The following is a 52,640-nucleotide window of genomic DNA, read 5'->3' as shown; positions in this document are numbered from 1 at the left end:
AAACTCTAGAGTCTAGAGTAAGGGTCGGCAAGTAATTTTAAAGTGGGGTCCACAATCCACATACTGTGAGAAAATTTTACGAGGTCCAGAAAACAACACACTTGTCCTGTGTAGCTTTAAATTATTATTTTAATTTATAAAAGTGTACGTACAGTGTACACCTTATCTATCGTCCTCCTGTTGCCTACTGCTGGTCTAAAGTCTAGTGTTTAAACACACTAGGCCGAAAAAACGCGGCCGAAGTTTGGCATGCTTACGCCTGCAAAGTACTTTAATTACTGATTTTGACGGACGGACAGACTGACGGCCCGGGGTAAAATTCTACTGAGAAGTAGAATTTTACCCCGGGCCGCACTACCAAATTTTATGTAGGTATACTTACTTACTCGTAGTGCGCGCCAGATAAGTCTGCGCACAGTCAAAATCAGATACTAATTAATTTTCCTATAGCAACTTAGCTAATAGAACAAAAAATGTACTGTTATGTAATAAGCAAAGAAAACACCCCAATCACACGTAAAAGTAGGTAAGTTTGCGCGGCTTACGGGCGCTCAGTACGTTATTTTAAAGTCAGCCCCACTTTATGTAGATAAAGCATGTGTTGATTTTAAAAGTAAAAGAAAAGAAGTGTTTATTTGCTTTTTATAGTAGGTACGATAAGGTAATTTATTTTAGTATTATCTTTATTTACTTTAAAAAAATGTGCTCGGCTCCGCGGGCCACAAGGTAACAGAGCGCGAGCCGCATGTGGCCCGCGGGCCGCGTGTTGGCCACCTTTGGTTTAGACACTTAGATAATAATCGGTCAAGTGCGAGTCAGACACGCGCAAAAAGGGTTCCGTAGTCCGTACCAATAAAGGGCAAAAATAAGACCAAAAATTATTTTTATTTTATTTTAATATTATTATTAACTTTTAAAATAGACATATTTTAGAAGTCTAGCTATAGCAGTTCTTAAGATACAGCCTGGAGACACAGGGACGGACGGACAGACATCGAAGTCTCAGGGATAGGGATCCCGTTTTTACCCTTTGGGTACGGAACCCTTAAAATGGAGATGAATGCTGTAGGCAAAATACGTGACGCGTCTCGATGTGTGAAAAAACGTGACGTGAGTTGGGCACCATACAAATCTTTTGTTTACTTATACATATTTGCTTTTGTTATTTGTAGTTGCTAATAAAATAGGGAACAAATAAAATCATAAAACAGAATCAAATTTGAGATGTTTAATATTCAATATCAATATAATTTTATTTTAAAAGTACTTATTTAAAATATATTATGTGGAAAGACATAAATCTAGAACTCTATATCTTTTGTAAAATCATCAGATTCTTTTGAACTTAAATTGTCGGTTACTTTTGCTCTTTTGACATCACTTTCACCGAGTTGTGCATCAATCGCTTCCATCAGCTTCCCATCATCCATATCAGTGTCACTGCCGGCTCCTAAATCATCTACATTTTTGTCTTTATCGCCATTCACACTACAATTTACAACTTCGCTTCCATTGTTTGAATTCACTGTGTCATTGGCATCATTTGCTTTATCATGTTCAACATCTTTGTCAGCTATTAATTCGTTGCTTTTTTCTCTTACACCATTTTCTAGTGCTGTACTTTCAGTACTACTATTAAGTTTTTCATCATTACTATTAGGTGTAAGACTTTTGTCTTCACCATTTTCGATCATGTTTTCTTTAAACTCATTATCTTGATCTTCATCCTGTGTCTTATTTTTACTTACTACAACTGAAGTTTGGTTCGAACTCATCATATCAATACTATCACTCTCAGATTTATTATTACTTTCGTTTTCTATACTCGCATTAGTATTTTCAGTACTGCTTACACTATTGTTTTTGTCTTCTACGTTAAACTCTTTATTCCTATCTGCTCGACTTAGCCTATTATTTACAGAGCTTATATCTAACGACGGACTTCCTCTTTCTACATCTTCATTAGAAGATAAGTTGTCTTTATTACCGGTGCTGCCAGCACTACCAAATAATAAATCAAAGTCACTATTTTTAACACCTGGGCCCTTGTTTTCTCCAAAGAAGGTATCGTCGTGTTTAGTTTTAAATTTCTCATTCACAAAATCTTTAGTATTATCGTTGTCATTTATAGAATCATCTAAACTATTGATTATGTTGCTGATTCCAAATTTGTCGCTGTCTAATTCCGTCGAATTGAGTATGGAGTCGAATGGTTTTTCTGACTTTATCTTTCTTAGTTTTTTCGGAACTTTGCCTAGGCCTTTAGGCGAGAAGAGTACTTTTAGAGATAAAGTGGAAAGTCTTTTGACAGCACTCTTTGATTTAGGTTTGAACATTTCTGTATCAGAATCTGAGTCACTGGCGGAATCCCAGTGCGTGTAGAACTCGTCTAAATCGAATTCATCTCTTATGTTGTCCTGGATTTTGACCATGCGGTCATACATCGCCAGTTCGGACTTAATACGCAGTTTATGTGTCAACATCGACAAATTATATAGATATGGATACTCGCGCGTCTTGTCTAAGCCGTAGTCCTGAAACAAAGCAAATGTTTTCTTGTAATAATAGCAATAAGAGATCTTGCATTAGCGCTAACTTTATCTTTGATTTTTCTATTAATAATAAAAAATTATATAAAATATGAACCCAAACATGCGTTTTGAACACTTTTTTATTCAAAATGACCACATGTAAAAATCTCATAAAAATAAATAAATCCACATATTTCTAATAGCTTATTCTAATCAAAGAAACCAAAGAATGGTTTAATAAAAGGGTCAGTATTTATTTTTTATTTTTAGTAGTGCGTGAGTGGATGAACTCGATAACTAACATTTTGTAACAAACGGACATTTTGTCCCTTATAATTTGAACAAACCTTGTAACTTAGCTACTTCATCACCTGTCTTATACAGGGTGTAGCAAAAATAAGTGATAATACTCTAGGGTGTGTACGTGTTCCTTGTAGAGAGTTCACTGTGAAAGTAGCAGCGCTGAAAGAAAAAATTTTTTTTCATTTTTGTATGGGGAAACTCGTGACGCTCGGGCCCTTGCCCATACAAAAGTGAAAAAAAAAATGTTCGTCTTTCAGCGCTGCTACTTTCACAGTGAACTCTACAAGGAACACGCTACACACTAAAATGCAGTTATTTTATTTCAAATCATTTTTCCGACCCTAAAGCCTTCATTTATGCGAAAAAAACGACAATTATTTTACTGTTGTCGGGTTCATCCACTCACATCTTCAATTATGATTAATTAATGTAATGATCTATTAATAATAATTATATTTTATCTCTTACATGATCAACAAAATCGGCGTCTCGACAGTGTCCGTTGTCGTCGCACAGCCGGTCACACCTCATTAGCCTGACCTCCATCGGAAGTAACTGCGACTTCAGCCATTGCGGAATTTTCAGTTTTTCTACAATTAAAATACAGACAATGTAAGGTCCGATTTCATCAACATCCATTATTGTTAGCTTGAATTACTATCACGTTACCTGTCTTGTTTTTTCATACTAATAAAAGAGAAGACATGACATTTTAACAAGTCATTGAGGGCCAACCCACACGTGCCACAACCACACGACATCGCAACGACAAAAAGTCGTCGAGCAGTGATTACGTGTGAATGGTGTCGCTGCAGTTTTTTGTTGTTGCGTTGTGGTACCGACAAAATGCCGACGTGGTTGCGTTGTCGCCAGTGGTTGCGATGTGGTTACGTACGAAAGTCAATGAAACAGAGGGGGGGGGGGGGGGGGGGGGGGAAGAGCGCGGGCGGTGTGCGCGCACTGTCGTTGCATCGACGCAATGTTGTGGTTGCGAAGTGGTTGCGACATGGTCGGCCGTGGTTGCGATGTGGTCGGTATTTGAAGAACTATTTGACAAGTGGTCGAAAACGACTGCAAAATGTGGTACGTGTGAATGGTCTAGTTCATTAACAATACGAAATATACGCCCGACCACGTGGTGTGGTTGTGGTACGTGTGGGTTGGCCCTAACACTAACAGACGTTGGTGAAATTGGGTCTAAGAATTTCTGCCTCAAACAGAAACGAATATTCCTTAACTGATATTTTGACTTAAACGCCATACTACATATTTATAAGTCAAACTCTTCATTAAATTAAAGTTTGAGTTCATGCTAAATTCATATCTGCAATACACGGACCGCTCGAGCAGTTCTTGAGCGGTGCTTTTAACGCGACCGCTCTAGAGCAGTCAGTCCCGACTGCAACTTGCCGTCCGTCTATGGCCAGTTTAAAACAAATAAAGTTAATAATTGGATAGTAATCGAGTCTAAGGCCGTGTTTCCACCTGCAACACAACTGTCGCGAGAAGTGTCTGACAGTCTGTCTGACAGCAGCTTGCAAGTGTAAACCCCGTAGCAAGTGCTGTCGCGACAATTTGTCAAGCATTTTCTGCGAGTAGTTGCGACAGCATGTCTAAACTCGTCAGCGAGAACTCGCGACAGATCTTGCTGCGCGTCACCGCAGATATAAAGTCTAGTTTCGTTTAGCATTAGTCCGCGAGCTTCTTACACGACATTTATTGCAGCAATAAATTGCAGGAATTAGTATGAAATGTAAACAATATTGCAAGAAACTCACCCAAGACTTCGGCGAGTTTGCTTGCAGGTGGAAACACGGCCTAAAAAGCAATGCAATGGCCACAGAAGGGATTTTTTTTATGCTACATGGATTTGTGGATTCCAGTCAAGTTAAACGATTTATACATTCAAATTATAAGTTCAAATGGCTTACTAGATAATGAAGTTTTTGCTGATGAAATAGTTTTTGCTGGAATAGTTTTTGCTGGAGTAGTTTTTGCTGGAATAGTTTTTGCTGGAGTAGTTTTTACTGGAGTAGTTTTTGCTGGAGTAATTTTTGCTGGAGTAGTTTTTGATGGAGCACTTTTCACTGGAGTACTTTTTGCTGGATTAGTTTTTGCAGAGGAAACAGTTTTTGCCGGAGTCGTATTGGCTGAATTGCCAACAGAGCAAAATTTCTCATGATTGGTGCATGGTCCCATAGTCTGGAACTTTTTCTTACAGAACTTACATTCTGGTTCTGAAAAAAAATTACACATTAACAAAATATTTTACCATGTGATAACTTCTAAAGTAATGGCAATCCAAATAGTCTTTGAAATAGCCAAATGACAAAGGACTTTGTTCTATACGGTCCCTGCGTGAAAAAATGTATGCATTGTAATAGGGAATATAACACAAAGGTCGGAGCAGTCGGTCCGATTTTGGTCGGAAAGAATATTCCGACCAAAATCGGACATATTGCACACGTCAATTCAGAATATTGACAAAAGCGTTGTCAGTCGAACTATACTTTTTGTTTACTGAATAGCTATGTCCACATTATGCGCTTTCGTCTTCAATTTTCGTCATCATCTTTCATTCAACTTTTGTTTTGGCGCATTCAATAATTGAATGCGTCAACGAGTGCAACGCCAACATAGTCATTTTTGTTTTTTGCGTATCCAAAGAAGTCAGATGCGTCGCGTCGCGGGCATGCCTCACGTTCGCTATTGATTGCGCTATAACGCATGCCCTTGACGAACAGAAAAAGACACAGTGTGGACCAAGCTAATATGCAGCAGCCGCTAGCGTGAAAAACTTTGCAGTAATATTTAACCATCTTAACACCATGATAAACTTACGTTTACATTTGTGGTCCTTGAACGCAGTGGCGGGGAAAGTTTTGTCGCACTTTGGACACTTCTGCGTCTTCGGTTTTGGTTCGGGTTTGGGGGTCTCAATTTTTTCGACCCTAAAACAAAATTAATTTATAACCGACGCGCTTAGGGGCTGTTCACCATTTCCTGATAAGTGCTGGAAAGGCTATCCACAACTTATCTGACAGATCGTGTATGGAATCTGTCAGATAATTTGCGGATAGCCTATCCGGGACTTATCAGGATGTGGTGAAGGCCCTTATGGATCCTTAATGATTAAATTTGATTCAATTTAATGTTGAACAGGAAATTCTTCTTCATTAAATTAATAGTAAGAAATCACGTTGACGTCCAGTCGACACTTATCAGTTATCGTCGCGTTGACAATTTAATCTCATAGAACGTCATGTATTTTTACACACATAATATGTAAATAAATTTCGGTTTCGTTTGACAGCTCGAGATTGTTGCTCTATTCCGCTAGGTATATCAACTTATATTTATAGAGGTCAAGTCACTCACTTGACTTGAATATGTGTGTTCATATGTGAAGATAGCGCTTGGGGCGTTTTGAATGTGCTTTTACATTTGGTGCACTTATGCACTGGCGGTGGCGATGGGGCTGCAGGTTTGGGCTCCACCTTAATCTTGGGAATGTTCAGAGTTACCCTAAAAAAATATATGTTGTTACATAATAAATACCATTAGACTGTAATATTTCTTTGTAATCGGGAAACCTACTCTGAAACATACAAATCTACGGATCCGGCCGAAGTTTAGAAATGACCTTACCCCAAAGTTACATCGTGCATTCTATTATCTATCGTAGTAACGTGACAAACTCCGAATGCACTCAAACTTCGGTCAGCCCGAGCCCCGAACTTTCGAAGTAGGAAACGGCCCTATAGTAAATCGGATACATTGAAATTTGCATTTCATAGTAGGCCTCCAGATTGTAACAGTGTGTGTATTTTAAATCGATGTGTTTTTTTACTGACAGTTTATATTTAATTACTCATGAATAGGGAATATGCATAAAATTTCAATTTATCTCAAATACATTTTTCTCCAATCTTTATCATTGTCACATTATAATCGAAAGGTATTCTTTTATTTAGTTATTATACTCATAAAATATTGTTTAAAAAGTGGTAAATAAGGGAGGGAAATCAAAGTTACTAAACGCGTCACCATTGCATTGGTCGAAAACTCGAAACGAAATGTGACGTCAGATGAAACATATCGGCGCGTCGATATTCGTACTGTGGTCATATAATAGTGTTTGTGAGAAAAATTGTTTAAAACTGAGGATTTCTAATGAATATATATTATATAAAGCGAATCAAGCTATCGAGGAGTTCTAGGACGAGGCCTGACAGTGTTTTTGTCAAAGCATAACCGGATAATCTACCGAAAATAGAAGCATTTGTGATGTCAAAATATTTTGCATCAAATCTTGATTTTACGAGCGCAGAGATCAAAGAACAGAAAGCTGCTAGGTAATTATTATGTTACATGGTATATTATAAAATAAGGGGGCAAACGAGCAAACAGGTCACCTGATGGAAAGCAACTACCGTCGCCCATGGACACTCGCAACATCAGAATAGCTGCAGATGCGTTGCCGGCCTTTTAAGAGGGAATACGTTCTCCTCTTGAAGGTTTGCAGGTCGTATAGGTACGGAAATACTGCTGGTGACAGTTCGTTCCACAGTTTTACAGTGCGCGGCAGAAAGTTACGCGTAAAACGCACGGTGGAAGACTGCCACTCATCAAGGTGATGAGAATGGTATAACATATACACATAACTATTTGTCATTAAATTGCTCCTAAACTCCTATTTTACGTCTATATCAATATAATATTGAAGTTCATTTTAGTATGATAAGTTTATTTATAATTTGTTATCACTTCTTTGTGGAGGTTCACGAATTTCTGTAACATTGGTACTTTTGATAGCAAACTCTGATAGGGCTTCATTTACAAGTGCTAATCTTTTCCTTTTAACTACGCCCAATCTTTCAACTGGTGTTGCCATATTCCGTTTTTGACACAAAAATATATGAGGCACCACTCCTTTTTTTAACCGTAGAGAACATTTTTCTCCTTGTTGTTTCATTATTTTATATTCCATATAATTCGCTGTATCTTCCTTAATCTGAAATAAATCATCAATCATTGAAACTTCGCTAAACCGTAATAGGAATAAGACAGGTTTTTATAGAAAGTTTTACTTTAATGAACTTTTGTAAACTAGGTTAGGTTTTATATTATTATCTTCTATTGCAAAATTTACTTTTGACCAACTCACAATATGAAGATGTATATAAATACTAGACATTCCGCGCGACTTCGCCCGCTTAAATTAGATATATCACAGACAAATTAGTCAACAAAAAATAGCCTATAATCCTTCACGTGTTCTACTTCTTATCTGTGCCAAATAACAGAAAAATTGCTGCAGTAGTTCATGAGATAAACCTTTCAAATAATTTCCCCCGTTTTTTCCACATTTTCCGCTACTTCTTCGCTCCTATTAGTCTTAGCGTGATAAAATATAGCCTATAGCCTTCCTCGATAAATGGGCTATCTAACACTGAAAGAATTTTTCAAATCGGACCAGTAGTTCCTGAGATTAGCGCGTTCAAACAAACAAACTTTATAATATTATATAGTATAGATAGCATACTTACGTTGAAATGATCTTCACAACAGTATAAACATGATAATGAAGATACATTATCCCTTTTCATCATCTTACACCATTGTTCTCGTATTTTCACATCGATTGGAATACGAAAAAACACTTTATGAGGTGTATTTATAGTAGTGCTTTTGCACTTCGGTACCATACAATACTTGTAAGAAGGTTTTTTAGCCTCTTCCCTGATCTCAATAGCAATTAAACCCGGAAATATGTGCGAAGTAACTGAAACGCTAAAGTAAACAAACACGGGACATGTCATTTGACGTCATCAACATGGCGGCGTTTGGTGGCGTTTGAACGGTTCTTTAATCATGGTTTTCAATTTAAATTTAAAAAACAATTTCAATATTTTCAAGCCCTTATTCTGATATATAAAGTCATAAAAAATCACGCATATTCCCTATTGACATAATATTATGTGATTGGAGTTGGTTCTTCAAATGAGAATATTTGAAGCACCAACGTTATTATTGTGTTTCTGAGTGTGTTATGTATGTTACGCTCAAAGACCGAAAACGCTCAGTGAGCGAAAAAATAGCTCACAACGCGTTGTGGTCACAGTGAAACAGCTACGACGCGAAATTCGCGATGTGGCTCTAATGAAAATGGCCACGACGCGTTCTGGCAATCACAAAAAGACCATAACGCGAAATTCTGTGGCTGTGTGGCTGATATTAAGTTGTTCGTTTTTCTTGATTGATTAATCGTCCATAATTGGTATGGAAGATTATATTTGAACGAGCTTTTGCCGCGGCTTCGCTCGCGTTATGAAGTATTAATATATACAAACTTTCATCCCCTATTTGAACCACTTGGGGTTGGAATTTATCAAAATCCTTTCTTAGCGGATGCCTACGTCATTACATCTACCTGCATGCCAAATTTCAGCCCGATCCGTCCAGTGGTTTGGGCTGTGCGTTGATAGATCACTATGTCAATCAGTCAGTCACCTTTGAGTTTTATATATGTAGAAGAGAAGATAGAAGAAGAAGATTACCATGTGTACTACAAAATATTTTTTCTTTTACTTAAATAACTGCATAACGTGTTTATCATTATTATTTATAAAATAATTTCATTAGAGCCACAAAGCAAATTTCAACGCGTTGTGAGTTATTTTTCCGCTCACTGAGCGTTTTCGGTCTTTGAGCGTAACATGTATACTTACTTGGCTTTCTTATTAACTTCCTTCTTAGGAGTTTCGATGGTTTCGCGCGTACTGTCACGGGGTCGCTTGTTACGCGGCTCCAAGAGGTCATCTGGCTGCAAGAGTAAAGTAAATATTTTTAATGACATTTCTCAAAAAAGTTTTAGTAAAATTTTAAAGACTGACGAAAATAGGGATTAAAATTTAGTATATTGTTAGTCTAAGGGCCTGATAAACTTCCTGATATAGTGCTGGATAGGCTATTCACAACTTATTTGACAGATTCTACGTACTTTATCGGTCAAGTTAAGTTGTGGATAGACAATCCAGCACTTAGCAGGAACTGGTGAAACAGGCTCTTAGCAATATTTCGCGGAATATTCCTAAAAATAACAAGTACATATTCCATTAACTATTGAAATAGAGGTGTAATAAGTTTTATATGACGCGTCTGCATGTGGCATTGTAGCGTCCAACCATTTTGATTTAGTACTTTTAGGTTAGGTTAGGTTTCAATAAACGCAAGGGTTTTCCCTGCGCATGAAAATCACGAGGTCAATCGCCGAAACTTATGTAGGAATTATTTTTACTTTTATCACAGTGCATAACAATAAAATAATATACAAATACCATACTGGATATTAAAATAAACTTACAACTTCTTGTTTAATTTTCTTTATAATGGATTTCGGTGATGGAGTTGCTTCAGGTTTGTTTGTTTTCTGAAAACAAAGTTTTAAACCAAATAATTATTATGACTATTATGTTTAAGTAACAGAAAAATGTTGATGAACGAAAAAGTAACACCTTTTAACATCAATCCATACCAATATTATAAATGCGAAAGTGTGGCTGTCAGTCTGTTTTTTTTTTATTAAATAAGGGGACAAACGAGCAAACGGGTCACTTGATGGTAAGCAAATACCGTCGCCCATGGACACTCGCAACATCAGAAGAGGTGCAGGCGCGTTGCCGGCCTTTTAACAAGGAATACGTTCTCCTCTTGAAGGTTTGCAGGTCGTATAGGTACGGAAATACTGCTGGTGACAGTTCGTTCCACAGTTTTACAGTGCGCGGCAGAAAGTTACGCGTAAAACGCACGGTGGAAGACTGCCACTCATCGAGGTGATGAGGATGGTATGTTTTTCCCGTGGGACGATGGCGAAAAGCTGCAGGTGGTATGATTCCGAACAATTCCTCAGAGCACTCCCCGTCATACAACCGATAGAGGATGCAGAGTAAAGCTAAATCTCGGCGTAATTCCAGGCGGTCCCAGATATTTGAAACACTATGGCAGTCAACAATTCGAGCGGACCTTCGTTGGATACGATCCAGAGGGAGCAGTTGGTATTTTGGCGCCCCTGCCTAGAGATGAGAACAATATTCCATATGATGCCGAACCTGCGCCTTGTAGAGTTGTTTCACTGTTAAGAACACCAAGCTTCTTCGAGGCTAACATGGCCTTACCCTCTAGATGATATCGGAACTGGACTTCGCTCGATATGTTGACGCCAAGTATCTCAAATCTCAATGCTGTGGGTGGTGGTTAAAGATGCCCTCAAAACGAGGATACACGACCATTATATTGTTACCTCTACACGGTCAAACGCTCATCCGGTTTTCCTGAAATTTGGTATGGAGTCCTAAGAAAGGACATATGATACTTTTTATCTCAGAAAAATGTACGGTTTCCGCGATATATACGAATTTTGGCGCAACTCCGTTGCGGGCGTAACCTAGTTTCATAAAAACTCCAATCAGTACTGAAGCTAAATCAAACTCCTTGCCAAGACAAGACAAAAAAAGCTTAGTGAGTGTAGATATTGCGTACCTGTACTTTGCTAACAGGAGTGTTGTCTTCACTAGGCCTTTTTGTGCCCCGAAGAGATCGTGGAGGACTCGGCTGCCTGCTCCGACCACTCCTGAGACTACTCGATTCAGCTAACACTCTAGATATATGTAAGTCATCCTTTGATTCTGCCGATCTCGTTATTTTCACATCTTTCTGCGATTCTGATGATTTTGTTACTTTGATGTTATCTTTCTTTGATTCAGCTGATCTTGTTATTTTGACGTCATTCCTCAATTCTGATAATTTTGGTGTTTTAGGATCTTCTTTTTTGCGAAATTTTGGGTTAACCTGTGTGTGTGATTTTTGAAATAATTACAGACTGATTTTACTTAGGAGTACTTACGACTACTGACTGCTTATTTTAGAAATTATGTGATATTGATCTATTCATGATGCACATTTTGCCTCATGTTCAATTAAGCACACAGCTAAGTGCTATTTGTATGTCATGTCATGTGTCTGACATGACATACAAATAGCACCACCCCAATAGAATTTAGAATTTCAACATTCAATTATGAATCTTTTTTTATGTGGGAATTCTAAATTAATGTCCCTTAAAGTATTTGTTCAGTAATCATCAACTTGGCATAGCATAAAAACCTTGGGTTCCATTTCCTTCTTGGTTTTAACAGCTTTAGGGGTCTTGGCAGATCTAGATGAAGGTGTTTCATTAGAACTTTCATTGATGAAGACAGGTTCTGTTAAGCCCAATATACAGTCACCGGCATCAGGCTGAAATAGAAAATATAAATTATTATACTATAATAACTATTGTGGAGAATATAGAAATTCATTTATTGATATTTGTATCTTTTACAGTCAAACATAAGAATTATTTTGCTTTTTAAAAAAAAATCAGTAGACACTTTTGATTGCTGTCCACCATGTGAATGATATCTAAAGTACCCCGTACACGGTAATACAGCATGACCATTCATTTACGTGAATTACATGCTGCATGATGAACGCTCATTTTTCATCATGCAGCATGATAATTCAGGGGGATAATTCAAGAGGATGATAATAATATTATTTACTAAGCAAAAAAATACTAAATTTTAATTATTCTCAATAGCTTATAATTTATATTATAAACTATTAAAAACGAATTATTATAATTTATATCATAAACTATTAAAAATAATAATTAAAATTTAGTGCAGCTGGTGTCTGTACACGGGTGGCGGCTGCCCCCCCTGGATCATGTTGACGTCCCTGCTAAGTATATTATCTAGTACTTTCATCTATAATAATTAAAAATAATAAAACGAATTTTTGCCATTTGTTCGCAATACAATATTTTTACAACTAAAATTATTAATTTTTTATCTATACTATAATATTATAAATGCGAAAGTATCTCTGTCTGTCTGTCTCGCTTTCACGCCAAAACTACTGCACCGATTGAAATGAAATTTTGTACACATATAGTCTTTAGACTATATGTGTACAAAATAAGCCTGAGAAAGGACATAGGCTACTTTTTAACTGGAAAAAGGGGTTGTAAGGGGGTGAAAATGCGTAAATTTGTTCAAATTAAGTTAGTTTCAAAAATTCAAAACAGATGGCGCTAAGAGTCATTAACATCGCGCTATCGCTTGCTTTTAAAAGTTTCTATAAGATGTGGTACCATCCCAAATTTATTTATCGATTCTTTAGATTGTTATACACGATTTTTTATAAGTCACTACTCATTTATCTATGCAGTATGCAGTGACGTAACCTTAAACCTATGATTTATGAATGATAAATTATAGTTGTTTGTTGCTTCACCACAGTGTTCAATGCGAGAGAGAGAGAAACAACAAACAAGCACTACCGCACGGCTTACAACTATAGCATTTTTGCTATAGGTGTTAAAGTACAATAAACTAGTATAATATTATGTACACTGGAACTTTGTTACATCCGGGTGTCCCTTGACACCTCTCAAGTTTTTTATGATGATAATCTTTTTTATCTTATTCATTGCACCTTGAATAAGATTGTACAAATATATCCGGTTTCCCACACCGGTTTCGGTGACGGTGGCCGGTTTCATTGAAACCATCCCACATGAGTAATTTTATAGTGCTCAAATGTGTGCACAGTACACAAGAGCAGTAATACTCTCTATTCCTTTTACTCTCATAGCCCAGTGGGACGGAAGAACGACACGACTGGCGAAAGATCAGGCGCAGGACCAACTTTTTACATGCCCATCCGACACATGGATCATTACTTGTCAGACGATTGATGACGATCAGCCTGCATTGTCGTAACCAAACTTGGAAATAACATATTGTTTCCAACGCGGGAATCAAACCCACGACCTCCGAGTCAAGAGCCACGCTCTAAACCACTGGACCACGATACGTTTTTTTAAATACTCACCAACGTTTTTTGTATAAATTAAATTGAAAAAGTTATTTCATCATCATCATAGAAGCCAATATTCGTCCAAAAGTTATTTATTAGCAATAAAATATTATATTATGCCAAAATATATTATTTGATTTATTAATTTTGCACACATTAACAGTTTGTATGCCCCGTTCAAAGAAACGCATAATTTTTTAAGTGGTCGGGAGCACCACCCTGGAAGTGAGTTGTCCCATGACATGCCGAATTGGTAATTCGGCATCCGCTTTGCCGATCGCGCGATCCACTGCATTGATATTTGATGCACATATTGCATGACGAAAAATTAAACAACTTGTCAATCATGTACAGCACATAGTTTGCATGTCATTCGCATCATTCACTACAATTAACGATCATGCGTGCATTACAGCACGTTACGCATGTCGTGCTAAAAAATTAAAGAAATTGTAATTCAATGTACAGCACGTTATACAGCACGTAGTTTGCATGTAATTCGCATCATTCACTACAATACACGATAATTTGTGCATTACAGCATGTAATGCATGTAATGCAGAATTACCGTTTAGCCAGCGCTTAAGTTATGGACCTTGTACATTTCTGACATGTGTACTTTTTAAAAAGATAAGGTAAAGTTTGAGTAACTTATAGAAGCACTAGCCATTATTTCAGAGTATAAAGTACTATCTACATTTATCAAAATCTGTTCAAGTTTTAACAGCAAAGAGCAAAATACATCTTTACACTTAAACATTAGGGTGCGTTTCCACCGAAGCTGTGTTGCTCGGAATGTGTTTTTGAGAACCAATAGAATTGCTTCATTTGCCTGACCCCACTAAACCCAGTGGTTCTATTTGTTCTCAAAAACACATTCCTCGCAATGCATGACGCATCTCCGGTGGACGGAAGAAGGTAACTTACGGCGCCACGGGGTAATGTTTGGGGTGGCAGTCCAAGTCGGAGTCTGGTTTTCTTGTTTGTCTGTTTACACATCTCCAGAAACTCATAAAAGTCATTCACCTTGTCCACACAGAGTTCACAGATCAATGGTGGCATTTTATCATCCTGGTGAACCTATAAATGAGAGGAAAATTACAGAAACAAAAGTTATAGGTGCAAACGTACACATTGTTGTTACACAAGATTATTTTTGAATCTAATTTAGGCTAGATTTAAAATAAGATTGGCTGTATTGTAGAATGTCTGTGTATAATAGCTCTTGTAAATATCCTCAGGACTGGACAATGCGATGATATAAAAATAAAGTAGGACAAATTAATATGCTATTGTATTTTCATGTTTTGCCAATGTTTTTATATACTAATTGCTCATAGATATAGAAATATTATACCTCAATTTGTACGCATTCGCGTATTTTTTGCTTAAGTTCTGTTTCGTCTGGATCCAAGTTTATAACATTTTGTATTATTGGCATTTTGTAGCCAGCACCAGCCCCGCACAGGCGACATGATTTATATATTTCGTATATAGTTGCTTCCTCCGATTTTGAATTAACGTAGTAATCCATTGTAACATTAACGCTTTGAGCTTATAATTACAACTTGTACACACTAAAATAAACTTTCTTTACTCATTTACCGCTATAAAGTAGAGACGCCATTATCAGTCAGCCATATTAATAATAAAGATTTTTTTTTAATTCGTCCCGGTCGGGACAGGCAAAGGGAGCGTTGCCCATACAGCCATTAAGCGCTTATTCCACTTGTCCTATTTAGGAAGTCCTAGCTAGGATCCTAGAAAATTTTGTCAAGTGGAATAACATTTAGAAAGCTAGGATCCTAACTAGGATCCTAAATCGGAAAAAAATGTGGCTCCTGAATGGCTAAATCAGTGTTGCCAGATGGTTTCACCCTTTTATCTGTAGTGGGAACTGCTAATTCCATTGAGATACTATATACTAGAGAGAGCCTTATATCGGTATATAAGCGTCAAAAGCGTGTGTAACAGTACTTACGTTCGTGCGCCGATTGAAACAAAGAAAACAACGCGCTCTGAAAAGAACGCACGCCGTCTTTGTATACGTTCGTTATAGAAGTTGAAACACAGAAGAAAATCGCTCTGCAAAGAACGTACGTTCGCAATGAGTCAATGACAAGAGATACTGTCCGTGTAATAATACCGGACATGAACCGGCCTTGAAAAAGGCATTTTTGTAATAAGAATTCTTCACAACACAAGACTACGCGTCTTCACATCGAGGCTACGTCGAGCGAGGAATCTTCGCAGCGTGGCTACGGTCTTCATGGCGTTTGCAGAGCTTCAGAACATTTTCACAAAATGGCGGCACTACTATTATTACCGGCGCAGCGACGACCGACAGCGAGACGACGTCGGAATGGCGCGCGCGGGCGAACTTTCCATATATAAAAAAGTACTCTGTGGGACGAACTGAATTCGCGGCCCACGAGAGCCTATATTTATACTCGCGCAATGCCAGCGCCGCGAACCGCGGTGCGGCCAGTTTCCCGCGCAACAATCTTAAAACCGTGTAAATATTTCTTATTCGATTTTTTTCTCTTTCATGTTTCTGTAAATATTTTTATCTCTTTCTGTATGTCCTTCTCTGATGTTGTTGACCAATCACAATTAACCTTTTAACATTCTGTAAATTACTGTAATAATAATAATAATGTAAAATTTTGTATATAAGCAGCACAAATCTCTCAATAAAGCACTTCAGTTCACCACAGTATATCGAGTTTTACTCTATACTCCTCCGACCTCTAGTGAACTCTTAGAGAGACCAACCGGTCCTCTAAACTGGTGACCCCGTGAACAACAAGCAACCTCTGCAAGAAGAAAACTCTGCCCGGAAAATCTCTGCTCGACGAAACTCTCTCCGAAGAAACGCTGCACGTCAAAACGCTGCTCCGAAGAATCGCTGCTCCACGAATCGCTGCTCCACGAACCGCTGCACCAACATCTCTTCACCATGGAAAACAGAGGCGAATCCCTGCCCAATACCTCGGCATTCACCAGCAACCCGGCGACGTCACCGTCATCTCAGGAAATCGCCGGCATCGCACTTTCGATGCGAATTCCGCCATTCTGGAGGGACAAACCCAGGCTCTGGTTTGTAACGTTCTAAGCAGCCACAAGCAGCCTACAGAAGAACCAAAGCCAGCTCTCCCAAATGGTCATAGCTCGTCTGGGGAAAGAAGATATAGAACAAATCGCCGACCTGCTATACAACCCGCCGGAGAAGAACGAGTATCAAGCACTGAAGGACCGGCTCATCTCCGCATACGAAGAATCCGACAGTCGGCAATTCCAAACGCTGCTGTCGGACATGGAATTGGGAGACCAAAAACCGTCACAACTACTACGACGAATGCGAAACCTGGCTCACAACAAGGTCCCCGATTCCACCCTACAACTCATGTGGGCCAATCTCCTCCCGACAAATATTCGCTCCGTTCTGGCCGTCAGTGAGGACACTACCAACGCTCAAGACATCGATCGATATTCCGATTCCGTCAGCAGTCAACTTCGCGTCCACGATCTTCATCACCATCACCATTCTGCTACTACCACAGCAAGTTCGGGAAAGAAGCAAGAAAATGTACACAACCTTATACATTCAACACGACGGAAAACTAGACAGAACGTTGGCAGCGGCGGAATCCGGCGTTCAGAACAGACAATACCGCCTATTCGTCACGGACAAGACCACGAATCTTACTTTTTTGGTAGACACGGGTGCAAACATATCCGTCATACTGAAAAAGAAAGGCCTCCATCTCCAGCCGCTACCCATTTCAAATCTACGCCGCCAACAACACCGTCATCCCGACATACGGCGAGAAAACACTAGAACTCAACATCGGACTTCGCCGACCATACAAATGGAAGTTCATCGTCGCCGCAGTCTCGAAACCAATCCTCGGTGCCGACTTCCTGCAACACCACAAACTCATAGTCGACTTGAAGAACAGAAGAGTCGTCGACGGGAGAACCAGTCTACATATTAACGCTCCCGGACGCTACACGGACGTACCTACTGTCCGTAGTGTCGACAGCACGCAGGCGTACCACGACATACTAGAAGACTTCCCCGGCATCACACGACTAACAGCGATGAACATCACGCCGAAACACAGTGTCGAACACTTCATCGAAACGTCTGGGCCACCACTACATTGTCGCGCCCGACCACTACAACCGCATCGCTACAACCAAGTGAAAAAAGAATTCGAGAATATGATGCAACAAGGTCTCTGTCGTCCCAGCAAGAGCGCCTGGTCATCTTCACTTCACGTCGTACCGAAAAAGAACGGCGACATAAGGGTGTGCGGCGACTACCGACGACTAAACGCAGTAACGAAGCCCGACCGCTACCCTATTTCACGACTACGAGATTTCACATTTCAACTCGCCGGAAAAACCATATTCTCGACGATCGACTTAAACCGGGCCTACCAGCAATTACCAGTCCATGAAGAGGATATAGAGAAGACAGCAATCATCACACCATTCGGTTTATTCGAATTCCCGAGAATGTGTCCCGGCCTGAGAAACGCAGGCCAGACATTTCAACGTTTTATACACGAAATACTGCAAGGCTACGACTTCGTCTTCTCGTTCATCGACGACTTGTTGATCGCATCCAACAGCGAAGAAGAACATCGCCAACATATACGGTGTGTTCTTCAACGCCTAGAAGAAAACGGAATCATGATAAACCCAGCCAAATGTGTACTCGGCAAGCAAGAAGTCAAATTCCTCGGCTTCACCGTAAACAGCGACGGAATCAAGCCGTCACAATATAAACTACAAGCCATCGAAGATTTTCCGCTACCGAAAAACATTGAAGAGTTACGTCGTTTCCTCGGTATGCTAAACTTCTACCGAGACATCATCCCGAACACCGCTACAATCCAAGCCCCGCTACACGCATACCTACATAATGCAAAAAAGCGAGACAAGACACCGATCGAGTGGAACGAGACATCAAAAGAAGCATTCACGGCATGCAAAAATAGCATCAAAAACGCTGTTTTGCTCGCCCACCCGAATCACAAAGCACCGATCGCTATTTTCTCCGACGCCTCGGACACCGCAGCGGGAGCTGTAATACAACAATTCAACAATAACAAATGACAACCACTCAGCTACTTCTCGAAGAAATTTACAACAGCGCAAACGAAGTACAGCACCTACGATCGCGAACTTTAAGCTATCTACATGTCAGTAAAATACTTCAGAAAAATATTCGAAGGCCGAGAACTCATTATATTCACCGACCACAAGCCATTGACATTCGCCCTACAGAAAAAGTCATCGACATCGGAAACTCCGAGAAGAACTCGACAACTACTTTTTATCTCCGAATTCACGCACGACATTCGTCATATCAGCGGAAAAGACAACATAGTCGCCGATACATTCAGCCGCATCGAAACAATCAACACGCCGTCAGCTGTAAATTATGAAGAGTTATCTCGCGCGCAAGAGCGAGATAGCACGCTACCTACACTCTACAGTCAAGAAAACTTAAGTTTCAAAACAACTACGCTACCTAACTCCGATATCAAGATTGTATGCGAAACTTCTACAAATACGTTCGGCCGTACATTCCGCAAGACTTTCGACGCGCCGTGTTCGACTCCATTCATAACATAAGTCATCCTGGAACAAAAGCATCAAAAAAACTCATCGCGCAAAAATTCTTCTGGCCGTCTATGAATTCCGATATTAGCGAGTGGACGAAAACCTGCATACAATGTCAGCGAAGCAAAATACAACGACATACATCGAGCGCCGTGTCGACATTCCCACAAGTCGATCGCTTTCAACATACGCACATCGACATAATCGGACCGCTAACTACAACAGCGAGTGGTCATAGGTACTTACTTACCATGATCGATCGCTCGACAAAATGGCCTGAAGCTGTACCGCTCACCGAGATCACCGCTGAAACCGTCGCAAGAGTATTCTACGAGCAATAGATAGCGAGATTCGGGTGTCCGACTACAATAACAACCGACCAAGGACGCCAGTTCGAGAGTCAGCTGTTCGTCAACTTAACACGATGTATGGGTATCGAAAAAACCCGTACAACGCCGTATCACCCGCAATCTAACGGCATGATCGAACGCTGGCATCGATTTTTTTTTTATGAAATTAGGGGACAAACGAGCAAACGGGTCACCTGATGGAAAGCAACTTCCGTCGCCCATGGACACTCGCAGCATCAGAAGAGCTGCATGTGCGTTGCCGACCTTTCAAGAGGGAATAGAGTAATAGGGGAGGGTAGGGATGGGAAGGGAATAGGGGAGGGTAGGGAAGGGAATAGGGTAGGGGATTGGGCCTCCGGCAAACTCACTCACTCGGCAAAACACAGCGCAAGCGCTGTTTCACGCCGGTTTTCTGTGAGCACGTGGTATTTCTCCGGTCGAGCCGGCCCATTCGTGCCAAAGCATTGCTCTCCCACATATAGTCGAAGTCTCAAGAATTCACTGAAAACAAGACTCATCAACAGTAATATATCGTGGATCGACAAGCTACCTACAATTTTACTCGGACTACGCGCCACCATACGAGAGGACAGCGCCGCAGAACTAACCTACGGTCGTAACTTACGATTACCGGCCGACTTCTTTGAAACAACATCATCATCATCATTATCGAGCCTAGATCATACCTACATCGAGCAACTACGAAAAAACATCAACTCTCTCAAGCCGAAAAACAATGTACAGCGCCACGGTAATCAACGCAACATCTTCATACATCGTGATCTACTTACGTGCGAATACGTAGTTTTACGTAACGACGCCGTAAGGAAACTACTTCAAACACCGTACGACGGGCCGTACAAAGTTCTTCGACGAAAAGAACAAATAAAAAAAAATATCCACAGCCGAACATATAACCTCCTCCTTTTTGGAAGTCGGTTAAAAATACTACGTAATAGGTACAACTACCCGATCGCACAGCAACAGTATCCATCGATCGTTTAAAGCCCGCCTACATACTGAGTGAAGATTACCTCGGCGAGTCAACGAGCAATGTACAACAGTCACCGGTAATTCTCAACTTACCTAATACCAATTTACCTGTTACCTTACCTTCACATACCAATAATTTACCTCAAAATACCTCATTACCTTTACCCGTTACCTCATTACCTTTACCTCTTACCTCATAACCATTACCAAGTGCAACACCGATTAAGCAGAAGACACCAACAAGTCCAGTACAGAAGATATATAATAACAACAATATTTAACTGTATTGTAAATGTAACAGTTAATTTGGCTATGAAAATTGCATAGCTTTTTACGTGTGTTTACGGATTCTCATCACTTGAACTATAGTAAATCGATATCATGAACTAATTGACTTTTTTTCATGTATCATAAAGTGCTTCGGAATAATCGACAAATAGAAATATTCAAGAAAATAAACGCATACTACTTGTATGAAAATAAGCACAAAATGGCCACGCGATGACGGGCTAAGACTACATCTATACTATAATACTTAATCTATGGCTAAATCTGTATTAAAGCCGATTTATATTATATTAAGTTATAAGATCTGAAATCAGGGACATGATACTTACAACGTTTTAAGTATCATGCGTCTGTCTGAAATCCATTCATAGATAATTTCTTAAATCTGCTGGTTCCAAGTAGTTCAGAAAGTTCATAATTCATAATTTTGCGTGGAGCAAAAATTCTTTCAACCATCTTTTTCGCCTTTTATTTATTTTTATTTTCATTGAGCCAACAGCTAAGCCTATAAGAAGACCAATTTTTTGTTGCTTTGATTGAACTGGAGCCATTAAGAAGACGTCTGACCAAAATGACAACTGATTTAGTCACTAAATTAGGACAAGTGGAATAAGAAGCGAACTAATTAGTCTCCTATGTAGGATCCTAGCTAGGACTTCTAAAAAGGACAAGTGGAATAAGCGCTTAAGTAATATATTATATAAGGGGGTGACAGACACGCGAGTAAGTACGCGGACTTACAGTTCGACAAGGCTGTTTATGAACGTGGCGAGAAAAGGAACTAACGCTTCTATCATACAAAAACGTCATTTTTGACAGTTCTCCTTTATCAGCAGCGCACATTGACTGACATTGACACATTCAATTAACGAGTACAGCTCGACGACCTTACTCGCCTGTGTGTCACCTAAAGTTCGCGTACCTACTTAAAGATTGCCACGTAAGTTCGCCGTCTTGGAATTTTACTCGTAGCTCGTAGTTCGTACGTCTGGCAGCACTGCGAGTCGCGAGCCGCAAGCCGCGAGCCGTCAGGCAGTGTTGCCAACACAACTGATACAAAATTTGCTAAACTATATTCTGTCAAAGAAGTGAAGAAATTAAAAAGTGGCAACATCGTAGTGTCATCCCTTCCAAATCAATATCAGAAAAAAGGGATGACACTACGATGTTGCCACTTTTTAATTTCTTCACTTTTTTGACAAAATATACTGTTAAAATTTACTGTAAAGTGTTTAGCATTAAGCTAAAAATTATGCTAACATTTTCAGTCAAAGAAAACGTTTTTTTAATTTTAAATCTTTAATAATCAACAAAATCTCAATTTATTTTATGTTATCAAACAAAATATTAATTTATTGGTGTTCATCGATAGCTGATGCTGCTGATGTACCTACATGTAGACGTAGAAAATTCATTGTCCAAACTATAAATCACCTTGGTACCATAAAGTTAATATACCTAGCGGAATAGAGCAACAATTTCGAGCTGTCAAACGAAACCGAAATTGGTTTTCATCTGTGTGAAAAATATGTACGTACGTAGGTATACACTTAAACTTTTCGATTTAGTTTTTTCTTATTAGTTTTTAAAACGTAATATGATATTATTCCTAAATAACACAAAGCTTCTTCCGTCGATGACATGGTAACCCAGTGTACTCGTGTGTCACCGACAGCGCGCGCGACATTGACTTCTGTTCAAATATATACTAGTAATCTGTGCTTCTGTTTCCTTAATCATTGGTCACCGACGCGAGCCGGGTAGGTAGTTCGTGGACCCGCGTACAAAGAGAATATAATCACTACGTTTTACCCGCGTACTTACGTGTGCTCTGTGTCATGTGTGTTAACTTTTAGTTGAGCTTCCTGCGTTTCTTGTGCTCCTCCCCGTTCTTTAGTGCTCTGAAAATTGTGTGATAGTGACTTTGTATTATTTTGATGTGATTTATACAAAAAGGCAAAAGTCTGTACCAAAGAAGAAATAAATAGCTAATACCATTTAAGTACGTGTTTTATTTTGTTTTTTCTTATGTGTTACGATTGTAAGTAGGAATAGCTAGATATAGGTACCTAAAAATATATAGCTATTTATATGTATGTAGGCTACCGCTTGAATCGATGTAGTTCAGACGCTTACTATCAGACGGCGCCACTAGTAGTTTCCCGTCTAGGCCGTTGAGTTATATCTCTATTCCTATTATAATAAAGTACTCTGTGGTTGATACTAATATCATGATAATATCATGATATTAGTATCAACCAAAAAAACAACCACAAACACCTGCTAGTTGACGCCATATTGTAAATAAAACGCACCTAGCGCCGCAGCGGTGCGCGCTGAACTACTTCAATTAGACGGCGGCTTTTGAATCAGCTGTAGTGTTGAACGTTTTGAGCGACTAAAATATTCAATATAAAAGCTAGACGTGTGATTGAATGGCGTTGTTCAGTCAAAGGGCTAGCTGTTTGATTGAACGGCTATTTAAACCAGTCGGCTGCGACATCTATACTAATATTATAATCTATACTTATACTTATTAGTAATAAGTTATTACTTATTACTCATACTGTACAAAATGAAATACTCACTACTAACTTAACTCGTATATTACCACACGTTCAAATATAACTCGAATTTCGCGTCGTGGCTGTTTCACTGTGACCACAACGCGTTGTGAGCTATTTTTTCGCTCACTGAGCGATTTCGGTCTTTGAGCGTAACACATACACATACGACATAGATGCTAATAATTGCTCGTTTAAAGATATAAGATAAAGCGGAAGAGTTTGTTAGTTTGTTTGAACGCGCTAATCTCAGGAACTACTGGTCCAATTAAAAAATCTTTCATTGTTAGATAGCCCAGTTATCGAGGAAGGCTATAGGCTATATTTTATCACGCTAAGACTAATAGTAGCCAAGAAATAGAGGAAAATGTGAAAAAAAGGGGGAAATTATTTGAAAGGGCTTATCTCACGAACTACTAGATCATTTTTTCTGTTATTTGGATCAGATAAGAAGTAGACCAGTGACCACGTGATTATAGGCTTTTTTTGTGGACTAATTTTTCTGTGAAATATCTAATTTACGCGAGCGAAGCCGCGCGGAACATCTAGTTTTATAGATATTATACCTTTTTTTTACTACTTGGGGGCTTGCTTTTAGGCCATTCCACTGCGGCTGGTCGCGATGCGCAGGAGCACACTGCACATCGCGACCCTCTCGGGCACTCAGTGCAATGGGCGACGGCATCCCCAATTCCCCATACCGCCGCCCTGAGCACCCCGGTTATGGCGGGACGTTGTTGTCGCCATTGTTGGCACGACGTCTTCGCCTTGGCCGTCTTCTGGGGTCGAGCGCTTCCCTTTCTCTTATTCGCTCGGCCTCCTCTTTGGCGGAGATTTCGGTAAGGTCGGTCGGTCAGCCTGCGACATTTTACGACATTATCAGTACGACAATCGGCCTCCCTGTTTAAGGAGGCCTTCGGTCAGAACCTTGGTGGGGCCCCGTATAAAAATTTGTTTGAGGGCCAGGAAGGGTAACTTAAGCACGTTGGGGGCCTCCGGCCCGGGTACCCTATATAATTGTCAATTGATACGGCAGACACGACATATAGCTATAGGCATTCTCATGAATCATTTCAGACCCAATCTTTATGTACCGTACTTAAGTTTTATCTTAATTGCTAAGGAGTGTGGTTTAAGACATGTTACTTTTAATTGAACATGATTATTTCATTATCGTTAGTCGATGCATTTTCAATCTTTTAAAAAACCAATTATTTACAGTTGGTACCTACCTTTTGCAATACGATTCATTTTTTAATCGGCATCAACATGGACTTAAAGGGGTTTCTTTTGAGTAAGTCTTTTCTATTTATAATACTTGCGTGCGTTTTGTATATTTTTAAAACGGCTTTGGGCTTTGGCTCACCACACATTCCCACCATGACTGTATCTACTCGCCTTTAAAATTTTCCTCCCCATACAAAGCCGACCGAGAGACAATTAAAGTTATAAGGATCGAAGGTTTTTGGCAATTTCCACTACTTAGGTCGTTCTGGCCATAGTACCTACCTACAGTATGGCGCTGGACGCCACCCTTCAGCAGTATTTTTAGTCTAGCTCCTAATCCACTTCCCGGCCCTTTATAGAAGTGGTGCGAATGTTCTATAGAATGTTAGCTATTTATATAAAAAAACATTAAGAGGATACACCAGGGGCGAGAGAAATTGAAAATAGGTATTTGAAAATGTATAGCTGTCTCACCAATCTCAAGTCTCCCACCGCAGAGCGCGATAAAGACAACACGACAAAAGTTCTAATAAAAGAACAGAAAATCTTCGATTCGTTGTCCGCTGATTCCTTCTCCAAAACTTAACCGATTTAAGTACTTTTTTCATTAAGAATTAAAGCAAGGCTTGAGCTGTGTTCCTATGTTTTATTTTTTTTGTATATGTTAGCCAGTTTTGTTTTCTGGGTGTTTGAACACAGAGGAAAATCTGGGCATTTTTTTGGGTTTTTGGACGTCCTTATCTTTTTTATTAATAAAATTATGAAAAAAAAGAAAACATAGGGACATGCTAATAGTGGCCATAGATATTCAGGAAAAAAATCATAACTCTACCGGCATTATCCAGGGAGGAAACAGGGGAGAGCGTTTGTATGGAAAAACGGCGGTGTGGAATCCTCTTAAAAAATCGATTCGAAATCTTTGAGAAAATGAAGAAAAAAAAATAGATTTGCATTTTTTCTTTTCGTTTTTAAAAATGCAGTTAAAAAGCTCATTAAGTGGAGTAACAAGTTCAGAAGTTTAATTATTATTCAAATATAAGTATATTTTTTTCACTCTATGTCTGGCTTCAAAGCCATGACTTTTCTAAGTCCCATCATTCATACACCAGGGGCGAGAAAAATTGAAAATAGGTATTTGAAAATGTATTGCTGTCCCACCAATCTCAAGTCTCCCACCGCAGAGCGCGATAGAGACAACACGACACAAGTTCTAATAAAAGAACAGAAAATCTATTCGTTGTCCGCTGATTCCTTCTCCAAAACTTAATCAATTTAAGTAATTTTTTCATTGTATATTTTAGCCAGTTTTGTTTTCTGGGTGTTTGAACACAGAGGAAAATCTGGCCGTTTTTTTTTGGGTTTTTGGACGTTCTTATCTTTTTTAATAATAAAATTATGAAAAAAAAGAAAACATAGGGACATGCTAATAGTGGCCATAGATATTCAGGAAAAAATCATAACTCTACCGGCATTATGCAGGGAGGAAACCGGGGACAACGTTTGTATGGAAAAACGGCGGTGTGGACTCCTCTTAATCTAGACATTATATTACAATTGGCACACGTTCGTGAAGGTATAACGTAACCAAATATTACGAAAATCGGAGACATCGACTATTTTTTCCTGTCCGCTTGGCGTGGAACGCCCATTATTTGACGTGAGAGAACCATGCCTCGGCACGAATGGACCCGTTCGACCGGAGAAATACCACGTCCTCACAGAAAACCGGCGTGAAACAGCGCTTCCGCTGTGTTTCGCCGAGTGAGTGAGTTTACCAGAGGCCCAATCCCCAAACCCTTTTCCTTTCCCTACCCTCCCCTATTTCCTTCCGTAACCTCCCCCATTACCCCTTAAAAGGCCGGCAACGTACCTGCAGCTCTTCTGATGCTGCGAGTGTCCATGGGCGGCGGAAGTTGCTTTCCATCAGGTGACCCGTTTGCTCGTTTGCCCCCTTATTTCATTAAAAAAAAATATGCAGATGGATTGTTATCTGCCCATTTATTTGCTCGTTTAGGACCAAGGTTCACATTAAGTAAATTATACAATTGTTCACAGGTATTACTCTCCTAATTCTCGCATTCCACGATCATGCAGAAGCAAGCATCGGTCGTAATAAAGATGACAATTATCTTAGAAATAATATTGCAGAACATTCTAGGCGGTTTATGATTCCAACTGAAGAAGAGAATGGAAACGAAACAAAAAATAAAAGTCGCCACGAGGTTCTGAATAATAAAGAATACAATGAGATCGTAAATAAAATACGTTTGGAAAATCTGGAGCAATCGTTAAACAAAGAGATTTATGTAATTAGTTTGTACATAAACAAAATTTTAAACGTTCCAAAACAATGTTTTGATGAACTTCATGCCGATGAGCCCATCCCACCTTGGATCAAGCCTAAGAGCTATTTTGGCCCATTGGCGAGGGGGAAACACGAATCGGATAGCGCGAAAGTCGATGTTGTCACCAAAATAGCGAGCTTGGTAAATCTCGAGCAATCGCTCAGCACCGAAATGTACAAAGGTAACTGGATCATAAATAAAATTATGGGCATGGCTCGGCACTGCTATGGAGCAGAGGAACGTCCGATTGAAATGAAAAAAGAGGAGGCAATAATAAATAAAATATACAACGAGATAACTAATAAAACGGCCCGCCTGGAGATACTGCAGCTAGCGCTCGGTAGCGGGATACACAAAGTTAAAGATATTATAAACAATACAGTAGACATTATAGAGCACTGTTTAGCTTTAGAAAAAACACGTTCAAAAAATCTCAGGCGCCTCGCGATTGGTGGAGTAAATGAGAAACATGACGATGAGTTGATAAATTATAACATATACGACGAAATTGTAAATAAAACGGCACGCCTGGAGATTCTACGGAAATTGCTCAGAAGCAAGATGAATAAAGTTAATAGTATGATAAACAAAACTGTCGACATTGCTGAGTACTGTTTTGGATTAGAAGCACATCGTCCAGAGGGAATACGCAACGCCATACGCAAAAAACCCATACGTTATAAAAGAGACGTCAGTGTCGTCGGTAAAGATCCCGTTGTTTCAAAGAACGAAACTAAAACGGACGCAAACTCGACGGACGGAAGAAGGTCACTGTTTCGCATTAACAGAGAGAGAAGCGAAATCCAACAGAAACTGCTGAATTATATTTTCGATACTTACAATGACATCGCCATAAAGATGCAAGCGCTCAACGTGACGAAGGAGCAGTTCGCTAACGACGAAAGGTACGCCATTGGATATATTATGGCCAATATCGATACTCTGAAGGTAAACCTGGCCAACGTCAGGAATGAAGTCGTCAAAAACAAAGATCTGTGGAGCGATATGCAGATTTTGGACGTCTACGATACTGTGATCAAATCTAATAAGGCATTGTCGAATCTGCATCGCGTTTTAAACGGGCTTATACAAAAGGGCTCAAAGAGAGGTATAAGTGTTTAGACATTGAGAATTTAGACCCAACTCCCAAGTTAGAAATTACTTAAACTTTTTAAAAGCCACACCACATTGATTCGTTTGGTTGTTGTAACGCATTTTGCAAATTCAGGTCATACTCGTTGCTGAACCGCAGCAATGTATATATATCACGATTAGATATTTTAGGTGAGAAAAAAAAAACGTAATTACTAATTACACAGTATAAAAATAAAGTACAATTTATTAAATTATTTCATGAAGCCCTAAGCGGCCGCATCCGGCCGCGATAACAATAGATAAGCTATTGTGTCTCGTTATTACACGATCGATGGGTTAAATCCTGTAAGTAAGTATAAATAAAAATGAAATCTGTACTTTGTTACTTTCTTTAAAACTCGAGAACGGCTGAACCGCTTTGGTTTTTTTTTTTTTGGTCTTGAAACATTCGTGGAAGCCCAGGGAGGGTTGGGAGATAGGTGATAAGAGGTTCATCGGGTCATCTTCCCTACCCTTCCCTATTACCCTATTCCCTCTTAAAAGGCCGGCAACGCACCTGCAGCTCTTTTGATGCTGCGTGTGTCCATGGGCGACGGAAGTTGCTTTCCATCAGGTGACCCGTTTGCTCGTTTGCCCCCTTATTTCATAAAAAAAAAAGTACAAAGTACAATTATTGCCTGAAATAACGTACAATACTTTATAATGAAGTACGGGTGGCAATCGTAATGATCGATTGATAATAATCAAGCACATTGCTACAACACTAACACTCGTCTTTACCGATCGATTGAAAGATCGCGTCCAACGCATTACGCAACGCATGTGAATGTGATACTGCGACGATGCAACAAAACGCACCTATAGAGGATTACGTTCATGACAATCATGACAAACTTAAAACTATAAAATCTAGGGTCCAATAAAAACCAAGTAAAGGTACATATATATTATATTCAGTCTATAAAACTATATTTATTATGCACCTATTATGATTAATTGCTATTAACCTACTACTTCTAATCACTAGGCCCGTACCGCTACCACTAAAGGTGGGTCCAGATAGACGTGACTGTGACCGGACAACGGACATTCCCTCGGGGAAACTAATTTATGGGCAGATGGGGGACCTACGTAATGTGGTTGATTTATGTGAATCCCAGACGACAGATTTAGGCTAGCCTCGTCTTGACATAACCCAACCAATTTACATTCGGTCATCTACAGTACTGACCACGTACTGACACGTGTTTTCAGTTGACACGGTCGCAGTCACGCGGTAATCTGGATGCACTATCATTTTATTTTGGATGTTGAGTTTCGTCTAATATTGTATTATACATTAATAAATGCAGTTAAGTTTAATATTGTACATATACTTTAATCCATACTAATATTATAAATGTGAAAGTGTGTCTGTCTGTCCGTCTGTCTGTCTGTCTGTTTGTTACCTCTTCACGCTTAAACCGCTGAACCGATTTTGCTGAAATTTGGCATGGAGATACTTTGAGTCCCGAGAAAGGACATAGGATAGTTTTTATCCCGGAGAAATGTACGGTTCCCGCGCGATAAACGAAATTTGGCGCAACGGAGTTGCGGGCGTCATCTACTTGCAAATATTACGTGCGAGTTGACGAAGGTCCCTATTAATTTTGACATTTTTGTAAATTATTAAGGTTTGTTCACATACATCACACCCTACTACTTTTCAATGCTCGCGATGCAGCTGCCAGCTTGCAAATGAAAAAAAAAATCAAATACATTAGTCGATTCCTTGTTTTATAAGAATCGACTAATTTATTCAATGATCAACATAACACGTCAAGTACCTACGGAGTTGACTTTTTTATTGTCCCTTACACTATTTTGAGAAAAAAATTAAAGTTAACTTACGGCCATTCCCAATATTTGATCTATCTCTGGTTTTGCCCTACTAGAGATAGGAATAGCTCACAATTGACATAAAATATATGTCTCTAATGTCTAATGTGAGCTATTCCTATCTCTAGTAGGGCAAAACCAGAGATAGATCAAATATTGGGAACGGCCGTTAGTAATATTATGTTTACAGTATACTCTCTAATAGTACAATATTATTTACATGTATAAAATATATACGACTTACGTATCATAGAAAGACTATTAAGCAAGTATGTACTTTTCAGAAATAACATTATGCTTATTAATGTACACAAACGTCTAAAAACATAGTAAATAAATAATCCTTTTGGATAACTTTTTGTCGGCTACTAAAAAATCTAAAAAGTACTAAGTAGTAATTACAATCTACCGGTTGATTGTGATTTTCGTAGGGGCTGCAGAATGGAGTCTAATACTATGCCTGCAGCGTTCGCCTTACTGCACCTGAAAAATTATATTTTTATCTGAATCATTGAAATCACAATTGTAGCCCTAGTTCAGAGTTCAGACCTAAAAAAATAACTTGCATTGTGATTTACGTGTGGTGTACTACGATTGGATAGACGGTCTCGGGGTGGATCACTCTGAAGTCTGAAATGGGGATTGTCCATTTTTTTTTAATTTTGCTCATTACAAAAACATTTCGAGGAATAAGGTCAGTGATCGTTTTTCTGTATATAAACGAAAAAAATACCCATTAGTTACTTATATTTTTGAACAAATACGTTTAACCTTTGTTTGACCTTCAATGGCGTTAAATTAGCAATAAATTCGACCAACATTACGTTTCGAACTTTTTTTAAGCTTCTCGTATCAGCTTTCACATAATGAGAACTTGCATTTGACGAACCAGCCATTATAAATAAGATTGAAAGGAAATTTAAAACATATGCAGAGGTCAATTGGCGGCCGATGATGACGTCAGAGCGAAACTTTAAAAATTTATTGAGAAAAAACTAGCCAATGAATTTCAAAATAATTTAATTTATATTCTTAAAATACCCTATTTTAACGAAAAAAAATATAAAAAGTACATGTGGTTTTTTTTGGACAATGCCCATTGCATGTCGTGACCTAATATTTTGTTTTTTTTTTTGATGATTTGTCTGAATCCACTTAATATTTTGTTTGCACGGACTTCTTCAGAAGTAGCTATACTATAATATAGTCATAAGACTCATAACCAGAGTCACGACCTAATCTAGACGCACCTTAATCGCACCACTCAATACTCATATCTTGTATCTCATAATTGCCTTTCCTTTCTATCAACCCGCTCATTGCTCAATCAAAATACTTAGCGCCTGTTCACCAGTTCCTGATAAGTGCCAGATAGGCTATCCACAACTTATCTGACAGATAGAGTATGGAATATCTGTCGGATAAGGTTGTGGATAGCCTATCACCTATCAGTAAGTGGTGAAACAGGCCCTAAGTCGAATAACATGGATGAACAACAAATCGATGTTATTATCTCGCGACATCGCGTAAATCAAAACGGTTGCTTAACGCGACGTCGCGTGAGCAGTGGACGTGTTAAGAAGTATAAACTCACTTGGGGAACATGTCGGCACACTTAAGTTCCGTCCAGCCGGCGAGCACCTCGTACAGCAGCGTGTCCAGCGCCTTGTCCACTGGCACCTCCCCCGTCAGCATCCTTAGCGCCAACCTGGATGTGTCATAAAATGGAAGTTGCTGAACGACTTTCAAAGTGTTGTAGGAATATGCGTGAGGCCACAAAGGAAGATCTTTCGACCGAGATCAGAGTCATGAGCGATGAGGCACGTGATTGATTTCAGTTGTCGTTTATTATTTATACCGAAGCAATTAGAAAAATTCGATAGCGCGATGCAGGAACGTGGCGCCAATTGTGGATACCGCTACAGCGGTTATTTTTGAATTTTGATTTCTTCTTCTTTCAGTTTCTTAGATACTAAGATAAAAGAGACTATAGAAAGATAAAAAGGAGAATGCAATATTTATTAGGCGTTTAAAGATAAGAAGATTAGATATGTATAAAAAGTAAAAACGCAGAACTTTTATGAATTAGGTTCTTGCAGTATATACTAGTCATGACTCATATAACGTATATTGTGCATTCCATAGGTACTTTACCCATAACCTAACCTAACCTCCTCCCTATTTCAGACTGCACATCGATTGATAGTAGACACTACAATGTCCATGATTGAGGTAAAAACGGAGACCTTTTGAATAATAGTCTATATGTTGGTTAGCAGTACTCATAGGTGTAGTGGCCATACTATATCCATAACCTAACCTAACCTACTCCCGATTTCAGATTGCATCTGATTGGTGGCAATCGCTTGCCAGCAAAAGGCACTCCATTCAAGGTATAAATAACTCTTACCCATTTATCCTCGCCATAGTCCCGTAAGGCGCACTGAGTTTAGCGGTAGCCACCAGATTCTTACAATACAGCAACCACACACAATCCAAGTCGGTATACACGTTTGTAGTGTTGGCAGCACTGGCGGAGTCGTTCTTGTTGTAGGAACTCTGGAGATGGTGTAACGCGTGTGTGTTGGCATCAATGTTCCGCGAGATTTGGTTTTGTATGTTGGCATTCAATGCTTCCTTATTAGACAATTGATTGAGGACCATCCTGGGAAGAGGAAATTATAATATTAAAAATTAAAATAAAGGAATGGGTGGATTTTTTTATTAGTAAGGTCCCTGCTGCAATTACTGTAAATAAAAAAAGAAATTTTTGTCTATGGTTGGGTATTTTCCGGAATACTCATTTTGCTTTGGTACAGAGCTTACAATTACTTTACAAAATTACCCTATGTGATATGTCAGAATCTACCCTATACCCAAACTTATCTTACTTATTTTGATTTGCCTTAACAATTAGCACTCACCTTGTGTTCTTATATGCTCTTCCGAGATGTATCGCCGCCCTGGCTGTGCTCATCCCGATCTCTAGAACATTCTCTAGTAAGTTCTTCTCAATAGCTTCTTCGTTGTTTCGATTTGTGCGTTTCCTTTAACACACATAAACAAAACATTACATAGTATAATTATTATAGCTCTTGGACCTTGGTATAGTCTGTCAAGAAAGTGAAGAAATCAAAAAGTGGTAACATCGTAGTGTCATCCCTTTTAAATCAATCTAAGAAAAAAGGGATGACACTACGATGTTGCCACTTTTTAATTTCTTCACTTTCTTGACTGACTATAAGTTTTGCGTACAGACCTAGAAGCCAGTTCCATCGCGTTACCTAAATTACGCTATGACGCTATGGCCGCCATATTATTTCAAAATGACACTGGTGAGACAGTTTCGTTCACGCTCCATGTTTGAAGCCGTACTCAGAGACATATTTTAATGATGATTGATGATTAAACTTGATGCCGATGTTTGACAGATCTTGTATGGGCCCTAACTTGGCAACCATTCCTAAGGCCCCTAAACAAAAAATGAGGCCCCGCTAAAGCACGCTAAGCTTCTGCTAGGTATCTGGTATACAAGATGTTAGTGTAAACCATAAAGTTAATATACCTAGCGGAATAGAGCAACAATCTCGAGCTGTCAAACGAAACCGAAATTGGTTTAATCTGTGTGCAAAATATGTGTACGTATGCACTTACACAAGCATGATTGAACATGATTTCTATGAGATTTATTTGTCAGCGTGCGGCACGTGCCGACTGGACGTCAAAAAAAGAGTGCTGCTGTCATGTATCACACGTCTCTTTTTACAAGCAGTGTTACTGATAGTGACATCTCTCTTGCTCAGGCCTTTGTTTCTCTATTCCGCTAGGTATATTAACTTTATGGTGTAAACACCGTTATCCTTGAAACCATCAAATGAGCCCGTCAAAATGAACAACTTTTTCTATGAGAAAAATACTGGGAGCTTAAAAAATCCGTCTTCATACCCATACAAATTGCCGATCCGGGCATCCGTATTGGGTATGAAGATGGCTTTTTGTGTTCCCAGCATTGTTCTCATAGAAAAAGTTGTACATTTCGACGGGCTCATTTGATGGTTTTAAGGATAACGGTGTTTATACTAACACATTGTATATACACTTACGCGGCGGCGTTGTCATAGAAGTGGTATATTTCATTCCTCTTGGCCTCCACCTTACTTGGCTCCATGAAGAGAGCGTTGAAAGCGAACACGTCGGGGTCTTTGAGCATTTTCAGACGAGCCGATTCCTGAAAACGAAAAAAATCTGATAGATCATAGAATTTTTATTTTACGGGTTTTGTTTCCACGTTTCCATGCTTTTATGCCATCTATACTAATATCTTAAATGCGAAAGTATGTCTACCTGTCTGTCTATCTGTTACTTCTTCGCGTCTAAATCGTTGAACCGTTGAATTGATGAAACTTGGTATGGAGGTAGTTTGAGTACCGTGAACGGATATAGAATACTTTTTAACCTGAAAAATGTACGGTTTCCGCGCGATAAACGAATTTCTACGCAACGGATTTGCGGCCGTCATTAGCCCATGACAACAATTCTAAAGTAATGTAATGGGCTACTCCATTAGCTTTTTCGGAAACATTTTCTGACACACTTAGTTACGCTTCTTTGTTATCGTATTATAGACGCTAAATAGCTAACCGTTAGCGGTTAGCGTGTTAAACACACGCGCCGCAGCGGCAGCGGCACCGCCACCGCGGCGGCGCCGCTGCATACTCTTCCTTGTATTTCTATAGGCCCTTTTCACACGCGGCGGCGCCCGCGCCGGCGAGCGGTGCCGCAGTTTTTAACAAACGTATACGAGATTAGTCGGACCCATGATCGCGTCGCGGCGGCGAAAAACGCTGCCGCTGCGGCGCCGTGTGTAAAATCTTTTATACCTTTGTTATACAATCCTCAATTCCCACGATGCGACAGTTTGACAAACGCATAAAATAAATCAACGACATCAAAATTTTACCTTTCAAGCAATCATTTCTAATAATATGCATTGAAATAAATTCCCGTAATTATGTCAGAAATCAGAATGAATAATGGCTTTGGTTATATTCTGTAGGAGTCTATTTCATGACTTGTAATCATATGGGAAAAGTTTGTGAATGGGTTTAATGTTACTTCTTCAGAAACTAATCTTATCACATAGGCTACGTTTCATCCCGCCAAAGGTTGACATAAAAGTTGCCAAAAGTGTGTCAGTTTGTCTGTTACCTCCTCACTCCTCCTGTGGATATGTGGCGTAAACCGTTGAACGGATTCTAAAGAAATTTGGTATGAAGAGTTTGAGTCACTATTTATCCCGGAAAATGTACGTTCCCACTTCCTACCTATATTCCCGCGCAATTAACGAATTTTGACGCACCGAAGTTGCGCTCGTCATCATGCATCAGTATGAAGTACCTATCTAGTAACTAAATTATGTCTTAGTAAAGGCATAGAGGAAATATAAAGTGTGCAGTGTTTCGGCCTAGTGTGAGATTACACTAGGCCTAAACACTGCAGCGGAGAGGAACGTCGACACTACAAAATATTACATCAAAAGTACAGCGGGGCTAAAATGGTCGCTTTGGAGAATCATATAATTACTTAATCATAATATGATTAATTTTTAAACTCCACTTTGCATGCAATTCATATAGTGATTCACTTAGATTAATGATTGGTCCCGTGAGCGGCGCTAGCGCGCGGAGACCAATCATTAATCGAAGCGAATCACTTTTAAACTCCACTTTGCGTGCAATTCATATAGTGATTCGCTTACATCAATGATTGGTCATCAATTAAGCGAATCACTATATGAATTGCATGCAAAGTGGAGTTTAAAATTGCATCATATTATGATTCAATATATGATTCTCCAAAGCGACCATTTTAATTTTTAGCCCATTGGAGTCAGGACAGCAGAGAAAAACGACTCTTTACAAAAAAGTCAACTCAAAGTATCGGAGTGTCGAAAATTCTAGTGTGTTCGCCTTAACCAATTAAAAAATAATGAAAGAAAATCGTACCTGACTCTCCCAAGCCATCAGCTGTATATTATGCAGCAGCATCACGTCCAACGTCAGAATGCCAAACGAAAGCAAGCTTGTGTTGTTCTTCAAAATCACCTTCCGACTGCTGTTCGGGTCCGTGAAATTCTCACCGAAGTAGATATCCTTTAGCTTATTCATTATAATCGTCACATTCCCTTCTATCAGACTCTCGTTTAAGGCTTTTAAAAGATGGCCGAAATCATCTCCAGTCTTTCTCCCCTTTTTGGCTTGGAAATCTGGATCGGAGGTCACCCAATCGTGTAATTCCTGAACCTTTTCAATCAGATAACTAGTCATTGTGTTGCTTTGCATGTAATCGTCGTAAAGGTTCTCATCGTTGTAGTATTCTTCATAATCTTCAGCCTGCTTTAGCCCTGCGAAGTATCCATCGGGTAGTTTAATTCCAGTATCCATGAATACATCTGGAAGAGTCGGCTTGAATTCTGGAATGATCTCGTTTTCTTCATCTTTGTCAGGATGAGTTTTAAAATCTGGAAGCTTCGCTTGGTCTTTTTTTTCGATCTTTCTTTCCACATGGTGTATAGTATCGTGTATTGGATGAGGTTGTGGTTTCGATATAAGGTCCTCCGTTTTCTTCTTGTCACGTCTTCCTACAAAGTTTTTGAATATGCCCAGTTTTTCTAGAGTTTGTTCGTCGATTTCATCGGGTTCTTCTTTTACTCCATCCGTTGTTGTCTTATGTCTAAGTGGATATGTGGCGTAAACTGGTTCCTTTAAAAAAATATAAGTTTGCAAAACACTTGTTAGACACTATTTACCGACTTCCAAAAAGGAAGAAGTTCTGTAATCGTCTGTATACACTATACAGGGTGTAACAAAAGTAAGTGATACTATTGTGGACGTAATTAACACTTTAAACTTTAGTTTGTAACTACGTGTCCTTCGTATAGAGCAGTCTTTTTCAATCTGTGGGTCGCGATTCCTGAGGGGGTCGCGAAGCCTTAAGCCTAGGTTAAGCCTAGGTCGCCAGTATATTTCAATCTGTAAAGGGGTCGTGAAATCAAAAAGATTGAGAAACACTATACTATAGAGTACAATGCGGAAGTAAAAGCAGCGTTGAGAAATGCCCCAACGTCATGAATTTACCCATACAATAATTCACAGTGAAGTGTGAACTCTACATAATATACAAGAGATGCATACGGCATACACACCCCAAAGTAAGTATATTATCACTTACTTTTGTTACACCCAGAAGATCCACCTGTGTACGTATAATATTACATCTTATATCTGATTTTAACCAAATTTTATATGCATATTCAGTGGGTCTGAGAATCGGCTACTGGGTACTTTTTATATTGATAAGTGCTTTTTTTGAATTAATAATAGTAAATTATTACAACTCGAGACTGACGGCGAATGTTGTTTGTGCGACGGGATAGCGATGGACGTTGCCATGATGACATACTTATTTAATCACTTCAATAAAATAATATGGGTGAAAGGTGAAATACTTTATATGGCAAAGAAACGTTTGCCGGGAGTCGGGACAGCTAGTTTATTAATATATCTATCACTTACTGGTATCTCTGCGTATATTTCTCTAGGCTGGTAGGTCTCAGTGGTTCCCCACTTGGTGATGACGATGGTGGCCAGTACCAGCACCGCGCACACGGCGAAACACGATGCACTGGCGATGATCCATACTTTTAATGGCACCTAGAATAAATAATTTCTCTTTAGTATCAATCATCAATCATCATCATCATCAAAATCAGTCTACAAAATGTCTTATATTTTACAAGGTGTAACAAAACTAAAAACTGATACTTTAGGGTGTGTATTTATCTTTTATATAGAGTTCACTGTGAAAGTAGCAGCGCTGAAAGATTTGTTTGTCATTTGTATGGACAAAAGCCCGTCATGAGTTTTCCTATACAAAAGTTTAAAAAAAGGTTAGTCTTTCGGCGCTGCTACTTTCACAATGAACTCTATACAAGGGACACATACAATAGGTACACATTACACACCCTATAAAATATTATCATTTATCACTATGCTTTGTCACACCTTGAATAATATTATGTGCCTATAATAGCTATTAAATATGTGTCTATAATAGCAGAGGTTCCCAAACTCCTTTGTTTCGTGGCCCACTTTTAAGGTGTCGGTCACAATGTAATAGCTAATAGTCTTCTCAAATCGGACTCGAAGCCCTAACCGTCTAATGCGGCTGACCACCAGTGATACTGCCGATTCGGCCAGCCGCGCCGCCTCTTGATAAGTCCTCCCCCGGGCTGTGATAAAGGTGTCATCCGCATAAGCGGAGACACCTATCCCGGGGAGAAGGCAGCATCGCAAGACCCAGTCAAAGCCGATGACCCACAGACCCGGTCCAAGTGCCGACCCCTGTGGGACACCGCAGTCGACCTCCACCAACACCAGGACCCCGTCCCGGTTCTCCCACACGACTTCTCAGTTTGCGGCCTACCTATACATTAGCACATCTTGGGCAAGCGATTACAAACGCGTAGAGGGACATAATATTATTTGTCCATGATTGCTCAAGATTGATGTTGTGCGTGATATAATCTTCGTAATCATGCTGGCCAGTCACCAGTGGCCATCATAGTAGGTCAACAAACAACGTGAACCAGCCTTTAAAGTTTAAGAGATCCCGTTTCTGCAGAATTTTGCTAAAAAAAACAAAAACAAACTTCACCGTTGACAACCACGAAAACCGTTAACAAAAAACCAGTCGCAAAAAGTAAAATGTAGTGCAGATCGTCTAACGGGGCGTTAAAATAAAAGCATTCAATTGTAACCTAGTCCCAGTTGTCAACCAAAACAATAAAACCACAGGTTAAGTGCGTGACCATTCTCAGAGTCCAGCACCCGTAGCATGGCTATAGTAGAAATACGAAAGTATAGACAAACAGCGGAGTAAAGGTACAATTCCGTGCATCGCGGCAGTCGTCCGCGCGCGGCTTACGACTCACGACTGACGTCAGTGACGAAACTTTAAAAATTTATTGAGAAAAAACTAGCCAATGAATTTCAAAATTATGTAATTTCTATTCTTAAAAATTAAATTAATAAATTTAAAAAAACCTTCGCCAAACAACTTTAAAAAGAAATAAAATAATATATTTTACCGACTTTAAGTTTAAATAATTCCTAAGTGTAAAGTGATATTTTAGACCATAATTGTTGTCACGGTGTGTCGGGGGACCGCCAACAGTGTCTTTTGCATTTTGTATCGCCATGTCACTGATTGTCTCGATTAGGTTCGCTGTGAACTGACCCTTAAACTATGTTATGTGAAATCAAACATCTACCTACATAAGCGGTCCCCCGACACACCTTGACAACAATTATGGACTAAAATATCACTTTACACTTAGGAATTATTTAAACTTAAAGTCGGTAAAATATATTATTTCATTTCTTTTTAAAGTTGTTTGGCGGGGGTTCTTTTAAATTTCTTAATTTAATTTTATTTCATGCTTTTTAAACTTGCGTTCGTTATAGTGCAGAATAATTCCTATCAATAGGATCATATTATATTCCAATGAATACTATCTAGGAATGTCCTTTTGGATGAGGCCGTCAATATGAGTCCAAACATGAAACCTCCACTATGGTTTCATATGGAGCTCGGCTGCTATAGAATCCAGGTGATGCTGCAACAGCAGCATACAAAAATTTACTGTTTATCTACGTCTTACTAGTTGTCGCAATTATAATGAGCCCAAACACGAAACCATTGCTCTAAGTTGGTGAGGAGTTGGGTATCCTATTGATTACCAGGTGATGCTGCAGCACCAGGTCAACTTTCCATTAATGTGTAATTTATATTTATAAATGTCTCGAACTAAAATGCAAAAAAATATGAAGCCCACCAAATGACTACAAGTTGCTAATCGGCCCTTCACGTATCAGATGAACCGCGATTTTTCAGCAAAGAGCGGGCTGATGATGATGAACTATAGCTAAGAACACTCTCGATTAAGTCAGTTTTCAAACAAAAAAAAACTAGATCAAAATCGGTCCACCCGTTTGGATGCTACGATGCCACAGACAGACAGACAGACACACAGACAGACACGTCAAACTTATAACACCCCTCTTTTTTGTCGGGGGTTAAAAATACCCTATTTTAACGAAAAAAAAAAAAGTACATGTGATTTTTTTGGACAATGCCCATTGGAAATAGGCCTCAAAGCCATGCTGTACAGCCTACGTTTTATCCGACTTCTAATGAAACTCTTTATATTTGACCGATGCTTTATTGTTTTCAGTGTCTATCATTTACCAAAGTTCCACGATGAAAGTATATACTTCCGAACAAAAAGAACCTCCTTTTTTAAAGTCGTTTAAAAACTTACGGGGAAGGATTAAATTGTACTTATTTTGCTTAAATACAATATATACAGAGTAACAAATCTAAGTGATAATACTTTCAGCGCTGCTACTTTTACAGTGAACTCTCTACAAGGAACACACAGACACATCCTAAACTTTAGGGCCTATTATCACTTAGTTTTGTTACACCCTGTATACTTTTATTACTATTTTGGATTTGTAGATAAACTACCGGAAGGTATATTATACCTATAGGTAAGTATTACTTATTAGGTAATGCGTTTCGTCCTTCCGAAAAAATATTACATATCTGTTTTTTTTGTCAACATCTCTCGTTGTTGCCTAATGCCTTTTCAGACCAAATAAAACGTCTAGACTTTTGATTTGGTCTGAGGTTGTCTCAAAGAACACAAGACTAGAAAACATAATACGATCGCAATCGTAGGTACAGCTAAAATACCTAGCGGTTTTAGTCATTAGTCAGTAACGAAATACTCTAGGAAACAGTTAAAATAACAGGTTACGTAATTGGGTTAAAGTTAACCGTAAAGCACCTTCCGTAATCCCACTAGAGTTAGATAATACCATAATAGGTACTAGGTAGAATCAAATGTTAAATGTCAACATCACCATAACATCGTAGACCAGTGTATTCCAACTTTTTTCAGAAACGAACCCCTAGGGATTCAAGCACAGTTTCTACAGAACCAAATCAGCTGGTTAGGGTTCTGTAATCAACAAAACTTGGTTGACTACGGTACCCTAAAACGGGACCCTAACCAGCCGATTTTTTGTAAATTGGTAGCTGTTAATCTTAATATATATATTTCTTGTGTGCGTGTGTATGTGACTGAACTCCTCCTAAACGACTGGACCAATTTTGATGAAATTTTTTGTGTGTGTTCGTGGAGATTCGAGAATGGTTTAGATTTACAGTTTGGTCTACTGGTAAATGTTTTTTCAATTAATTTCTTATTTATAAGGAGTTGTTGATTTTGGAATGTTTTACATTAGATCCGGCGGACGGCGCTATCATCGCATTCAATATTATTCTATTTCAATTTTAGTTTGTCCTGACAGATGGTGCTACGATTAATTTGAAAAAAATTTTGTTATTCAATGATTAAAATATTAAATAAATAACACATAGGCTACAATTTTAACCGACTTTCAAAATGGGGGAGGTGTTATGTTCGTTTTCTTATATTCAACGATTACTCCGCCGTTTGTTAACCGATTTTCAAAATTTTTCTTTTGGTATATAGGGTATCATCCCAATTTGGTATTATATTCAGAAAAGTGGTGATCTGATGAAGGATCCATAAGTAATCGAGGGAACTCCTCAAAACTTATAGGGAAACATATGGTGACTTCGGTTTCGTGAGAAGTATTCTAAGCATATGCTACCAACAAGTAAGATTTTGCACCGAGATATACCTGGTATACCGTGGTTCGGAAGGTGCTGAGAGAATTCCTGATTCTTTATAGATACAAGTTTGGGAGTTTCGGCGTTGTTTTAAGAACAGAAAGCATATGCTACTATGCAAATTACATTCTTCATCATCATCATCATCATCATCACTACCATATTATACCATTTCATAGTCTTTTAGATCGAGACTCGAGTTTGTCAAGCGATAATTAAAAAAAATCTATATCTACCTAATATTATAAACCTGAAGAGTATGTTTGCTTGAACGCGTCAATCTCAGAAACTACAGGTCCGATTTAAAAACTTATCTCAGTGTTAGATAGATCATTTATCGAGTAAGACTCATCATTTATCGAGAAGGTTATATTATATTATTACTCTAAGACTAATACGACAGAAGAAACTCAGGAAAATGTGGGAAAAACGGGGGAAATATTTTTTATGGGAAAATGTAGCTACGGATTCTGTAAAATTTCTAATTTACGCGGGCGAAGCCGCGCGGGACATCTAGTAGTTATATAATTTAAGAGTAACATTGTCCTACAAATAGAACAATCCATATTTTAGGACCATCAAATCAAAGTACGAAATCCTTTCTATCTCTGTTAGCTACCACTTTCAATATTTTTCGCAAATAAAAAGGTTGTTTGTCTTATCAAAATGAAGCTACTCACAAAAAAATTGCTTGTTAGTAATAAAAAAAATGTTTTAGGGCTCCTTGACTATAAATATAATATGGTCTACCATCAGCCAGCAGCCTATGCTGTAACTTCTCTGTTAGACTGGCCATAGGCTACGAGGGCTGCTATTTATGTATCCGGAATTAAAAAAAGAAACAAACATATATCATTTAATATGGTTTTATTGCTTTTCAAAATATTCGCCGCGATGATCGACACACTTTTGCATACGCTGGAACCAATTTTCATAGCACTTTTTCCATTCTGATTGAGGTATCTCCAAAACGTGCATTTTGAACGCATCAACAGCCTCTTCGCGGCTCGAAAAACGTTGACCACGTAATTTGTTCTTCGCGTATGGAAATAAAAAGAAATCGTTAGGTGCCAAATCAGGGCTGTACGGCGGATGACCAGTCAATTCGATCTTTTGACCCTCCAAAAACTGAGTTGTTTCAGCTGAGGTGTGACAGCTAGCATTGTCGTGATGTAATATGATTCTGCGTTGTCGGTTGTCCTTTCTTATTTCTTCAAAGACTTCTGGTAAACAAATGGCCGTATACCATTCAGAATTAACCGTTTTACGATTCTCTAATGGCACTGTAGCCACATGTCCATTAATTCCAAAAAAACAGGCGACCATTTGCTTCAAAGTACTTTTTGCACGAGTAACTTTTGTTGGTTTCGGCTCATCTTGGAACACCCACACCGTTGACTGTTGTTTAGTTTCGGGGTCATATGCATAGATCCAAGATTCATCACCTGTGTAGATATTATAAACGGCTTTTGACGTACCACGGTTGTATTTTTTTATCATTTTTTTGCACCAATCGACATGAGCCCGTTTTTGATCGATTGTCAAGTTGTGCGGAATCCAACGCGAACATATTTTTTTTACAGCCAAATGTTCGTGTAATATCTTATGTATGCTCGTCATACTTATGCCTAAGGACGCCTCTATCTCGCGATATGTAACATGACGATCACGCATTATTAGTTCCCGCACAGCATCTATATTTTGTGGGACAACAGCTGTTTTTGGGCGACCTTCTTTATTTTCATCCGTGAGCATAGACCGCCCACGATTAAACTCACTGTACCAGTGATAAACAGTGGTTTTTGATGGTGCTTCATCTCCAAAAGTTGCGGTGAGTTGAATAAAGCACTGTTGTTGATTTAGCCCACGCCGAAAATCGTAGTAAATCATTGCACGAAAATGTTCACGCGTTAAATCCATGGCAAATGAAGACACGCAATTTTCAAAATGACGCCACAATGGAAAAATAATTGACAGTCACATGAAACAAAATGTATTCTTCAACCAAAGAGTTCTATTTTCAAATGTTGTAATTACTTTTTAAATATTGTTCTTGTAAGTGGCCAGTTCCGGATACATAAATAGCAGCCCTCGTACTTATACAGGGTGTAACAAAAATAAGTAATAATACTTTAGGGTGTGTATCAGGGCTGTAGCTAAAGTCAGATTTGAGGTAGGGCAGAATTGGTTACAGGTAGGGCGGAAGTAAGAAAAAAAATCATAATTGATTTTCTTGGGTTTTGCTATTTTTAAGGTAGGGCATTATGATTTTAAGGTAGGGCATTGCCCCACAATGCCCCCCCCCCCTAGCTACGGCCGTGGTGTGTATGTGTTCCTTGTATAGAGTTCACTGTGAAAGAAGCAGCGCTGAAAGACCAAATTTTTTTTTCACTTTTGTATGGGCAAGCGCCCGAACGTCACGAGTTTCCCCATACAAAAGTGAAAAAAAAAATTGGTCTTTCAGCGCTGCTACTTTTACAGTAAACTCTCTTTAAGGAACACATACTCACCCTAAAGTATTATCACTTATTTTTGTTACACCTTGTAAAATAGTATATTCTGTGCCATAGACGGACCGCAAGTTGCAGTCGGGAGCGACTGCTCTACAGCGGTCGCGTTGAGATTTGCACCGACCGCTCAAGAACTGCTCGAGCGGTGTTGAGGATATAAAAGTATGAAAACTGCAGATGCCGCGACCTCTTATTGCAGTCGGTTGCGGCTGCGAGACGCGGTCCGTCTATTGCCGGATATGTTACTCACCGTGGTCTTGCTGGGCAGCTGGTCGCACACGGGTCGCGGCGGCAGCGGTCGTCGCGCGTACCAGTCGCGGGAGTCGCGCGACATGCGACTGTCGCTCGCCGCCGACGTCGGCCGCTTCTCGTACTCGTATTGGAACATTGTTTATCTGAAATTAATTGTACATACTTACTTATTATAATTAAATTATTGTAGTTTAGAATAATGGAGACATGAGTGCATGCACCAGGTAACTAACATTTTGAAACGTAAGAGCAATTGCCCACGCATTTTTTCCCCTTGTAAGTTGTAACTTACCCACTTCATCATCTTCTTTTGCGCGTCTGTCGCGGTGTAGCCGGGCGGTATGACAGATATCAAGATGACGTCAGATTTTAATCGACAGAGTAGAGGATAATAGGTATATGGCATTTGGCTAACTTTACGGTTCCTGCGCGATTTATCAATTGACAATTGAGCATACTAAGAACCCTGCATTAACTTTACTAAAAGCCGGTAAAGTAAATCACAATCACGCTAAATACAGGTATTTAGCGTGATTGTGAGTTTATGTCAGGAAAATAGTGAAAACTGCCTGGAAAACCTCTACATTCACAGACAAAAACCCTCAAGTAAGAGCGGCATTGTAATTTGCACCCCGCGCGTAATATCTGTGTTCGCTATCTTTTCCTGTGCAGTCAGCGCTGCGGAAAATCCATTAGGCTCCGTGAGAACGCGTTTCTTTTGTTAATTATACCACCAGCATCACCCAGCGTGATGGATAGCTAACATTTGTCTTTCTGGCTGGTTGATGTTGAAGCAGGAAACGAGCAGACAAATCACGTGATGGGAAGCGATATATCCTCCGTCGGCCGTCCATTGATGGTAGCAACCAATGATATTGTACTTATACAGATATGTTACGTCCATACTATTTTCCGGCTTAAATCTCTTCTGAACAATTTTCAAATTCAAAATTGCAAACATTTACAAATTTGACAGATGAGTGAAACAAAAGATAACAAAAACCATTTACATAAAAGAGACAGTCCTGTTTTTAAACGTCGAATCGTATCGCTGCCTCTTTCTTCGCCTGAGCTATGACGAAAATTCGATTTTTTTTCCAGATTGTTCGAAAAAATAATTGAAAATGTAAATAATCGAGGTATTTATTGCAATCAAGACATGTGGTAAGAGATTCCATGTGTTTTGTTTACTTTCGAGTCATAATTGGTATATTTTCGATACACGCACGACGTCATTTTCAATTTATTTAGGTAAGACAAGACGCAGCACGTTCGTGACTGCGCTAGATGCAGACTAAACAACAGACGGCCCAATTGGGCCATATTTGAATCTTCACAACGCGCGCGGTAGTAACATATCTGCTTTGAGTTTTTTATCATTGGTCGCAACAATCAACAATAATGTAATACGTTTACTCCTCTTGACTCCAAAAATAAAGGCCTTAAAATGTCGGTTGGAGCTTACCTTACCGACTCGGTTTTCTATGAGCCGTATGCAGTGCTGAATTTATATTTTTTATGAGATTAGACCACTTTATTTCCGCCGCCTCATGTATTAACGTAGTCTGTATAGGACCTCTATGGACGCTGCCTAGGATGCTGCCGCCCCTAGGCTATAGCAGCCTTTTTATAAATCAGGGGCTGGTCGTATGGTATTAAGACGTCAAGGGGGTTCTTTTATGTTAAAAAATGGTTCTCCTACACTTAATATTATGTTGAAAAGGCATTATTTATAGTAACGTAACAACGTGTTAAATGATGATGGTGATTGTGAAGGACTAAAGAGGCGTGTTCTGTGGAGGGTCGTCGGGTCACCAATGTGGATGTGGGATAAGGCCGCAAAGGAAGATCTTCCGACCGAGGTGTTGTGCTCGGTCAGACCGTAGTCCACGAGATTGATTTCAGACTGTAATATACCGATTACCGACGCACTTAGAAAACCTCGATAAGGGTGAAGCCAAACGAGCGTAATTTGTGAGTTGTGACTTGTGAGTCGCAGTCTGCAGAATTTCTGCCGCGTAAATATATACCTATATATATATATTTTTTTATGAAATAAGGGGGCAAACGAGCAAACGGGTCACCTGATGGAAATCAACTTCCGTCGCCCATGGACACTCGCAGCATCAGAAGAGCTGCAGGTGCGTTGCCGGCCTTTTAAGGGGTAATAGGGGAGGGTACGGAAGGGAATAGGGGAGGGTACGGAAGGAAATAGGGGAGAGTAGGGAAAGGAAAAGGGTAGGGGATTGGGCCTCCGGTAAACTCACTCACTCGGCGAAACACAGCGGAAGCGCTGTTTCACGCCGGTTTTCTGTGAGGACGTGGTATTTCTCCGGTCGAGCCGGCCCATTCGTGCCGAAGCATGGCTCTCCCACGTCAAAAATATCTTTTCATACAAATCATAACTCACAAAATTACGCTCGTGTCACGTGTGAATCAAACAGGACTTTTGTATGAAACTGCCGAACCGAAATTCTGCGACTCACAACTTACAAGTTAAGCTTGTTTGCCTTCGCCAATCGCCCCACGATGCAGGTATGTGGCGCTAATTATTTTGGGCACCACACAACCTTACGTTGTTGTTGTATCTTTTTAATACGTTATACGGGTAACCATAAACTTCCGTTTTTTAGGTAACCTAATAAGAACAATACCTATCATAAAAGGTGCGTTCCGCTTAGCAGCTAGAGGAAATCGATGATATTATTAATGCATTACATTTTAAAACAGATGAAATATGAAAGGACCAACTCGTCCGATAAGTGTGTCGGTCTGCTCTACTTGCCGCCATCTCAGGTGAAAACACTTCTCATATTATAGTGGCTTATTAATATCACGTAACATGCCTCACGACGTGCGTTTCTTTGACTTCTATGACCACTTCCCATGTCCTTCACCGAGTGGCATGGGAATCGAGAATACCATTCTTTTTAGTGATGCTTACATTACTACTTATTAGACACTACTGGCCATAAAGGAATGCTTTTGTTAAATCCAAATTCCAAGTGAATTCAAAAGTTATCCAAATGTATAATATTAAAGGCGAAAAAAAACTTTGGTACCATCTATTTCAGTATATTTCGAAGTAAGTATGTAAGTATTTATATTCACTTACCGGCTACCAATATCTCAATATTTTTCAGTTACATCTGATTTCCAAAGAGAGTTATTTTTCGGGTTAAATACCCATAATTTCGTCTTTCACTTACACTTAACAGGTATCAGGTTTACTGAGAAGCAGGAAGTTATTACTAATTATTCGTATCTTTAACAACAGCAATCACTGGAGTTATTGTTTCTCTAGTTATTGATTTCAATTAGGTTAATTAAGAATAACTTAATTTTCCTTTCTATTAGAAGGTCTATATTCTATTGTTTGACCTCATTTTTTATTCTATCTTATTGTGAAATTCGCCTCTCTAGTTTATTGTTTGATTCATAATATTATTGTACTTCGAGGTTAGTACCTCGAGAAGTCTGATACAGACTTCTCTGATAGTACCTCGAAGAAATTGATTAGTAGGTAGATGGCGGACCTACGTCTCTTGGTCGGGTTATGTCAAACTAATGCGTGATGACCTCGGAACAATAACTAAAGCTTTAGTTATTGTTCCGAGGTGATGACTGATGTCCGTGGTGATGTCAAGTGATGTGTGTCGCGGTCGGCTGGGTTTGATATAATGCGACCAAAGTGGGTACTTACTCATATAAGTATATTTTTTTTAACCAAAGTAGGTACTCATATATATATTTTTTATAGTAACTACCTACAATCGCCATGATTCCTGTCTAGCATCTTTAGAATAAAAGACTTTCCAAAAGTTGTTATGTTGAATAAATGATCATTTTCTTGTATACTTACTTATTTCTTGAATTTATTAGGCATTATGTAGTCGACCAATTTAATTCATTGAATTATGTGTCAGCACTTCAGCAGTCGTTAATTTTTGTCCCCAGTCTTTACTTACCTACTTAAATTCATAGATTAATGATTGATCATTAATCTAAATTTTATAATAATGTTAACACTTAACGGTAACGAGTAACGACAAGGTCAACAAAGATAACTTATGGTTTTTTAGAAATAGAATGCATCCGATAGGAATTTTTTGACAGATAAAATTTAAAAATAGAGTTCGGCCAAAGGTCGGCTGTTGACCATGCTTCATTTATTCTTAGGACATTTTTAATCACACTACTTCGTGGTGATGTCAAAAACTTATCTTTTATAATATAAAATATTATAAAAGATTTTTATCTAAGCACAATTTACGAATAGATTTATATATTATATTTGACAAGATTTCTGAAAAATAAAAACAAAATTAGCGGTTACTACGCGAGCCCAAGAAAGTTTATGTAAAAGTTAATTGCATTTTCGGCTAAGCCGTTCCGTAAAAGTGTATCTTCATATTTGTAAAATGTTATATTTCTACTAAACAATAAATAAAATATCAATACTTTACTGTCCTTAATAGTCGGTAATTATTCAAAACCAAGCAACGTTTGCTATATTTGTAATTCAGATTTGGTCAACACTCAATAAGTGACGGTTTAAGGGCGAATAAAATACCTAAACACAAGGTAAGAAATTTGGATATGTAGATAAATAGTAAATTACATGACCATGTTTTTAAATATTTTTTTATATTCAGATAGCACGAACAGTCTTTAGCAAGATGGCGAGATTAAAAAACCGGCCAAGTGCGTGTCGGGCCACGCGCAATATAGGGTTCCGTAGAATTATTTTTTTCCGTAGACGGGTTGATCGACTATTACTCTATAACTTATGAAGTCTTCTAAGTCGTGATTGTTTTCCTTTTAAATTCAGCATATTTCGTACTTTTGTGAATTTTTTCACATTTCTAGAAGCAACCGTTTAGCTGGTAGAAGGGGGGGACACTGGACTCTAACGATTTTTTCCACTTTAAAACTTTATATTTCACAAATGGATCCCTAAATCGGAAAATGATCTATGGATACTCAATATATTTTTAAAAAACCTATCCAACGATACCCCACACGGTGGGGTGGGCACAAAACAAAAATCATCCCCGCTTGATGTGTAGTAGTCATAGTTAGTGCCATAAAAAGATACTTTTAAAGATTTTATATAACCATTTTGTCGGCACTATTAATATGTGCATTCATGCCGAATTACAGTTTTGTAGGTACAATAGTCTCTGAGCAAAACCGCGGACAGAGACAGACGGACAGACCGAAACATACGTGGGAGAGCCACGCTTCGGCACGAATGGGCCGGCTCGACCGGAGAAATACCACGTTCTCACAGAAAACCGGCGTGAAACAGCGCTTGCGTTGTGTTTCGCCGAGTGAGTGAGTTTACCGGAGGCCCAATCCCCTACCCTATTCCCTTCCCTACCCTCCCCTATTCCCTTCTCTTCCCTTCCCATCCCTCCCCCCCCATTACCCTATTTCCTCTTAAAAGGCCGGTAACGCACCTGCAGCTCTTCTGATGCTGCGAGTGTCCATGGGCGACGGAAGTTGCTTTCCATCACGTTTGCTCGTTTGCCCCCTTATTTCATTAAAAAAAACTATAAGGGTTCCTTGTTGACTACGGAACCCTAAAAACACCAGAAAATATCCCTCAAAAACACAAATGTGCAATGAAGGCCAAGGTTAAAACTTAAAATGCTTTTAGCGACAAAAGGATTGAGATGTAAATGGGTGCCAACTGCCATGTTACGTTTTCTGGTAAATAAGTCCGGAAAAATAAGTCCTAATCAACAAACCAAATCCATAATAAGACTAGTTCTCAAGTTTTGATATTGATGATGCAAATTAATAAAAAGTTGTAGCCATTTCAATAATCTTCAACTTGACATGATTGACCTAATTATTCTAGTCCTTTATTATCGTTACAAAATTTCACCTATTATTATTTTCATACGTCCATTGTTAATCAAAATCTGTGGTGTGGGTTGTAAACCTATAAATCATTGAAGTCAATATACTTTGATAGATCCAGATCAATTTCCATTTAGTCTAGATTGGATATGTGAAAGTTTCATAAGATTTACTACTCGCGGTTGGTTTTATATCGAAATATTACCAAATATACCGACCAAATCATAATTAAGCATTTAGCTCAGTTTTTACGATAGTGATCTTTATGTCGTGGGTATAAAAGTCCTTCAGAGGTAAAACTACTCTAAACGAACAGTATACAGACCGGTCTTTGTCGAAAGCTTAGTAATAATATGGTGATAATCACAGAAATAAAGTGATTATAAATACAATGAATGCTCTCAGCTTTTGATTCAACTCCAAATTTTAAGTTTATTGCTTGTTGAAACATAAATTAAAAGTTGATCCTTCACATGACAATAAGAACGATCGGATCACTATCACGGTCTCACAAAGAACTGGCGTGGAACCTGACTTATGTTGTTTCGCTGAATGAATGAGGTAATTAATAGTAGAGTAGGCCTAGGAGGGTGGATATTTTAGAGAGCTGCATTTTCCCGGTTTTTAGCAGATGAAACTACTTATAAGGAAATTAGTGCATGATGTTATTTTAAGAGTTAGCAACTAATACTTACCTAAAATTATTTGGCTTTGATTAGAAACGTCATTGCACCCAAAACAATCAAAATTTCAAAAAAAAAATGAGGTGTCCCAGTTTTAAAAATATGTAGGACATAATTTTATAAGCTATTTTTTATAAAAAAAGTAAAAGTTGGATTTTAATGACAATATATAATAAATAGGATAGATCACATTATTCACACAATATAGATGATTCGATTATAAAGTCCATAGAAGAAACGATTTTACAAAAATACCAAAAAACGTGCGACGATGATCATGCTTCACAGGGCAAAAAGGAACTTGAACAAAGATTCCTCCCAGCAGCAATTAACCTAAACAGGAAACATCTTAACGCGTTCCTGACTACGCATACGTTTTGTATTATTTTGTAATGTCTCCCGTATAAAGAATGTCTTTGTTAATTAACTTTTTTATCCTGCTGTAATTTATATTGGAATGCACATTATGTCTCTTCAAACTTTTTTGTTATTGTATTTTATTACTGCCGTTAAAAACTTATTTACGTCGAACTACAAAATTATAATAGCTATGAGATTTAATATTGTGATGCATTAAAAATAAATAAGTATGTAAACAGGTAAAATTATACTGGACTATTTCATAACAGTATTTGTAAAGTTTTGCGGCACTGATTGCTCATATCAAATCGAACGTGTATTAATTAACTTACCGATTACTTGCACTTTTATTGCGTTCAAATCACAAACACATCACTCCTTTTTTTGTTTCAACGTCTTGTTTTAATTATAAAATATTCACACTCAAATTAAATTCAGAATATAATTTGCTACTCTTATTTTTTCTGTTTGTTTATCTAAAAATTTTTTTTGTAATAGCGCGTGCAAAGGGGATCGTAGTTTTTGCCTCACTGAATCGTGTTTTACAGTTAAGTCGGGGACAGTTATGAAAGTAAAGATGGAAGGAGAAGGAGATGTGTTGTTTATATAAATTATTTTGGTGTCACTATCCATTTTTGCACTATTTTTATTAGCTTTCACGGTTCATCAGACAGAAAAGATAAATAGCATATTATAACAAATAAATAATATAAATTAATATTTTATATTATTTATTTGCGTATTACTGACGTTTATTTATGTATCTTTATGGTCCATTATTTTATTCTTATTTTACTACTCTTCTGTTACAAAAATAATGTAAATAACAAACATTCACTACTATTTCTCAAAACGTACGGCAGATAACTATAATTTACCAATTTTTAAAATTAAAATGCCATCGAAATACATTGTAAATATTACTGTAGTTAGTTCTGAAACAAGGCGACCCAAAATATTATTTATTTTTGTTTCTTATTTTCTGATTATATTTCTACTTTGGTACGTTTAAGTATAGCTATTTTCTTCCAATTAAGGAATTTATTTGT

General features: G+C 38.6%; 3 protein-coding genes across 6 annotated transcripts; 1 reads left to right on the top strand and 2 right to left on the bottom strand.

Annotated features, from left to right (window-relative positions):
- Positions 1 to 1,213: 1,213 nt before the first annotated feature.
- Positions 1,214 to 15,386, bottom strand: LOC121736317 (nucleolar protein dao-5-like). 3 transcript variants are annotated; one of them, XM_042127415.1, is made up of 12 exons: positions 15,115 to 15,386; positions 14,685 to 14,837; positions 12,000 to 12,131; positions 11,376 to 11,684; positions 10,201 to 10,266; positions 9,566 to 9,660; positions 6,213 to 6,359; positions 5,676 to 5,785; positions 4,947 to 5,071; positions 4,766 to 4,868; positions 3,303 to 3,424; positions 1,214 to 2,534 (listed from the first exon to the last, which is right to left on the bottom strand). In XM_042127415.1, the coding sequence occupies exons 1-12, from the start codon at positions 15,289 to 15,291 to the stop codon at positions 1,302 to 1,304; spliced, it is 2,772 nt and encodes a 923-aa protein (XP_041983349.1). In that variant the 5' UTR covers positions 15,292 to 15,386; the 3' UTR covers positions 1,214 to 1,301. The 3 variants fall into 3 exon arrangements, with proteins under 3 accessions (XP_041983349.1, XP_041983348.1, XP_041983347.1); XM_042127414.1 differs by having other exon boundaries at positions 4,766 to 5,071; positions 11,376 to 11,545; positions 11,585 to 11,684; XM_042127413.1 differs by having other exon boundaries at positions 4,766 to 5,071.
- A 9,408-nt stretch (positions 15,387 to 24,794) lies between these two features.
- LOC121736793 lies at positions 24,795 to 28,320 on the top strand. Of its 2 annotated transcripts, XM_042128182.1 has the most exons (3): positions 24,795 to 24,883; positions 26,872 to 27,803; positions 27,834 to 28,320. In XM_042128182.1, the coding sequence occupies exons 1-3, from the start codon at positions 24,859 to 24,861 to the stop codon at positions 28,281 to 28,283; spliced, it is 1,407 nt and encodes a 468-aa protein (XP_041984116.1). In that variant the 5' UTR covers positions 24,795 to 24,858; the 3' UTR covers positions 28,284 to 28,320. The 2 variants fall into 2 exon arrangements, with proteins under 2 accessions (XP_041984116.1, XP_041984114.1); XM_042128180.1 differs by having other exon boundaries at positions 26,872 to 28,320.
- A 2,003-nt stretch (positions 28,321 to 30,323) lies between these two features.
- Positions 30,324 to 52,266, bottom strand: LOC121736792. Its single transcript, XM_042128179.1, has 9 exons — positions 51,924 to 52,266; positions 44,679 to 44,823; positions 37,709 to 37,846; positions 36,140 to 36,895; positions 34,238 to 34,362; positions 33,059 to 33,181; positions 32,545 to 32,799; positions 31,729 to 31,842; positions 30,324 to 30,617 (listed from the first exon to the last, which is right to left on the bottom strand). The coding sequence occupies exons 2-9, from the start codon at positions 44,814 to 44,816 to the stop codon at positions 30,533 to 30,535; spliced, it is 1,734 nt and encodes a 577-aa protein (XP_041984113.1). The 5' UTR covers positions 44,817 to 44,823; positions 51,924 to 52,266; the 3' UTR covers positions 30,324 to 30,532.
- Between the last annotated feature and the right edge of the window lie 374 nt (positions 52,267 to 52,640).

This window comes from Aricia agestis, chromosome 19 (assembly GCF_905147365.1).
Source record: "Aricia agestis chromosome 19, ilAriAges1.1, whole genome shotgun sequence".
NCBI lineage: Eukaryota > Metazoa > Arthropoda > Insecta > Lepidoptera > Lycaenidae > Aricia > Aricia agestis.
This window is presented reverse-complemented; position numbering and strand designations above follow the sequence as displayed.

What these genes read in the sequence shown, in the direction of transcription:
- LOC121736317 (XM_042127413.1), bottom strand. Translation starts at nt 15,291, where the DNA reads ATGGATTACTACGTTAATTCAAAATCGGAGGAAGCAACTATATACGAA. An exon ending in CTCCTGTTAGCAAAGTACAG is followed by an intron (nt 10,267 to 11,375) that starts GTACGCAATATC and finishes CTTTGTTTTCAG; the next exon opens with AAAACAAACAAACCTGAAGC. An exon ending in ACGCCGATTTTGTTGATCAT is followed by an intron (nt 2,535 to 3,302) that starts GTAAGAGATAAA and finishes GCTTTGTTTCAG; the next exon opens with GACTACGGCTTAGACAAGAC.
- LOC121736793 (XM_042128180.1), top strand. Translation starts at nt 24,859, where the DNA reads ATGGACTTAAAGGGGTTTCTTTTGA. An exon ending in CTTAAAGGGGTTTCTTTTGA is followed by an intron (nt 24,884 to 26,871) that starts GTAAGTCTTTTC and finishes AATTGTTCACAG; the next exon opens with GTATTACTCTCCTAATTCTC.
- LOC121736792 (XM_042128179.1), bottom strand. Translation starts at nt 44,816, where the DNA reads ATGTTCCAATACGAGTACGAGAAGCGGCCGACGTCGGCGGCGAGCGAC. An exon ending in AAATATACGCAGAGATACCA is followed by an intron (nt 36,896 to 37,708) that starts GTAAGTGATAGA and finishes ATTTTTTTAAAG; the next exon opens with GAACCAGTTTACGCCACATA. An exon ending in ACTATGGCGAGGATAAATGG is followed by an intron (nt 31,843 to 32,544) that starts GTAAGAGTTATT and finishes TGACACATCCAG; the next exon opens with GTTGGCGCTAAGGATGCTGA.